General features: G+C 46.2%; 2 protein-coding genes across 2 annotated transcripts; both read right to left on the reverse strand.

Annotated features, from left to right (window-relative positions):
* Positions 1-20,894: 20,894 nt before the first annotated feature.
* On the reverse strand, positions 20,895-50,342 carry TMEM242 (transmembrane protein 242). The gene is made up of 4 exons (XM_059401333.1): positions 49,807-50,342; positions 49,120-49,220; positions 43,601-43,738; positions 20,895-22,966 (listed from the first exon to the last, which is right to left on the reverse strand). The coding sequence occupies exons 1-4, from the start codon at positions 49,892-49,894 to the stop codon at positions 22,868-22,870; spliced, it is 426 nt and encodes a 141-aa protein (XP_059257316.1). The 5' UTR covers positions 49,895-50,342; the 3' UTR covers positions 20,895-22,867.
* On the reverse strand, positions 29,428-31,394 carry LOC132017515 (L-lactate dehydrogenase A-like 6A). The gene has a single exon (XM_059399291.1). The coding sequence runs from the start codon at positions 30,582-30,584 to the stop codon at positions 29,457-29,459; it is 1,128 nt and encodes a 375-aa protein (XP_059255274.1). The 5' UTR covers positions 30,585-31,394; the 3' UTR covers positions 29,428-29,456.
* Positions 50,343-71,762: the final 21,420 nt, after the last annotated feature.

The raw sequence follows: 71,762 nt of genomic DNA on the forward strand, positions 1-71,762 counted from the left end.
AACCGGCTCTGCGCAGTTTGGTACATATTGGTTTTGGGCAGTGGCTGCTGCACGTTTTGTCTTCAGATTTCTTGTGGGGGAGATTTAGCATCTGGCAGCATGGCCTCCGACCGTGACGAGCCTCTGGCAAGCACTGTCGCTGGGCGGGAGCCGGGATGAGGCTTCTGTGAGGAGAGAGGAAGGGCAACCGCAGGAGAGGCGCTGCTTCCCCGCGGTCGGGGGGCACCGGCCGTGGTCCCGCAGGCCTGGTGGGGGCACCTTGCACTGCAGGTCAGGCAGGATTGTGGGGCTTCCGACCCCTCGCTGCCTGCCGCCCATCCCTCTACAATCCGCCCTCCTCTCGCCACCTCTGCTCATCTGGTCCTGGGCCCAGCCGCACCCCTGGACCCCCTGCACCTGCCTGCGCCCCTCAGCCTAGGCTTCTCCCAGCAGCCAGGCCGTGGTTTGAGGACGGGCCCCATGTCACGTCTTGCCCCAGCTTGGCCCTTCCTGTGGCTTCCGCTGCAGGTGGAAGAAAATCCAAAATACCAAGGTCTGGCCCTGCACACGTCTCATTGCCTGCCGTCCTCGCTCAGGGCCTGCTTCATGGAGCCCCGTCTCAAGCACGCAGGGCCCCAGGCTTGCTATTTACCCTGCTGTCACCGTCTGGAAGCTCTTAATAATTTCTGAGCAAGGGTCTACCTTTTCATTTTGCATGAATTATGTCTGGTCCCCACCATCTGCCACACTCAGCTCTCTTGTCCCTAGAACAGCCAGGTGTCCTCGTCCTCCTGGGCCCTGGGGGTTCCGCCAGCGCTCTGTGTGGTCCCTGCGCCCTCAGTGACCAGCCTCAGAGGGGCCCACCCACTCTCCCCGGTAGCCCGCCGTTGTGTTTTCCACCCAGCACCCAGCCTCCCATCAGACCACCTTCTGGGGCTGAGGCCTCCAGGCCCTTCCATGACGTTTGATGCTCAGCTTGTCTCTTTTACACCGGGGTCCCACGACGGTGCCTGGCAGGGAGGGAGCACTCGAGACACATGTGTGCATCTGCTCACTATGTATGTTCATCAGAAGCACTGAGACATGTGTGCGTCTGCTCACTACGTATGTTCATCAGAAGCACTGAGACACATGTGTGCGTCTGCTCACTACGTATGTTCATCAGAAGCACTGAGACATGTGTGCATCTGCTCACTACGTACGTTCATCAGAAGCACTGAGCATGAAACAGCATGTGATGACAGAGCCTCGGTTCTGTCTGTGGCTTGGAGGAAGCAAGTAGGGAGTTAAAAAGTGTTGTTCACAGAAAGTGTTAGCTGTTCGATGATGACTTGGGACAGGGTCATCTGAAGGACAGGATCAGTGCCACTGTCCCTTTGGAGGTACCGGCCCCAGCTTCTGCCATGAAGATCTGTGATGATGTAATAAAACTAGGAACTAAAGTGAAGGACAATGCCCGGAAGAAGAGCACCACACACACTCACACACACTCACACAAACACTCACACACACTCACACACACTCACACACTCACACACACTCACACACCCACACGTGCATGAACACGCACATAAACACACACATATGGACACACCCCGCATATGCACACATGTATATATGCACGCCATACACACAAACATGCACACACATATAAACAAAGACACGCACAGACACAGAAACATGTACCCCCCATACATGCACACACACACACAGACACATACCCCTGTATGTGCATGCAAACACACAGACACATGTCCCCACACATGCACACACACACGGGCATGTACCCCCATACATGTACACACACAGACATGTACCCCCATATATAACACACACACGTGCACATGTACCCCCATACATGCATGCACACATGGACACGTACCCACTGTGCATGCATGTATACACACAGACATGTACCCCCATACATGCACACGCACCCACAGACACTTATCGTCCACACACACACACACACGCACACAGTATGCACACATAATTTAAGGCAGTGTGCGTCTCTTTGGGCAGTTGTGAGGTCTCTGCCTGCAGCTGGGTGGTGGACTGAACAAAGGTTCAGAGATCTGATGGGGCTGCCAGGGCAGTGGGCCCTGGGGAGGTACACAGCCCTCCCCAGAAGCCCAGGGCTCCAGCCACGTGCATCCTTGGACCCAGCAGCTTAGGCTGGGGTGCAGATGACCCAGGGATATCCAGTTTGCTCCACACAGCCCAAGGAGCACCTTTGGGAGCCTGGGTAGCTCCAGGGTCCATCTTGGGGTTTCAGTCCCTTCTAGAGAAGATCTGGAGTGCATTTTAGGTTTGAAGACTAAAAATTACTGTCTCCCTTGAAGAGACCCATCACTGGCCCCACATGGCTTGGCCTGAGACTGACACATGAGGCAGCTTGACTCTTGGAAATCAGCAGCTTGTGTCCCCAGGGGATTGTGAGCCTCGGTGGAAAGGTGCCGTCAAGTGCCCAGTGGGAGGTCCTGGCACACAGAGAATACCTGGTAAGTGGTGGCTTATCACTCATTTGGCCCCACAGTGAAGAACAGAAGGCACCTGGGCCAGTTTAAGCTGAAAGGGCATGGTTAGTTGTTGGCTAGCCCATAGAAGCCTCGAGAGGGCGGGCCAAACAGAGCAAGACTGGCCTTCCAACATCGGCACCCAAAGTCCCTGCTCACACCAGATGTCAGGAGCTCAGCCCCACTGCCATCTTGGCTGCCACCTGCTGCCACATCTGCCCTGGGAACCGGGCCTGGTGGCTCAGGGTGGGCTCAGCAGCCCAGCCACCGTCTTCACCAGAACCCCGGGCACATCAGCCTCGCCAGGACCAGCAAAACAGGAGCCCCCACATGGTTTACCTCTGAATTGAGGTCTTGCATGGTCCTGTCTGATGGGTGGGGCAGGAAACAGGTCCTCCTAGCTGCTGGGGAAGCTGGGAATCGAATCGAGACTCTCAGCATGAAGATTTCCTCCAATATAGACAAGGGAGTCAGACAACACAGTAGCCACAGGGGAGAGAGATCGCCGCTGCTGGGAGCGTGGGTACCAAAAGCAAAGGAGACTCCAAAAAACAGACTTCACCTAAGCCAAGGTCTCGGTTCCTCTGTCCCAGACCCATTTGGCATCAGTCTTTGTGGCAGCGCTAACATAGTGTCCCGTGGGGAAAGACTGTGGCAGGACTGTGTGATGGCACTGGTCACGTGGACAGCCTCTCCTGCCCAGTGAGGTCTGGGGCTGGGGTCATACTGGGCAAATGTCCCAGTTACCAGGCTTTGAACCCCAATCGAAGTATTAGTGGCGCAATTTCTCCAACAGGCTAGCAGGTCAGTGCATGCCACCCAAAGGGAATAGTAATAAAAATGGTCGTCGTCATAATATGCATCATGCCGGGGACGGAACCAAGCACTTTAAATCTCTCATCTGTGTATACTCCCAGTATCTCTGCGAGGGAGGTTTATTACTATCCCCACTTGACAAGTGAAAACACTGATGTGCAGAGAGGCTAAGTAAGTCTCCCAGCCCATATGCAGAAGAGCTGGGATTCGAACCCAGGCTTTCAGCCACTGTGTGGCACTGTCACTTTACAGGCTGTGGATGGGAATTCTCGAAGTCTCACTCCCCACCTAGCCACACAAACTACCACATAAAGACCACAGTGGGTCACATGAATTATTCACAAGGTCCAGAAGTGGTTGTTCTCCAAAGGATGGGGCTATCCCCTTAGGACTCCATGGTGTTCCTCCCACATAGGGGGAGTTGGAAGTGGGGGCAGGCTCCTTAAATCCAAATTGTCTGAGGAAGAGGGTGAACCCCTCCTCTCTCTAAGGACAATTCCTTCCAGAGCTGAATAGGGCCAGAAAGCAACTCTTTCCAACCAGGAGGCCCAGAGGCTTGACATATCAAGTGCAAGGCCCCTTTGGTGGGGGGTGGGGGTGGGTAAGGCAGGTCTCCAGAAAGAGGGCTTGGCCCAAACTGCAGTTTCTGAAGATGGAAAGGCTGCGGTTGATTGTTTTAGCTCAACCAGAACCAGAGCTTGCCTGGTGAACTGGGTCAGCTCCTGGCTGAAGCTCCAAGTGTTTGTTTGTCCATTCATGCTCTGACTTGTTTTTAGAGAAGAATTTGTTGGGGCGCCTGGTTGGTGCAGTCGGTTAAGTGTGGGACTTTTGATCTCAGCTCAGGTCATGATCTCAGGGTCCTGAGTTCAAGCCTTGCCTTGAGCTCCACACTGGGTGTGGAGCCTGTATTAAAAATAAAAAAAGAAAATGAAAAAAAAAAAAAAAGAATTTGCAGTAGAATATAAGAAAACGAAACATAAAATTATATGTATTTAAAAGACCTAGGAGCATAATAAAAACAAAACAAAACAAAACAAAAAACCAAACAAACAGAAAAACAATCCTCAAGACGAAGATAAAATTGGAGCGCAAATATGCAAGCCGGGGGGTCGGCCTACGGAGCTCGGTGGTCGGTGGTCGGTGGTCGGTGGTCGGTGGGGGTTCCCGGATGCCTGCCGGCAGGGGTGAAGAGCCACCTGGCACACACGTTCCCTCCCCGCTCCTGCCGGTGTCTTTCCAGGTCAGAAGTCCTGTTTTTAGTCGGTTCTCACGGGGAACCTTACTCTCGCTCTCTCCCTTTCTGCCCTCATTTTCTCGCCCTTCTCTGGGTTTATTTTCAGCCGCGTCGTTTTCCTGAAGCTGCAGGGGCTGCACAAGGGAGAGCCGACTCCTGCCCTCCGGCTCCTCCCGGCCAGGCCTTCGCGGGCTCAGCCCCGCCCCGCGCCCGTGGCCTTGGCCCCAGCGGGCCTCGGTGTCTGGAAGCCCGAGCGGAAGGAGACCCGCACCTCGAAGCGGCGGGCGCGGGACGCAGCCGAGCTCCGGCTTCTCCTTCAGAGCTCAGGGACCGCTCTGACCTCCCTCGTTACTCCTGGCTCGTTTATAATCAGCTTTTCCATTATCTTGCAGCGAAGCCCTCCCAGAATCACATTAATTGCCTATAACTACAGCTGGGTGGTTCATTTATTCTTTCTAATTTGGAAGATCCAAATGGTTTAACCCCTATTTTTATTTTAAAAGCTTTAGGGGGTTTGTAAACTTCGGAGGCCCTCCAGCCAAGGCGGCGGGTGCGGGCCCATGTAAGTGCAAGCGCGTGTGCGCCGTCACACCCCGCGGCGCACGCCGGATGCACGCGCGGCGCACCTGCTGGGGAAGGAGAGGGCGGCGGGCAGTGCGACCCGAGGGCCGGCGTGTAAGCAGCCCAGCGCCGTCATCGCCCACACCAAGGACGCCGACAACGCCGACACCTCCTTCCTCCGCCTTCATCATCACCATCATCACCTCCACCAGCAGCCCCACCACGAATACCAACACCACGTTCATTGCCACCACCTGTGTCACCTCACAGCCATCATCACCGTCTCCTCCATGGCCCCGCCACTGGCCCTGGTGCCTGACATTCCACCGCCGCAGCTGTATTCCTCTGACTTCATTCTCGCTTTCCTTCCGCCATCTCTGAAACCATGACCTTGGTGTCAAGCAGGGAGACTCAGACCTGCTTTTCTCAATGGCTAAATATCCCCAGGAGCAGAGCCAGGGGCCGAGGGGGAGGCCTCCCCAGATCCGAGGAGAGTTGGAATGAGTGTGTGCACACACGCGCACATGCACGGGCACATGTATGCCTCTTATCCATTAAAGCATGAACAAAGAAATCTGAAAAAAGACACTACTGACCCCTCTCCAAGGACATCAGAGCTCTTACTATTTACCTATTCGTGTCTTAAGAGACCCCATAGTAAGCTTCTGTCTTAAGCAGATCCTAAAAAAACTGGATTACACGGAGGATCAGTGGGTTCTGTTACAACCGAGACTGCCAGTCCCCCCCCCCCCCCCCCCGCCCCGAGCGTTGCCTGTTCAGTAGATCTGGGGTCAGGCTTGATGATTTGCGTTTCTAACAGGTTCTGAAACCTGTTAGCTGCTGGTTCTGGAACCACACTCGAGAATCAGTGGTTAAAACACACCCATGCTCCCACGGTTCCCACGGGCGCACACACACTGCAAACACACACAGAAACACTTGCATAACGGAGCAATCCTTTTTTATGCCAAAATGCCTGTCAACATAGAGCTTGGAATGTAAGGAAATAAAAATACAATAGACGGACGAGATAGACATATTAAAATTGCTTTAGCCAGCCAAGAAGAGTGTACTAATACTGGCCCAGAGATGTGAATTTGGGGCTTCCACAGAAAATATGAAGGTTTGTTAAAGGAAACAAACTGCCCGAGGAGGGGGATGGAAAATTCTAGAACACCTGGAGCATGGAGGCCAAACGGGCTGGCGGGCAGTGGGCGGGTAGAGGCCGAGGGCAGGAAGGGGCTCCTGCCCAAGTAGGAGGTGTGGAGGGCTGAGCTGCAGGGGTGCAGACCAGGTTGGCCGCGGTACAATACGTTGAACCCGAGGTCAGGCACAAGAAGCACCCCAGGGTTGTGGGTGGACAGGACTACAACTGAGTCAGCAGCCTTCCTGGGGGGCCTCTATTGGCCTGGGCTCCAGCTGCCTCCAGGGTGTTGCCAGGATTAAGTGAGATGACTCAGCTCCCTGTGTCGCGTTAAAGTGCTCTCCTGCTTGAAGGGCAGAAATGCAGATGTCCACAGGTCCAGGGAGGAATAGGCCACTTAAAGTCATATGTAACTGTGTGTTCTGTGGCCCAGACTTGAAAGAAGAGGTGTGGGAGGGCTAGGAGGTCGAAGCCCCTGCCCTACCCAAGTCATCCACCCCCACCCCGCCCCAGCACCTGGGATGCCCCTTCTGGCACACTGTTCATCTGAGGGCCTTTCCATTTCCAGACCTTCTGCTAAAGGTACAAGTGTCCGCAATGCATCGGTAAATGTTGGCCTGTGGCTCCGGGGCCTGTGTCCCCCTGGTGCCCACACCAATCTGTGATGTTGGGGTTAGCCCCCAGCCCGGTGAGCCAGGAGTAGTATTTAAGCTGTTAAATCAACCCTCCAGACATCCAGAGAGCGGCCAGAAAATACAGGTCTCCAAAAAGACCATATTTGGGGACCGCAGTATTCAGATGGAAGGAAACTTCATTCGAAGCCAATCCTAATGTTTCTAGACACACAGAATAGAGGCTTTTACCAAGAAGATATCCTAAAACCTCAACATTTCATGAAACAGACCCTTCCTTGCCCTGACATCATGTCCAGGATGTTAACCCAGGTTAATAACATGGGTTATGGGTCAGAAGGCGTCTGCTTGAGTGGGTTCCGTACACCTGCTGCACCTGGACCCCCCACCCCACCCTAGGGAAGGGTTTGAAAATCTCAGTGCCCAGAATGCGTCCCAGACCAATGAAATCAGATCTCTGAGGGGTGACCTGGGCACGTGCATTGCCAAATGCCCCAGATGATTCTAACGGGCAGCCAAATTTGAGAGCCGGAGGCCTGGTCTCGTTCAGGGTGGGAGAACCTTGCTGGGCTTCCCCTTCTCCCCGCTGGCTCTGCAGCTTCCGGGAAGCCATGCGGCTCAGCGCCCTCCCCTGGGAAGTCACGCTTCCATCACAGGTTTGTCGTGGGCCGTGCAGGGAATGTGTGAACGTGCCTGAGGCACAGGTGGTACCTGGCGAAAGGGAGATGCTATTTTTTGTAAATTAAGAAACGGAGCACAGGGGCTTTGTGTACACCTGCGTCTGGGTCCCGTTTCCCGTGTGGAAAGTGAAATGGTTGGATGAGAAAAATGCCTCCAGTTCCTTAGAGCTTCAACACTCTGGGATTCTGCGTCAAAAGGGCTGAAATGAGTCATGTCTTCCTCCCCGCAGCCCGCCCCAAAAAGAGAAAAGGAAAAAAAAAAGAAAAAAAAAAAAAGAAAAACAACCCTGAGAAAACGATCTGAATCCTTGCTCAGCAAAATAAAACAAAACAGAGGCGCCTGGGTGGCTCAGTTGTTAAGCGTCTGCCTTTAGCTGAGGTCATGATCCTACAGTCCCTGGATCCCAGGGTCCTAGGATTCAGCACCACATCAGGCTTCCTGCCGAGCAGGGAGCAGCCTGCTTCTCCCTCTCCCACTCCCCCTGCTTGTGTTCCCTTTCTCGCTGTGTCTCTCTTTGTCAAGTGAAAAAATAAAATCTTTAAAAAAAAAAAAAAAAAAGCAAAACAGGGCACATTGGCTACCGAGTGATTCTCCCCGCCACCTCCCCGAGTGCTCCGGGCCCGTCACTTCCGTTGTCTCTCCACCTTCCCACCTTGGGGTGAAATGGACAGGGCCTAGGAGTGACCAGTCAAGGCCATGGCCCCTCAGGTAATGTTGCAGGCAGACCAAGGCTGGGAGGCTCTTGGACCCCAAGTGAGGGTGCTGACCAGCATCTGAAGCAGGTGGCCTGGACCTCTGCGCTGTTGACCTTTGCTGTGGCTAATTACTTCGGGGGGCTGTCCTGGGCATCGCAGGTAGTTCAGCAGCATCTCTGCAGACTAGCATCTCTGCACCGGATGCCAGGAGCAATACCTCCTCATGACAATTAAAAATGTCTCTAGACATTGCCAAATGTCCCCCCAGGGGGCAGAAGCACCCCCACCCCCACCCCACCCCCTTCCACGCGGCTGATCTGGAGGCCCATCTTTCCTGTCCCACATGCAGAAAGAATGATGTTCCTTCCCGTGTCAATAAGATTCATTTTGTGTTGCTCATAGTTAAAGTAGCACACAAAGGGCAGAGTTGTTTCAACTCAAGGTGGGGGCAGGGAAGACAAGAGCAAAGGTACAGGAATGGGGTGTTCTTCAGAGTGCTCTTGAAAGGGACAGAATGAAGCCTTGGGGGCTGCTGTGGGGAGACCTCGCCAACACAGAGGACCGAGAGTGTGAGCAATGCTGCCCTTGGGGGCCCATGAACCTCCTGCTTCCAGAAACTTACCAGTGAGAGCCCTCAGCTGCACAGGCCTATGCACTCCTGAGTGTGTTTTCCATGGCAGCCCCCTCGTGGAGAGATGTCCCCCCTGCGTTGGGTGGAAAAGCAGGTGACAGGGGCGTCTGGGTGGCTGAGCTGGTTAAGCCCCCGACTCTTCCTGTCAGCTCAGGTCAGGATCTTGGGGTCCTGGGATGGAGCCCCCTGACCGGCTCTGGGCTCAGTGTGGAGTCTGCTAGTTCTTCTCTCACTGCTCCTCCCCCTACGTGTTCTGTCCCTCACTCAAATAAAAAAATAAATAAAAATTAAAAAAAAAAAGATGACAGGTCAGGGAGAGGATGTGATTCCTATTTTGGAAAAACAATATGCATCTCTGTCCACACACACACACACACACACACACACACACACACAGAAGGTGAAATGCGGCAGTACATCCCCCAGTGGGGATAGGGGCAGAGGCTGGGACTTCGGGGTTTTTTTTTTTTTTTTTCCACTCATTCGCTTGTCTGTCATTTTTCTACATTGAACACTGTAGTAACTGGTCGGAGGCAAAACAATCTCTAAAAGCAGTTGGAAAAAGGCACGTGAAAACCCAAACGGCCCGAAACACCTCTTGGGACACTAAGAGGGGTCGGCCTGCCCCCTGCAGCTAGGGCCCCTCAAAGCGGAGGCAGCGCGGGGTGCCGCCCCTGCAGGGGTTTGGGGTAGGGGCTGGGGTGGGGGGAGGTCTGGGGAGGGAGAGTCGGGAGCGGGTCTGAGGGCACGGAGCGCAGTGTGCTGGGTCGTGTGGTCCCAGGAGCCTTTGGGGGCCACAAGGACCCTGCGCACCTCCGGGGCCTCCATCCCGGCCTCGGGGGGCGGCCGAGGCCTTGCTCTCGTTCCGGCCCATTTCGCGGAGGACCCGGCGGAGACCAGGGCGACAGCGGGGCTCCCCATTCCCCCCACCCCTCCCCAGACTGCGAGGAGCGGCCGCCGGGGCCGCGGAGTCGGAAGAAGCGCGGCCACGCCCCGCCCCGCCCCCCGACGGCGCCGCGGGACAGCCTCACGCAGCGGCCGCGGGGCCCGGGCTCGGCCGCCCTCTGCTGGACGAAGCGCGCAGGGCAGCCTCCCGTCCGTCCCGCGCGCCCCGCACCCGGCGGGCTCCCGAGGGCTGGGAACGCGGAAACGTGGCAAGACGGTGCCTGGGGCTGGGGGCCGGGGCTGGGGGCCGGGGGCCGGGGCCGGGGGGTGGGGGTGGGGGTGGAAGTGTGCACCGGTCTGAGAAGGAAAGGGCCTCGCGGTGCATCAGAGGAGGGCAGGAGAGGCTGACCTCGGCGTCCCCAGGGTCCCCCGACAGGAGGACGTTTGCTCAGCCTCCACTGCTTGCAAAGTGCTGAGTGCGTGGGGGTTGCGGGGAGACAAGGAGAGCGTCGTGGACCCCCCTCCTCCGGGAGCTGGCGCACGGCGAGCGGGACGGCCAGGCAAACCCGCTCAGTGGGATGCGGTGGGTAGCGCTGGTGGCTGCACGGAGCGGGCTCTGGGTCAGCCGGTGGGCGTGGAGCCCACGGGGCGTTGCAGCCGCTTCAGCAATGGAAATGCACTTCCTCAAGGAGAAACGGATTCTGGAGGCCGGAAGTCCAATATCAAATTGCCGGCAGGGCCACACTCTCTCTGAGGTCTGCAGGGGGACTCTGTTCCATGCCTTTCTCTTAGCGACGGTGTTCCCAGAAATCCCTGATGTCTAGTGACTTGAAGACTCATCTCCCCCATCTCGGTCTCCAGCCTCATGTGGACGCTTCCTCCTGTGTGCCTGTCTCTTGCCCTCTTAGCACAGCAGTCATACCTGATAACATCGGTGCAGTCTGTTTTTCCTGGGTGTCCAGGAATGTCCAGAGAGAAGCTCTGGGCTCCACTCCAGAGGCAGAGAAAACAGGGAAAGCCAGATGATCTCATCTAATCTGAGCGTTCCTGGTAGTCAGGACTCACAGGGGACACTCTTCCAGCAGGTGGAGGCTACAATTCTGGAAGGAGGCAGTTGGGGTCTGTCTCCTTCCCCAGGAGGGATTGGACTTGGGGACTGTTTGGGGTTTAGATCAACAATATACTCTAGGCAATATTTTATTCTCAAAATAAAATTTAAAAAAAGGTTAATCACCTGTTCTAGTCGGAAGAGTGATCCATGCTCACAGGGGGAAAAAAAATATCAAACAGTACAAAGAGTATGCAGAAGGCTTTAAAAATCACCCAAAGCTCCGCACCCAGTGGCAATTGTATGGAAATAGACAGCACTTTTCACACTGAGAAGAATGCCACTGGCCAGTCTTGCTGGGGCTGCAGCTTTTGCCAGCACTGAATAAATCTGGTTTTGTAGGTTCTTTTTCAGACTATGCTTCTCTCAAAATCTGACCAACAATTAGGACTTGCTTCTGAAGGGGCAAAGTGCTTTGCTCATATAGTCCAGAATATGAGGAGCATACCGTCTTTCCCGGCGAGCCTCGGTGAGATCAGTGGAAGGAGGACCCCCGGGCCAGGAGGCCAGGGACAGAAACAGGAGATACCACCAGCGTGAATAATCAGGGTTATGGCCAGAAAAACCAGTCTGCGACTGAGAGAGAGGGTCCCACTTCAAGTTCAGAGTGTCGAGAGGGGACAGGGATGGTGACAGAGACCCCAGGGTCTAGAGGGTTCGAGCAGGGCCAAATTGGGTGTGGACAGGAGTTGAGGCAAGAAGGTCAGAACCAGGCTCGTGAAAGAATTGTCAGTGGCCAGCTTCCCGCACACACGCACACTTACTACTTCTTTTTAACAACTTTCTATTCTGTGCTATTTTATCATATTTTATGCTGTGCTGCTCTATTCCATTTCATTTCATTATTGCTTCCTATTACAACTGTGAAATACTGATAACGTAAAATGGTCAAATATCGAATCTCACAGGCTAAGATTTCAAAAACTAAAGCCTGTAACCAAGGCCTATCTGTCCCTCTCTCACTTTCCCCAGACTTAGGTCAGAAGGTGCCTTTGTCCTGACCCTGGGTAGCTCAGAGGTCTCTCCTCAGTCAGAACCAGACTCCCTCCAGAGTTAACGGCAGCTTTCATCTACCTCTCTGCACACCTGCCCCATCCTGTTAACCGGACGTCCCTCCTTCCTTGGGTCCCTCTCAGGGTGGCAGAAAGAGAAGGAATGACATCGAAATCTCTCTGCTACAGTATAAATTCCCCAAACGCTTCCTCTCCGACCAGAAGTGACTCTAGGCTACACCCCTCCTTCAGCCATTCCCAGCTCATTAATAATGATCCCCAAATTTTAAACAATACTTATTAAGATTTAGTTGAGGTGTTGCAAACAGCCACTGCTAAAAGTGACAATGTTTATAAACAGCTTTCCCGTGAAAAATTTTCAGTTGTGAGTCCAGGATGATGGCAACCTAGGGTCTCCTGCAGAAACAGAAATTTTGAAAACGTGTTGGTGGATAAAAGGTTTTACGTTGAATTGATCACAAACGCCATGTCAGGCCTTCAGATAACTCCAGAAGTAAGAAAGCGACAATGGGAAGATTTCAGCTGTATTTATTTTTTATTTATAATTTATACCCTGTCAGCTTCTAAAAAGGATTTGAGGCAGCGTCCAATAAAAGACATGTGCACAACCAGGTTGCTAAAATGAGACTAGAAAATGGAAAAGTCACACGGAAGGAGGAGGAAGTGGGGAAGGTGATAAAATTGCTGTGACCCGGGGCTCCTGGGTGGCTCAGTTGGTGAAGCCACTGCCTTTGGCTCAGGGCATAATCCCAGGTCCTGGGATCCAGCCCCACATCGGGCTCCCTGCTCCTCGGAGAGCCTGCTCTTCCCTCGACCTCTGCCCCTGCCTGCCGCTCTACCTACTTGTGCTCTCTCTCTCTCTTTCTGTCAAATAAATAAATAAAATCCTAAAAAAATATAATAAAAAATAATAAAATTTTGCTGTGACTCGCGGTTCAGCATCCCACCGAGCTTTCTGGCAGCTAAAGCAAGGATGGAAACATGAAGCCTTTTGTCAGCTTCCTCATCTGAGTAAAGAAAAGAAGGTTGCAAGCGGTGCATTAGCCCTCCGACGGACATCAGCGTCTCCGGTACTGTGTTCGCTTGGTGACAATTACAGGGGCCTGGGAGGGACGTGCCCGGAGGGTCCAGCTGTCACAGCGAGGGGCTGGAGGGGACAGGGTCATGCACGCACAGTGCAAAGCTGAGGGGGGGCCTGGGCTCGGCTGGGGCGCAGGGGACCGCAAGCGGCAACCAGCCCAGCCCTGGGCCCATCTTCTCCCGGAGGCCTCCCCGCAGGTATTCATAGCCCCACGTCAGACGTGAGGGTGGCAGGTGGGGCGCCGGGGGCGCTTGGACGATAGGCTGGGGGTCCACATGCGCATGCGGGTAAGGTGCTGGCATTGAAGGCGTGGATCCGGGACTGGGTAGGGGTCGGGTCCCCGCCCCCTCGAGAATTCTGCATTGGAGCCTGGTTTCCCTACGGCTGTGAAGCTGTGTTTATCCAGCAGAGACTAAATGCATTTCACTTAGCAACTTTCTAGCTTGATTTCTGCTTTCCCGACTGCCTTTACGAAGGCCCCGGGCTCGGTGGACTGGGGATCGCTGGCCTCCTAGTGCCCTGTCCCCAGTCTTTCCCTGCTGGGTGGCCGCCAGGGGAAGGGGAGAGGGGGCTTTGCAGGTCTCACACGCGGTGGAATCCTACCTGTGGCGTCAATTAGATGTGTGACCTTGGGCGGGTTATTTCTCCTGGCTTGACCTCCAGCCTGCGACCCTGGGAACAGTTCCGTCCTCCCAAGGCCCCAGTTTCCTCTCCATCTCCCGGGGCGTTTCTGAGAGTGAAATGAGCTTATACATGCGCGTCTTCAGAACAGTCCCCCCCACACACCCCGTAAATGTCACGCAAGTGCCATGGTTCTCACTATTTGGATCCGTGGCTGTCCCTCCCTGTGGGACCCCGGAGTAGGGAACCGGACCCCATGCTCAGCGGCAGGAACATGCTGGACGGGCGTGCGGCGCCACCGCCTGCGGGACCAGACCCCACCCTCCATGGGCCCCCGGGGAACTCAGACACCTCACCCCAGAGAGACGCAGGGTCCCGCTCGGGTACAGCTCTGCCCGGTGCTCTCACCTTCTCTTTAAAAAGAAGAGTGTTAGGGACACCTGGGTGGCTCAGTGGGTTACAGCCTCTGCCTTCGGCTCAGGTCATGATCCCAGAGTCCTGGGATCGAATCGAGTCCCGTCTCGCGCTCTCTGCTCAGCAGGTAGCCTGCTTCCACCACCCCCACCCACCGCCTCTTTGTGATCTGTCAAATAAATAAATAAAATCTTTTAAAAATAATAAAATAAAAAGAGGAGTGTTAGTGCCAATGAGACCTGTTAACGTGCAGCCCTCAGCCCACACCCGGCCCGGCCCCAGCCCCGGGACTCAGCGGTGTCTCCGGACCCTGGCGCCTCCTGCCGGCCGCCTGGGGGAGGTGCCTCCCGGGTGCGGGCCACAGCTGGCATCCAGTCCAATCTTTTTTTTTTTTTTTTTTTTTTTTAAGATTTTATTTATTTATTTGACAGAGAGAAATCACAAGTTAATGGAGAGGCAGGCAGAGAGAGAGAGAGAGGGAAGCAGGCTCCCTGCCGAGCAGAGAGCCCGATGCGGGACTCGATCCCATGACCCTGAGATCATGACCTGAGCTGGAGGCAGCGGCTTAACCCACTGAGCCACCCAGGCACCCCCAGTCCAATCTTAAAGGAGAGCCTCTAAACGTGATTATGTCCCCACCCAGCACCCGCCAGCCGCTTAGTAATTGCGCTTTAAGTGAGTTGCATGAATGAATGAGTGGAAGGAAGGAAATGCCAGTTTCCTAACATCACCCGCTCAGGAAATGTCACGGACTTCTCGTTGCTTAGAGGCAAAACCCAAACTTCTCATCTGGTAGTCCAGGCCTTGGGTAAACTGACTCACTTCCCAGGCTCGGGTTCCCGCACCGCAGACCCGCCGGGGCCCGCGTCCTGCAAAGCTCTCTTCCCTCTGCAGCCAGCTCCAAGGCCCTCCCTCCCCTGCCCTCTCCAGGTCCTCCTCCCTGACCAGGCCTGGGGGAAGGGCTCTCCTCCTTCCTGCCCCTTCCCCTTGGGGCTCTCATACCCGTCTCGGCTAGTTGTTCCTTCCCGTGAGCCTGTCTCCTTTCCCAGTTAAAATGGGAATAGTCGGGGACTGAAAATGGTCAGCTGCCAGCTCATTTCCCACGACCCCTGAGCCTGTCCAGGGGTCCGCGTTGCCTGTAATGATGGCTCGCCCGAGGGCAGGGAGTGGAGGAGCCCATGGCACAGGGCGGCTGGAGGACAGTGAGACTCCTGCCAGGCTGCCCAGGAGAGCGATTCTAAGGTGATGAGGGAGGGAAGGGACAGGGACAGGGTTGGGAGGGTGACAGCCACCCGTGTGTTGCAGGCAGGTGGCAGCGGAATCAGGAGGGTGGGACGAGCTGTAGCTTTCGCAGGAGCTTGGGAAGGTGGCCTGTGGATACAAGCGAGGGATTAGCAAAGGTGCTTTCCCGAGGCACCTCTTCTGCCTAGCACGGACCTGAGAGAAAGACAGAATGGGGCCTTGGTTCTCACTGTGGTGCCTGAACCAGCAGGTCAGTGTCCCCTGGAACTAGTTACAGATGCAAGCTCCCAAGCCCCGCCCAGACCACTGAATTGGAGGTTTGGGGGTGGGGCCAGGACCTGGGTTTTCACAAGGACTTGGAGGGAGGTTTGAGGACGTGGGTGTAGGCAGAGTCACGAAGGAGCCCCGAGCCCTTCTTTCCCCAGTCCCAGTCTTTCCCTGCTCCCCCTGTGGCTGCCCAGCGGTCCCTGAGGGCTCAGGGGACGTTCCAGGCTGGAGGGCGGACTCTCTCCTCATGGTGCCTGGTTCACCAGCAGGTGCGGCCCCGGAAGCCCAGGCCCGAGAGGGCTCCCGCCCTCCTCCCGTGGGTGAGATCTGGAGGCAGAGCAGTGGGACAGTGGGGTGAACAAGAGTATCCTGCGGGAGGAGTCCCAGGCTGTCACTGAGGGTCAGATCAAGTGCCCCTGTGACACAGGCTGGCTGCTTTGTGAAGCGCTCCCAGAACACGTGATGTGGACGTGCTTCTGGAACCCATTTTAGAGATGGAGACACTGAGCCTGCGTGGGTCATTTGCCCAAAGTCATCCCAGGTGTAAGTTGGGCTTGGGGTTAAGGTTGGGAGGCTGGAGGAGGGTTGGAGGGGTTTGGAGGGTAGAGTCAGGTGGGGGAGGACCCCACCAGCTCCTGGAGACCCCCTTCAGGGAGGACAGCCTGGTGACTTGGGTACTCCGTGAAGAATTTTTTAAATGTTTATACTGGCATTGATCACAAAGGAGTTTTAGCTGCGGAGAAAATGTTTACTGGCCTATCACTACTGTGACCCTTAGTAACTCACTGTGAACAAGGATGAGGTTCGGGGAGTGACTCCCCAAGACGGGGAAGACCGCGCTAGCTGAGGAAGGGCTCTGGGAGGTGCTCATGGGCCACCCGGGGGATCCCACAATATGAGCCTCCAAAGAGGTTTGCAAAATCTCTCATCCACATCAACCGATCCTTGTTCTGAAAGAAAAAAGGAAAAGAAACACAGGGCAGAGGCTATTTTAACCTGCCAACATGCGGCTCACTTGTCTCCTTTCGGAGAGCTGGGGCTGATCCTGGGGTTGGATCCACCAGAAGCAGCCCCCGAGAAGACAGACGTGAACAGGTCTCCGCAGGGGGTGGTGCAGGACACCTGGGCAACATGAGCAGGGATCCAAAACCCAAGGACTCTGACCACCCCGCCCCTGGCCTTGACCTTGTGCCAGGTGAGGCATTGGGAAGGCTTCCCCAGGCTGGAGTTAATGTTCCTCCGCTTGTGCACAGGATCAGCTCCAGTCTTGTTCCCCAGGTGCTCGTGCAGGGGTGGAGGGGCGCCTGGAAGACAATGGACAGTCCGGGGGAGGCAGCGGACGGTCCGGGGGAGGCAGCGGACGGTCCGGGGGAGGCAGCATCTTCTTGGCCAACGCCTTGCGGCTGACCAGCCCGGGGGCGAGCACTGACCCGCTGCGCGCACCTCGCTCCTGGGCCAACGGCTGCTCTGAGGGTGACGTCCGCGTCCGGAGCCACCGCGGATCCAGTCACCGCACCGGGTCAGGACGGTGCGGACCCGCTGGGACTCTCGGCTCTCACGTATCTGAGATGCTACTGATTTCCACTGCGGCAGCCACGTCACGCGTGGCGACCCGGAGCGGGGGTACTAGCCTGCCAGCCCGCGCTTGTCTGGTAGTGGTCGCGGCCTCCGGGCAGGGGCAACCCAGAGCCGCTGACCCGCGGGGCTGTCACGCGGGGTCATTCGCATGTGACCGACTTAGCGACTGGCTGAGCAGAGAGGGGGCCGCGGGAGCTTACCCCGAAGGCACAAATTGGGTGGATTAGGGAGAATTATTAGACTTCTTGCTAAGTGGGGTTGGGGTCCCGGGGAGGTGGTCTCGGTCTCATTTCTCCGGGGGGCGGGGGTGGGGGGGCAGCCCGCGGGGCGCGTGCGCGTCCTGGGGACTCGGAGCCAAACTTCAGCTCGGGCTCCGGCTACAAAATAAACCTCCTCCGCCCAGAGGTGAGGGGGAGCCTTATGTCTAGAGGCTGTTGCTAGAGAGTGAAGTCTCTAAAATGAAGTGAGAAGCACCGGGAATTTTTCTTTCTTTCTTTCTTTCCTTTTCTTTATCTTTAGTGTTCAAGGAACGTTCCACTGTCATTACTTCTGGGAGCCCGACTGGGTTCTGCCGGGCCACCCCTGCGGCCCCACACGGGCTCATCCTGAGTAATACTCGTCCTCCGGCTCATCTTCTATTTCTTCTTGCTCCGTGACTCGGAGAAATGCATTAGGATTTTGCTTTTGATTTTTAATTTTTGGACCGTCTGGTCCTGAGACTGGGAATTAGCAACCGCTGCCAGGTCCCAGGACCCGGTGCCGATGCTACTCCTTCCTCATTCTGACGTGACTTTTCTTGTTCTCGAGATTTGGTGGCTGAGGTCGATGTGGTCAGCATGGGTGAGAAGGGGACGGTCATCGGTCCGCTTGGCCAGGAGCTGGACGTGTGGTCTTGGACGTAGGGACCCTCTTCCCAGTGAGGACGTCCCTCCCTCCCCACGCCGGGCCTTTCCTCCTCCGCCTCCTTCCTCTTTTCTTCCTTCCTCCCGCGCTCCCTCACATGCGAGCTCCTGAGGGCCTATTATGGCCTCGGTCGTGCCCCGAAGAGACCATGCAAGGATGACACCCACTTCCTTGTCGTGGAGCAAGTGCTTCTCTAAGGTCTCAAAGAGCCTGTTTTGGTTTTTTTGTTTGTTTAAATATTTTACTTATTTAAAAGAGAGATCACAAGTAGGCAGAGAGGCAGGCAGAGAGAGGGGGGAAGCAGGTTCCCCGCTGAGCAGAGAGCCCTACGCAGGGCTCGATCCAAGGACCCCAAGATCATGACCTGAGCTGAAGGCAGAGGCTTAACCCACTGAGCCACCAGGCACCCCCGGGCCTATGTTTTTAACCTCGCCCTTCACCCCCTGCTTCTTCAGTAGCATGTGGGATACTGAGGAATTAAAGCAAAGGTACTCCTGTGATGAATGTGGATCCGTGAAGAATGCGGACCATTCCCATGGGAACGTCTCTGGGAGAGACACCCGGGAAAACACGGGGGAACCGCTCCACATGTTGATCTGTGGAGGGAGACAAAGGCCATTTGCCTCCAACTCTGGGTCAGCCCGGACAAGGCCGGGGCCATATCTCCAGGACCGCTAGGGACTTGCATAAAAAGTCGTCCTCTTAGATGAGGATGTGCTAGGCTTGCTGACATGACGGTCCCACACTTGACTACGATCTTCTGTAATAAATCTATGAGAAGAGAGTTGGGGCTGGCCCACAAGCTAGCTTCAGAGCAAAGGGTTTCCTCAATCATTCGGATCTTTCAATGAGAGCTCTAACATTAGCTTGGCATGAGATTTACCACGCTAGACTTTTCTTAGCTTTGTAACCTCTGTCCCAACGGAGCGACCTCCAAGTCAGTGTGGCCACTTGTGCTCTCTCCGAACAACAGGCCCAGGCTCGCTGGAGCCCCAAGTCTGTGGTCAGGAGCCCCGAGTTCGTGGCACTGGAGGGCCATCTGTCGGGCTGCACACCCGGACTCCTGTGCTAAGCCGGAGGCACCAGGCAGGGGCAGGAGGAAGATGGATTTTGGAGCGTTTTCAGACGAGTGAGTGGGTAGTAGGTGTTGCATCCATGCGCCAAGCTACCTCAGTGTGCCTTCCTAAGAGAGCCCCTTACGAATGGTCTTTACGGGCTCCTGGAAGGCTCCGTCGGTTAAGCCTTTGCCTTCTGCTCAGGTCATGACCTCAGGATCCTGGGATCTAGGCCCACATCAGGGTCCCTGCTCAGTAGGGAATCTCCTTCCCTCTCTGACCCCTCAACCCCCACCCCTACTCATGCTTGCTCCTACTAACAAAATAAAATCTTAAGAAAAAAATGGCCTTTACCCTTCATCATTGAGAACATTTACATAATCTCTTGCCTGTGTTCACTATTGTTTTGTTTTTTATCACCAAATGATAATGAGGCAAGCTTGTTTGAGAAATGCAAATTAGGTCCTGAGTCACTCCACTGCTTGGGCAGGAAAGTTGAGCTCTATGTGCTTCTTGGTCTAATTTTCTCCCAAACTGAGTTACCTGCCTTCAGACAAAATTTGCTAACAGCCTCACTCATTATTACAGATGAATGTCACTGCCTCCAAGAGATGCTCACTTTCCCCTTATATAAGCGCCCCCTTTGATAATTAATCCTGATAACACCAATATAGAGACCCCTATCCTTGACATATTATTCAATGACTCTTGGCAGAAAGGAAAAGCATCTCACTGGAATATGATAATATACTATAAAAATCTGTATTTTACTGCCTTTCGTGAGAAATTTAACTATTTGGAGAAATAATTTTATAGTTTACCTGGCTGATTTTACTTTACACTTAACTGTTTGCTCTATTTTTAAAGAAGATACATGAAAATTGGTGACAATATACAACATTCTTCATGAACCAAACCTAGGAGAGATTAAATTTTGCCCCCAGTGAGATAGCTAAATTCAGTGGATTTTAATTACTTTTGTCCCCATGGGCTTTTTTTTTTTTTCCTTCTTAATTTCTTACATTTTCCCCTTAGGTTGCACGATTAATTTGCAAGTTGAGTCCCATACTGTCCATGAAACAAAGCAATGTATGACAGATGAGGTGATCAGATGCCACCTTTGGACTGAGCACCGAGCGAGGTTTTTCTCATGTCGCCTGAGTCGGTGCGACGGAGCGAGGGTCACCTGCAGTCACGCCTTTGCGCTGCCAGGTCGCACAGTGGTTCATCCCCAACTCCGGATCATCAGAATCCCCGTTTCTTGTAGAGAAAGGCAGCTCAGCATCGCATGAGGCCCTTTCCGTGCCTTGTTTTTCATTCTGGGGTTATTTAGAAATCGTATTTTCTTGACTCTGAAGGTAACAGCAGCCCATGGATACATTTTTACAGGGTAGCAATAACCTCTTGGAATACATGTTGGTTGTTTTTTTTTTTTTTTTTCCTGTGAATGAATCCCGAGGCCTGGGAAGTTGCCCCTCCCTGCCCATCACATTTTCTCTATATTGCTTTCTCTAATAGCTCTTTTGGTGCTGAGATTCTAAACGTAAAGCTTAACACTCAACCAGGGTAAGCAACATTCTTAGGGAAAGCCGCCTTAATGTGGGCTTACGCATGAAATGGAAATGGCTTGTGTTATCCGTCCTTTAAAAAATTTCTAGTGCTCAGCCTCCATGAAATGGATTGCTTATGGGGAGATAATGTCTGTTCTATTCCTTTTTAAGTCTGTGAAAAATGTCATCCTGGTTAATAGGGTGATTAAAACTCTTTATGCTCCAGGAGATAAATGTGATTATGTTTGTCATACTCTACCCAAGATAAAGACAGCAAAGAAGGCAAACTTGAAATTCCATAACATTTCCTCTCTTCCATATCCAGGAACGTTCAGAACTCAATACACAGATGGTACTTCACATAAAGAATAACATTATCTGTTCAACATTTTTCCTTTCCATTAACCAATTTAACAATATGCCTCTGGTATAAAAGGAATAGACAAATGACTAAATCTTCTGATATCGGAGTTCTGACTATAGAAAAATACTTCGATCACACTGCTTGTTTTCCTTTCAACTCTCAGTTTCGTTACTCCATTTTTGCTTTTCAAATATGACTGGAGCCTATGCCTGGTGTCTCCTAGGGAGTCTGTCCCCATGTCAACGCTCCCTCAGCAGGTGATTCACGATCATTCTTATGGGGCCGCCCTGCCATGCCTCAAGAACAAAAGACGTACGGAAAGGGTTTGTAAACACGAGTCATGCCTCAGAAGTATGTGTCCAAACATTCATTCCTCAGGCCTCCCATGTGCCAGGACATGGGGGAACAGAGCACACCCACCCTGCTCCTAGACTCAGGCCAGTAACAGGAACACAAACTGTTCAGTTTGGTTCTGGCCTTTCCTTCCTTCAGCCCATTCAGAGGCTAGGAATCTTTTCTTAGCAGAGATTTAGTTAAAAATGAAAGCTGGGCAAAGAGTTTTTGCTACTCCATACGCCCTGATAAATTCCACGGTTCTTTCCTTTTAGTCCTGGATTTTTAACAGGTTACATATGATCTCAGATGCTGCTTACACCTGTTTAATTAACAATACAGCAACTTTAACAGGGTAACGTGGTCCAGAGAAAAATGTTACATTATGCACTTGACATTTCATTTAAAAATTTTCCTTAGCACTAAAAGGTTTCATTATAACAGAAAAATTTCAAATGTACTTTATTAAACCTGATTGCTAATTAAAGCCTAATTAATTACAAAGAAATTGCACTACTGATCTCCAACCATATTTTTTGGGATATACTGACATATTAAAGTACTTTCTTTAAAAAATGTTCATCTCCAGTAAAAATAATTGCACGTAGACATTTTCCTCTGTTTTCTCTGAGAGGTCAGGAGGACAGGAAAGGGCTGGGCCTGTGTGTAGGAATCCGTCAGGAGGCAGTACTTAATACTGAGACTCAATACCTCAGTAACTTTCTGGTTAAAAATATTTGTTAAGCTAGGTGATAACTGGCCTATTTTTACATGAACAATTGAGGTGAAACTACAAACTATTAGTCAATGTTTAGGAACACAGAACCGACTCCTCAAAAAAGCACAATTTATATCCACAATTATTATTTTAGCATGACTGTCTCTGTGGGTTATCATAATCTGTTCCTGGCTTCTTCTCTATGTCTGAGAATTTCCAGGGTCTTGGGGTGAGCTCATCAGCTAACTGGCAAGCAGGAGCAAACCCAGGGCTGTGTTCCAGACGACGGAGCCACATCCGCTGCCTGACAGACAGGGTTTCCCTGTGAACCTGTCACTGTGGAGTGGGCCTAATAGCAGCAAGCCTTCCATGCCCTGACAATTACATCCAACAAGGAAGGCTGTGGAAACTCATTTAATTAGACACAGTGAAGTACTAGTGCTGTTAGGAGTCTGTCTATAAAGATTTTCCATCATCTGTTACTACACGTTTATTCTTCCCCCAGGTACAAAACTTGGTTTTAGCCCTTGTAAACAGAAGGATTTCCCTTGGGATCTTCTCCACCGAGAGGTTATCCATGTAATTATTTTGCAAGAATCTTCCTAATTTTGGGAAAACCTTCACACACACACACACACACACACACACACACACACACACACACTAAAGTAAAGCACACAGAATATAGGCCTCCTGTGCAGCACTGAACGCCATCCATCCCATGGGTTCGGTCAGCAATGCACATGTCCCTGATGATAAATCAGGGGAGTCCCTTTGCTTCTGTGACATCTCCAAAGCCACCCTTCTCCATGACGTTTGTTTTAGACTTTTCCCACCATGCTCATCTCATTTGGATTTCAATGCTTCCTCCCACTCAAGAGGCGATTCCGAGTTCTTGGGAATTGCTGGAAATATTGACTGCATTTTACTTCGAAAGTCTTTCATCTGAAAGAAGGAAAAGAAATCAGTTATCAAAATTAAAAGAAGGGGAAAGGAGCCAAAGCAATGAGAGAGACCCTGTTGCTGCCCCAATGATACTGCATTGCTTGTGGGTACAATAAAAGGTAAGGACTGTTCTTGCTACCTTAAAAGGAAATGAGAAACCTCTTTTCTTCTTCCTTTAAATAACATAAAATGCCATTCTAAATCTGGAAGGCAACATAATTTAAATTGTCAACTCTCCATAATATTTATTTCCTACCAGAAGAATGCTATGTGTTGTTGGCTTTCATATATAAAGATACAGCTAAGAATGGGAGTTCTGGGTTTTTGCGGGCGGGGGGGGGGGGAGGGAGTTCTGTTTATCTTAACTACACCAAGAATTCTGGAGCCAAAAGGAAGAAATGAAGAGAAGAGACTCGGCAGGGTGCTCCATGGATGGAGGGCGCTGCTCTAAGGGAGGGCAGCACTCACTACGGGAGCTCGATCATCTTTCCACTAGATAGTCCGAGCTATACACGGTTTGGTTCATTATTTAATCTATCTGGGCCTGCTGTGAATTCATAGCTTCAGCTCTACAGCATGGCATGGCCTTACGGTATTCTCATCAACCACATCCGAACTGCGTTTCTCAAGGATAAAGACCCCCTGAGAGCTGTGAAGCACCTTGCACTCCTTGACAGCACCAAGTCATCTCTGGGTGGGTTGTTCTGAGAGTCGGCTGATGTTTTCTTACTTCACTTGGTTTTGAAGCTGGTTCCTTCCCTTGTCTCTAAATGTAGCCAGTGTGTCGTGTTCAGGCCTCGTCAAGTGCTAGGCATGCGCTCCAGTCCCTGCAGCACAGACTCTGGTACTGGCTAGACTTCTCTGTTCAAATCCTAACTCCACTACCTGGGGAAACTGCTTCCTGTCTCTAAGCGGTAGATCCCACGTGTATAGAATGGAGATCATCACCTGCTTACACGGTGGTGAGGATGCAAGCACAGCACCGAGCACGTGGTGTTTGGTGATCTACTAGCTATTGTCATGGCAGCATCATCAGTGCTGGGCTGCAAGAACACAGTTCACATGCATAGATATAATATGACAGATCTGTTGAAAACATTATAGTTCAGTGTCATTTTGGTCTAAGTATTCTAACATTGGGAGATCCAGGAGGTTACCTATTCTATGTAGTCTGTAGGAGGTCCGTGCCAACCATCTCAATGTTTGGGTCCCAGACACCAGGACCCAAGACACACACGTCCATGGCAGGTATGCCTCTCCCTAGCCCAGTCTTCCACGCAACTCTCCAGCTTGTACTGTGGCGAATCCTCCATGAGAGGTTGTCAACCAGAGGTAGTACTGGGGAGGGACTGGAACTGTAGTTCCCAACAGGAGTTCTCAAATCCTGTCATGCCACTTTGGTTGCCAAAACCACAGGGAACTGCTGTTTGCATTGGGGTTGGGGAAAGATTCTAAATAGCTAACGTACTGCTTTGGGGGCACCTAGAGTGCTCAGTCCATTAAGCATGTGCCTTTGGCTCTGATTATGATCCCAGGGTTCTGGGATTGAGCCCTACGTGGAGCTCCCTGCTCAGGGGAGAGCCTGCTTCTCCCTCTCCCTCTCTCTCGAGCTCTCTCTAAAATAAATTAATAAAATCTTCAAAAAAAAATTGCTTTGTCCAAAATACCAACATGGCCCCACTGAGGAATCTTTTGCATACACTTTCTCAGTTCAAAGACATCTCTGGTCAGGGTCTACGATGTGCTGCCTAGTTCTTTCCCTTCGCCGTCACTGGTTGTAACATCTGTCACAACTAAACCTAATGAGTTTTCAAATGGGGTGTCAGAGAGCGAGGACATGAATCATTTACCATTTCACCTTCTCAGGGATGTGGGACACGGGCAGTTGTTGAGAAGGGAGGAGTCGGGGGGAAGCAGCTGAGGTCTGGGGAGGAGTAAAGGTTGGGCGTTCTACTTCAGCATGGGGGCCTGTGTTCCCATTTCCTCCTCTTGGACTGATTTTTTTTCCCCTTGCCTTTAATTTCCCAAGTATTGTATCATTTACTTGCTCCCAGGGTCATAAATGAGTTACTGAGCCACCGCAAGGAATCATTTGAAGAAAGAGCCAATTAGGAATAGACAGGCTTCAAAGAGATATAAAGGAAGAGAGACAAGTGGACCATTCAGGCCTCTTCTTTAATTTTACAGCCGTGGAAATGGAAACCCAGAGTCCACATTTAAGTTATAAACAGGGCCTTATGTTGCTTTAAGCAAGGGTTTCACAGCAGGTTTTTAAGTTCTTACTATTTTTGTTATATGGATAGTAAATGAAAACCTTCAGGGTTTTTGTTGTTGTTGTTATTGCTTTTTTTTTTTTTATCCTCTGTCAATTTCTGATGCAGTTTAGAGGTGTGGGTCTATCAGTAATACACTATCACAGGCTAACAGAACCTTCTGCTTAAAAATGTGCTTGAAAAACAAAAGGATAAAAAAATGTGCTTGAAAAGATTTAGAGGTTGAGTTAATTTTTTTTTTTAAAGATTTTATTTATTTATTTGGCAGAGAGAGAGATCACAAGTAGATGGAGAGGCAGGCAGAGAGAGAGAGAGAGAGAGGAGGAAGCAGGCTCCCTGCTGAGCAGAGAGCCCAACGCGGGGCTCCATCCCAGGACCCTGGGATCACGACCTGAGCCGAAGGCAGCGGCTTAACCCACTGAGCCCCGGGGTTGAGTTAATTTAAGCAAATTTGATTATAACACCAATGTACTAGATTCCACAATAACATTGACAGCTACTGGCATAAACCCATTCCCTACCCTACATCCCAACAGTCTGGTGAGGCCAGGGCATGCTAGGAACTAGTCTCCATCCAACAACTCAGTTTTACTCTGCAGCACTTTGCAAACTCTGGGATCTCTTCCCTCTTTCCTCGGACCAGGAAGAATTTGACCTTGGCTAGGGGTCACAGGGCTACCCTTCTAAGCAGGGCCACTGCTCTCCACAAAGACTAAGACAGGAATGGCACCCCCTGGGCAACATGTCCACTGCTCAAGAACCTCATCCTTAAGTTCCAGTGTTTGTGTCCAGCAGTGATGGGTTGTCATATTATTGGAAAGTACAACTTCCTAAAGGCAGTTCTCAAATACAATGTCATGACAATTGGGAAACCTATTGTAAGTACTTCGTCATAATATGGACATTCTAAAGACTGAGTATGAGCAACTTTTCAGACATCAGAACAGATTCAAGATTGTGCCTCTGACAATGTTACTGTCGTTCACACTGCAACAGCTTTGTAAAGGGCCATAAAGCCAGGATGCCAGCAGGAGACCTGGGACACGGCTGCGCATTCATCATGCGTGTCTTGGCAGGAAAAAAAAAAAAAGACTTTTGGTCATATATGGTGTGCTGAAAAACTCCTTAAAAGCTGCTATCTACCCAATTAATTTTAGAAAATCCTTATAGCATCTATTCTTAAAAAAATAAGCAGTTATTGGAATAAAAAGCTCAAGCTGTAAAATGTCTTTGCCATTCACCAGCTCCTTTACTTCAATTACCTCTTGCAGGACGTCAATGCTGGACGTAGCATGACAAAAGCTTTTTAGGAACAAGTGATGAGAAAGCCTTCAGATAGGTCAATAATTATGGTACCAAGAGTAATTCTGAAGAACCTGGAAATTCAGCTTCTCCATAAAATAGAGTAAGACTCTGTTTCTTGAACAGGAATAAAAATGTCTGCCATTTGAGATGACCTGGACGCCAGGCACTGAACCAAGTACAGGGCTATTACTTAGTCTTTACAATTCCATGCAGCAGAAATGAGAGCCGGCACTTTGCATATGAGAAACCAGAGGTCAGAGAGGTTAAACCAGCCATGGTGACATGTTTTCTAAGTACAACTGACTGACGCCCTGGGCTCTTTCACCACAGCCACGCTGGTCCCGTGACCTGGAAAACTTGGTACCTCTAGAACCTCTAATCACATACCAGCTTTCACTAAGAAGGATTTCAAAAGCATACATACTCCTCCAATGGCTACCACTTTATTTAAAATGGCATGGCAGGTTATTAGCAATGTTCCCTGATAACCAGAAGTCGTGGACTTCTAGACACAGGGGGTTCAACTTCTCCACCCTCTTGAAGTTAGGTAACCATGTGACTAGTTCTGGCAGAAGAAATGGGCATCACATCCAGGGTGATGCATTTAACCGCAGCTGTTTCCAGGCCACTCTTACCTTGCCACGGAAAAAAGGAAACCTGTGTTACTACAGAGGTGCCTCAAGATCAAAACTGTCCTTGTGTAGGACAGTTCCCTTAGAGAGACACACGTAAACCCACACTGGATTTTACAAGAGAAATAAACCTTTGTTGTTTTAAACCACACATTTGGAGACTGTTTTTCACTGTAGCATAACCCAGCCTATCCTGACTGACATAGTGAAGAGAATTACAAAACAGACCTAGGGCATCCTCTGATCCCCTTCAAAATTATGTTAAACTTGGCTGAAACATGGTTGAATGAAAACTCAAGCACTGGGCTAAGGAGAAGAGGAACTCTGTGCAGTTAAGCTTAAATGGCTCTTAGAATCAGCTGGAACAACCAAACCACCATTCTTCCTACTTTCCAAAAGCCTGGTACATCAATTTGTCCCACTCTATGTACTACTTCCTGGGTAATCAGAACATTTCTAGATGTTTCCAATAAAATAGTATGGGAGCTCTGATCACTAGGGTAAAGGGTCATTTTGGGGGGCAGACTGCTGTCCTAGATCTTCTCGATAAAATTCAACTAAGGAGGACTGGCTTTATTTTTTAAATTTATGTCAGAGAGAGATAGAACAAGCAGGGGGAAGAGTAGGCAGAGGGAGAAGCAGGCTCTCCGCTGAGCAAGCAGCCCAATGCAGGACTCGATCCAAGATCTTAGGATCATGACCTGAGCTGAAGGCAGACGCTTAAGGGAATGAGCCTCCCAGGCCTTCCAGGACTGGCTTTAGAGAGTATTTGCTGGTACCGTTCAATTTTGATTACCCCTGCTGATAGCCACATGGATCTTGAAATATGTTTAAAGACACCGTATTATTTATTTAATATTCAATTGCATTAGGAAAGCTGACATGAATTTAAAAATCTTTCTCAGGGTGCCTGGGTGGCACAGTTGGTTAAGCATCTGACCCTTGGCTTTAGCTCAGGTCGTGATCTCAAGGTCTTGAGGTGGAACCCTGCATCGGGCTCTGTGCTCAGCAGAGTTGGCTTGAGGTCCTCTCTCCCTCTCCCCATCCTGTGTGCTCGCTCTCTCTAAAATAAAGATATTAACAAAAAAATTTTTTTAATTTTCTAAGTTATTACATCATTTAGGTAAAGGCCTGACAAGCACCTTCACTTTCTCCTAAACCCTCACTGTTATCAGATGCATAAAGTTTAGCATCTATAGTAAAGTCCATTGATCAAGGAATGAAAAGTGAATGTGTAACTTCCTGAGAAATACAATCCTTGAAGTACTCATTAAAATAACCAATTTCTAGGACACTAACAGGGCAAAATTGAAACACAAAAGCTTCCTGCTAGTGAAGTGAACTAGCAGCAGGGAGGAGGCGAGCATCTTGGGGTCAGGGCCCAATCTGCTGGTAAGACCCGACCGAACAAGGACAGTCTGTAACACACTTCCTGATTTAACTTGCTAACAGGTCAGGTTCTCAGAGGCAGTTCTAAAATAACGTTAGTCAGGCTTGGTTTTTAACAACTCCAAAATCTAAGTGTATCTCCTTTCCCTGCTGACTAAGTGACAGAAACACTTGCCATCTCTGTTAGGCCTCCTTCTAAAGGCTTTGTATTTTACTGCATTAAACACTTTGTAACAACTGCCAACCAGATCACTCCTCTTTTCACATTTTAACCTAATGATCCTGCTTCCCTGGCATCCATACAAGAGTACGTGTGTGCATGTGCCTCTCTGCCCCCAAATAAACAGGACCTACTTGCAGCTCCCGTTTTATAATGCTTTTTTTAAGGCCCAGGTGACAGACTGTCACAGTGGAATGAAGACAGCTCATGGCTTCATTACACAAAGTACTTCTGTAGGTACATTTATTTTTACATTGTAAAGGAAGTTACAACATCTTAAAAATGGTAAATAAACAAAGTATAAGCCATCCAGAATGAAAGAACATGTACTTAATGAAAATTATCATTTCTATAACACAAATGCCTATATCCTAATCCTTTTTGGACCAAAGAGCAAACACACACACACACACACACAGCACGTGCTGGTACATCTGTGGTACAGAAACACCTTCGATGCGGCCACTTAGGAACTACAGGGGGAAAAAGCATCCTGACATCTAGATGCTAAAAAAAAAGCTTGGGGGCAACTCACTCTACTTCCTTTCCTGTTTCCAACTTGTAGAAATTCAAGCTTATAAAAAAAAAAAAATTTTTTTTTTTTTTTTGACAAACAAAACCCTGTAACTACTATCCCTTCAGTAACTTCAGAAAGGTAGTTTCCAACAACTTTAAAGCTTGAGCTCCTTCTGAATTTCCCAAAGCGTTTCTGCACTCTTCTTCAGACAAGCCTCTTCTTCTGTGGTCAGCTTTATCTTTATAAGGTCTGTAATACCATTCTCTCCCAAGATACACGGAACACTGAGGAATACTTCTTCATTTATTCCATAGAGACCCTTAACTAATGTGGAAACTGGATGCACTCTTCTAAGATTCTTCAAAATACTTTCTGTTAAATCAGCTACAGATAGGCCAATGGCCCAAGAAGTATAATCTTTCATTCTAATAATCTCATAGGCACTAGCGACCACATCTTTGTGGACATTCTTCCACTGCTCAGGATCTTGATCAGTTCCTATGGCTGAGTTCAGGTTCTTCAGAGGGACACCAGCGACGTTCACTCCACTCCACACAGGCACACTCGAGTCTCCATGCTCTCCCAGGACCCACCCATGACAGCTTTCAGCGTGGATACCGAGCTTCTGTCCAATCAAGAAACGGAAACGGGCCGTGTCCAGACTACAACCACTTCCAGTAACACGGTTTGGGGGAAATTCGCTCAACTTCCAGGCCACGTAAGTTAGTATATCCACTGGGTTGGAAACAACGATCATTTTGCAGCGAGGGCTATACTGGGTAATACTGGAAATCATTAATTTAAAGATGTCCACATTTCGATGGACTAAATTCAGCCGTGTTTCCCCTTTTTCCTGGCGCGCCCCTGCGGTGATGATCACGAGGCTGGAGTTTGCAGTGACGAGGTAATCTGTGCTGGACACAATAGTTGGCATTTTCACGAAGGGGCTGCCATGCTGAAGATCCATCGTCTCCCCCTTCAGTTTGTCTTCATGAACATCCACAAGGGCAAGTTCATCGGTCAAGCCCCTTAACAGGATGCTGATAGCACAGGCCATGCCAACCGATCCGGTTCCGATGATGGAGACCTTGTTGTGAGGCACGGCCTCCTCGGAAGCGAAGTTCTTGAGAAGCTCGCACCTGACGGTTGCCATCTTGCACACGCGGGGGACAGCCCAGGCGCCCGTGAGAGGGAGGCCCGCCGCCCGGCGGGGACACAGCCAATTCAGTCTCCCGGCGCCCACTCTCGGGCCGGCCCGCAGGACTCCCACGGCCCGACTCATGGCCACTCACTCGAGAAGTGGAGGGAGAAAGGAGGGAAACGCCAGACAAGCTCCCAGGCGGGACGGAAAATTGCAGGTGACCCTTAAACGTGCCCTCCTCCTGCAACTGCGGCTGTGCAAGCCCGTGGCGGTTGGGAGCCCCCGCAGTCCACTACTGCGGCTGCGCAAGCCCGTAGCGGTTGGGAGCCCCCGCAGTCCACTACTGCGGCTGCGCAAGGCCGTGGCGTCGGCGGGCCCCGCGGCCCACTACCGCGGCTGCGCAAGGCGGCCGGGCCCCCGGGAATCGCCAGGGCCTCCGGGGAAATTTCTGCGTTGGACTCGGGTGGGAAAAGGACTTCTCTAGCAGATGAATTCTGAAGTGAAAGTTTTATAAACATGAAGTCTCTGCAACTTTTAACGTGAATAATGGACCAACCAAGACCCCCGGGATTACTGATTTTCTATTTTTGCTACAGATGCCAAGTAAAAAAATTCCAATATGTACAGATAAAAATAGGGTTATCTTTTCTGAAGTGTATCCCTGCCGGGACGAATAAGGTGTGTGCGCCGTCTCCAAATGGCCGCCTTCACCGTTTCTCTGCGTAGGAGAGGTGGGGCTCCTGACTTCGGCTGTACCCCACTTGAGAGCTTTCTATTTGGGAAGGTGCCACTGCCTTCATACAGCCACGACCAGGACCCACCACTGCTGGGAAGTCACAGCAGCGACGACAAGGGGAAGTGGCCGACTGCGCGGGGTCCAGCGCGAAAACTCACGCGGACGCTGTTCCTTCCTTCTCAGGCCAAAGGCAAGGCTGGGATTCCGAGTCCTGATTAAAAACGACTTCTCGAGTCGAAAGGTGGGGAGATAGCCTTCTATTAAATATTTCATATTTAGGACTGGGAAAGCTATTCTTACCCTTTCTGCCACGGAAATGCAGTCTAGAAAGACAGGAATAATCAGAGGAGGTGGTGAGCGGAGGAAAAGTGTGGCTATTAATGGGGTTCCTGCCATCCTGTTTCGGTGTGATTTAGCACTCTAGCAGGGACCAGACCCCCATGTGGAACGTATGCGGTCACAAGCCCCATGACACACACAACGGTGAGAGCACCACATACCTAAGTTCCATCCACAATAGTGGTCAGATTTATGGTAACCATTTCTCAAAATCAAATTGAAAACTGGAATTGCTCAAATGATCATCTTTATTTAATGGTGGCTAACATCTTCGAGAGATCCTTTTAAAGGACCAACTTTTGATAGTTTCTTTTATCCCAGTCGTAATTGAAATGTTTTAACCTGATGCCTGTTCCCACCTTCTTCCTATAATGATTCCTTTGACCAGTCAAGTCATTTTCCAAGATAAGTGTTCTTGAGGATGAAATTCAAGCACATAAAGACTCGTAGCTAAATGACTTCTTTCTAAAGTAATTTTCTTTCTAGAGTTTGAACCTCTTCAGAAATAAAATCTCTGACAGCTGCCTCTTCAGTTTTTCCCCTTAGCCACAACTAAATCAATTTTGAGAAAATAACACTCTCCAAAATAAAAATACCTCAAACAAAGCAGCTTTTTATTTACAGTAAGTCTTGAGGTAAGAAGGGAATAACTAAGACAGACAAAGAGACGTACATGACCCCCGGAGCAGATTTAGGTCTACTCAAAGATGTGCAAAGCCAAATACAGCCAGATAGCTCCCTAATGACCTGTCTTCAGTGGCTCTTTATTCCTTTTGAATGGAAAACCTAACTCAAATTATCTGTTCAAAATACAGCATAATACAGCTGATGGCAGGATTATGCTGATTATGCTTGACGACATCACTTAGGAGGGAGAAAGCAAGAAATGAAGATGACCAGCAAGTCTTCTGGACCAGCGATGGTTCCAAGTAAGTCATTCTCTTCCTTCTGCCTAGACTCTTCCCGCAGGTCCCCTGCCCTTTTTCTAGCTAGGGGTGCAGTTCAAATATTCCACCCTCTCAGTCTCTACAATCCCCCAAGCAGAAGTGACTTTTAAGAATCCTACGCCACCAATGTCTTTTGTACCTCTCTCCATTGTGGGATTTATCACACACTATTAAATGTAATTACTTAGGAACTTGTCTCTCCAAAGAGATCACCTTTTATTTAGAGCATATCACGACCCTTTAGAACAGAGCTCGGTAAGTGAATTCAGTAAATATTCATGGTAGGAAAGGAGTAAAGAACCCAGTGAAGTAAGGCCAGAGCGCTGAAAGGTGAGAGAAACAGAAAGGCACAACTGGAGAATCCACCTGGTGCCAAAGTTTTAAATTAAGGGGTGGGTAAAATGTGTAGGTACCTGTTTGCGGTTTCTTAGCAAAGCTGATGTATACAAGTCAGATAAAGATATGGATAAGCTAAAAGATTTCTTAGCCATTTTCAAAGCCAAAGCCAATACCTACCAAGTCAGAACATACAAAAAAGAAATTCGGCAGCACTAGACACACAGTAAAACAAATGCTCAATGGCAGAGAGAATATTTTCATCCTATAAAAAAATGTTTCATTCTTTGGAAAGCTTTTATAAAATAACCACTGCACAAAACCCTTGATATGAGAAAGAGAGAGAAGCTGTGATGAAAGTACTATTAATTAATATTATAAGCTATAAACTTATCAGCAAGTAGAGCATTATATAAACATAATTATTTTAAAAATCTTCTTTCTGATTTAAAAATCATAAATTGCAAATTATAGTTTTAAAACAAATTAGTGGGCTCTGATTCTATTGCTCATATACTAAAATCTATATTTACAAATACCAGCACCTTAGAGCATTTTCCTTTGTCGGTGATATGGGAATGCTGGGGAGGGACAAAAGTAGGGCCACAAAGCTTTTCTCCTAATAAAACAAGGGCAGACTAGACGTCAAGTCAAAACACTGCAATCAACTTGCATTGATGGTATTCAAATATCGTTAACAGGAACTGGCAAGGTCATCTAATAAAGAATCCAAATCTCAATTGTGTTCTTTAAGGGCATTATCGACACATAATTTTTGATGCACTTAGAAGAGCCACATGCATTTATCTTTCAAAAGTGAAATATTTTAACGGAGCACAAATCACGAAAAACAAAGAAACTAAAATTCACTAATAGGTGCTTAAATTTCCCAATTTGTAGCTAAAAACTGACAAAGCTTAATTTTATGGATTTAGGCTCTAAATAGATGTGTTTTTATTAATTCACTGCAATTATTCTCTGTGGTTGGATTAATAGAAATAATACTGTAGTCCCCGATAGCAGTTCTATTCATCTAAAAAAAAAAAAAAAATGACATGAAGAATATGTTTGTACATGGAAGTTACCTTCAATTTAGGTAAGAACTTAAATTTACCTAAAACTTAAATTCCACCCAAAGGTGGAAACTTAAGTTATTTTTTACAGTCTCAAAACTGCCAGAATAGATGAACTCCTTATTTGCCTCAAGACCCCATCCAGGCGAAGAACAGAGTCAGCAGCAGAAACAGAAGAGAGGAAGGAATGTTCAGTGGCGACATTAGCAAGGTCAAGGCTCAGAGGCTAGAAGGACATGGCCTTTCAGCAAGGCTAGAACTCTGAGTGCAATAAAGAGAGAACCAGCCAGAGTCTTGAGCGATGCGTTGTGAACATTTGCATCAGATCCTTTTTTCTGGGGCCAGTCCCGTGCAGTGCAGGCCACCGAGCTGCACCCCTGGCCTCTATCCATGGAATGCCAGAACACCTCCACTGTCATGATAATCAGAACTGTCTGTGGATGTTGCCAAGTATCTTTCTTCTGTGGGGAGGGGAAGTCAAAATGCCCCCATTAAGAACCAGTGGATTAAAAATGAGTAGGAGCGAGACCAGAGAGCAACCAAACCATTTCAAGGAACTTGGATTTTATTCTCCAGGGAAGAGTGGGCCATTGAAATGGCAGAAACAGTGATCAGGTTTCATCCAACAGATGTCTCCTGGACACATTCTCCATGCTAGGTACTCTATCAGGTGCTGAGGTTACAACAGTGAACAAGACAAATGAGGTCTCTATCCTCTTAAAATTTACATTCTGTGAGGACAGATAAGACAAGTAAATGGTCAAAAGAACTTCATTTTGCAACAGTGCTGTGAAAAGAAGAAAACAGGATGCCATCCGAGAGGGACTGATGGTCTGGGGAAGCTTCTCGGGGGAGACGAACGCAAACAGGGTTGAAACTCTACAAGCCAACACAGAGCCGCCAGGCCAGCACCTGGGCAAGGAGTCTGCTGGACCAGCAGGAGGAAGGCTGGCGTGCGGTGGGGGGCAGGGGGGTGTCTGCGGGTGGGAGGGGTGACTGGGTGGTCCAAGAGGAGGCCGGCTGGCACGTGGGGCTACATTCCACAAGACTTCTTCACGGGGAGCCTCTGAAGCGTTGTTCAGAGTGACGTCATCTGACACTTTACAAATCTCCAGCTGCTGTGTGGAGGGAGAGTTCGGTGGCGGGGGGGGGGGGGGGGGGGGGGGGGGGGGGGGGGGGGGGGGGGGGGGGGGGGGGGGGGGGGGGTGTAAAGAAGAGGCCGGAAAACTCTGCGAGGCAAAAGATGAATGTAATGGCGAGAGATGAAAGGGGCCAGGCCGTGTCTGGAAGCACAGCCAACAAGCAGGACTTGCCCGTGGATGACATGAAGGGAATGAAGGGAAATGAGAGAAGCCGAGATGATGAGTCTCTGCTGGTTTCCGGGCTTGGGCAGCTGGAGGCACGGGAGGGACGCAGCCCGCACGGGAGCGACGAGAGGCGGTGAGGAGACCGAGAGCTCTGAGTGAGACCCAGGCTGCTGCGTGCCTCTGGGCCACACCACTGCTGATGCGCAACAGGCACGTGCAGGGCAAACCCGACGGCCGACTGCGCAGACTGTGTTCAGATGCCGAGGACCACAGCTGGGGCTGACGGACCAAAGGAGTAGTTGGAGAAAGATGGGGAACATCAAGAGAGAATCTGCAGAGGCGGGAGGAGCTGTACACACAGCTGTACAGCTGTACACACAGCAGCGGGGGACTGACAATCAGCAAAGGCTGGGGTACTCCTGGGAGCGAGGTCCTCCGACAGATGGACGTGATGGACCTATGCCCGCGGCACGGACACCTTGCCCACGGTGACATGAAGAAAGGCAGAGTGAGTGGTACAGATGCAGGATGAACCCCGGGGAAGATGAAGGCCAGAGCCCTCTCGCGGTGTGGAGAAAGGACTATGGAGAGACCGGGTGGGAGGCACGGAGGAGAGGTCCGTCGTGACCATCCTGCGGCAGGGACAATGGCAGTGGGAGTGTGGAGAAGCAAGACGTGCTGAGTGATTAGATACAGCGGTGAGAAAGAGTGTGGTCATGATGAGAATCCAGCTTTTCCCTCCGGGCGGCTCTACGGATGACACGGCCACTCACCGTGAGTGACCCAGGAGTAGGATGCTGCGTGGGGACGGGGGCAGGGCAGTAAATAACATTCATGTGGGAACACACGTGAGACCAGCAGGACATGCGAGCATCGGTGTCTAGCAAGTGGGTCCATGAGCAAGGAGCTCAGAAGTCGACTAGAGACGCAGACCTGGCAGCCTTCTGTGTGTGGATGAAGCTAGAGCAGAGGGACCCTCGGAGCAGCAAATTTAAAGGCAAAGTAAGGAACCTAGCATAAAATGTATAAAATAGGCAGCAGCATTTCAGAAGGAAATGGAATAGTGGGAAGGAAAAAATAAGAGCCAAACTAGGATTGAGAAAAATTACAAAAAGAATGAAGAACTATAAAAGGCCAGGATCCATTAGCACAAGAAACAAACAATAACTGATATATATCCGATATATAGATTTGGTTCACCAAAAATTATAGAAATTATGTTCAGCACAGTCTACACTGTAGAAAGATACACAGCACATTAAAAAAAGATTTCTTCTTAGAATCATTTCGGTCAGGAGAATTCAATTTGAGAGACCACTTCATTATCAGATATACTGGGAAACGAAAAGTAATATATAAAAATATATCAACATATACATATAAAAATGTTTTATAGATTCCTAGGTATTTCTAAGTGACCAACCAATAATAGGTACCTTTTAAAACAAAGCGTAGGGAGAAGCATAGGCTATTGGGTCTTCGTTCCACAGTGCCTTATTTAGAGAGATCTGCTCATCTGAGTCCAATTTTCTATGCTCCATATTGAAATAAGGACAAAGAAAAAGAAAACCCAAATGAAATCAAGGATATTTTTCCTCCAGTGGAATAAGGCCAGGAACATTCCTGAGGTGATTAAGCCTGATTTGTGTCAGGCTTTGGAACAAGAAGGCTTTTATGGCAGAGCTTATCTTTTCTAATAATTGTTGCACATTCCCACTTTATAAAATGCTTGGGTCCTATTTTACTTATAAAAGGAACCTGGTGGGTTTTTAGAAGAGGTATTTTGGCAATATGCCAATAAAAAAAGCTGTGGGTTTTTTTTTTTCTTTTCCTGCTCCCTTGGCTTAGGGGGGAAAAAAACCCACCTCAGAAAACAAAATACAACATTGGTCATTATCTCCCATTTTAAACTGAGCAAGTGCCTGTGATTCGGTCTCTCTGTCACCAAATTCCTTTCCACATTACATCGAGTGCCTCTTACCACCGGATGCCAAGCCCATTAGAGCGGCAGTGAGTGGGAAATAAGGGTTATAGAGATGTTCTTGTCACCTCAGACCTAAATTTAAGTGATGCACAGTGCCACTTCCAATTAATTTAAAAATGATTCCAGGAATATATTCCTCAATGCTTACATTGTTTGAAGGCCTTCAGCTTGACAGACAGAACTGCCTGTGTCAGATCATGATGACTCCGTGTTCTAGGCATTCTAGGAAGATCCATCAGGAAGTGGAAGTGAAGCTGTGTGTGCTGATGTTATGGTAATCAGAGTCAGGAACTGAAGTTTGCTTCCTGGGGACAGAAGCTGGTAAAGATGTTCGGAAGCTCTCAAATTAGATTAAGCAAGGATGCAGAAGGGACATATTTTAGTCACTCCTCTGACTTCCCCTGCAGATCCCTCAGAAGTGGTCACCATTAAACAATTTGCCAGGAAATGGATTTGTTTTTAACCTCTGACCGGAACCAAAGCAAAGTACAAAGCATACAGTCTATTTCCTTCTTAAATATCTTAGATATTAAAAACCTCTAAGCTTTTTCATAGTTTTATTTATATATGTGGTCCTAGCGTTCACCTACAATGTTGCTTCATTTGAGACAAATAACTTAAAAATGGTTCAGAATAAACATATTTAATATAAGATCTACCAGATACTGAAATCAGCAAAAAGGCAAAAGAAAGAGATTTTACTGTAATTAGCAAAAGCCCTCAAAGCTGGTCATAAGGCCATTAAGAAATGAGCGTAAACATTAACATTAAAAAGTATACTTAGCAGCAGCTACTAAAAAGAGCTGGAGAAAATACATTTTATTAGAATGAATCCAATATTGTCCTAGAAGAAAGATATTATTACCTCTCTTAAAGAATCTTTCTTAGAATAGGAAAGACAGATGCCAATTTCTGGAGAAATAATTAAGACATGTTTTACTTTTTGATTTTAAGGAAAAGGAAGCCTGGGCTCTTGAGAAAGAAATAAGCTATATCAGATCAAGAGGAAATATGGGGGCTGGAGAGATGTGTAAGACTTCAATCACAGATTATTTGCATAAAAGCCTTTAGAGCAGCGGGACTTTGGAGAGAAACAGTAAAGGAAGAAAGAGATTATTTTCCATTTATCAGATTGGCAAACATTTCAAAGTAATAGAAGCCACTAATGGCGAGGGAGCTAGGAAACCTGTATGCACTCTCAGCATCTTCTAAATGTATCAACTTTGTACTTTGGACATCAAAAACATTTTTAAATGCCCCTGGATTCAACAATAACATTAGTTGTCTTTAGGACAAATTTCCTGACTGAGAAAAGTATAAAAAGATGCACACCTACAGAGGTTCACTATGGTGTTTAATAGTGAAAAATTACAGTATAAGTGCTATTGGCAGGAGACTGATTACATAAATTATAATATAATGGAACACCAGGTAGCCATTAAATGTGATGGAGATTTACACAGTCTATTATGCAAAGATGTTCTTGTGGCTATTCAGTGAGAAAAGGCTCTAGAATAGAACAGTAAAACACTTACATACAATTATATTCACAGACATACAGAAAGTCTGAAGGGATGTTTTTACTGTAATAAGTGATCACAACTAAATAGGATTTCTGGTGATTTTTGTTTCCCTTTTTGTACTTTTCCACCCTTTTTTTTTTTTTTAAATGGGTACATAATTTTATAAAATAAACACAATATAAAACACAAAATAAACATAAAATATCTGTTTTTAAAAAGATAAGTCCTAAACATGTTTTTCTTTAAAAATAAGCAATATATGTAAATAAAAACAAATACTTCTTATTACCTGGTAAAAGACAAACTAAATGAAAAATTTCCTTTATTTACAAGTTAATTTTTAAATTTAAGTCTCTGGATGATTTAATGTATTCACAATAACTAAAAATGTTTTCATTTGTGGTTTTATTACTATTGAGATTTTAGCTCCTCTGAGGGCAACGACTGTAAATTATCTGTGAATCTAACTACACCAGGTATCATGAATGTATTAACTACAAGGCACAGTAAATGTTAGCAGTGGTGATTCCGACTGGTACTGAGACAGCCTCAAGTCCAACAAATGTTGGAAGAGAAGAGAAGAGTCCAGGCAAAAAAAGCCCCAGGTTTCCCAGTCGTATCAATCAGGAATTATTTATACATCCAACATTTTTCCTTCTAAGGGGAGGGGAAAAGAAGGCAGAATAGTCTAATCGTAATTATGCTCAATCTTTTCAGAAATCCTTTCAAGTATGAATACTTAATATAAATAGGAAAAGGTACAAAAGTGAAGTCTTTGTGCTTGAGTCACAGGTGAATAATTTTAAGTGGCATGGTATTTTTAAGTTTTTTTATTTGTTTGAGAGAGTGTGAGCGAGACAGAGTGAAAGAGAGAGAGAGAGAGAGAGAGAGAGCACGCACGTACAAGCAGTGGGGAGGGAATGAGGGAGAGGGAGAAGCAGGCTCCTGGCTGAGCAGGGAGCCCGATGCGGGGCTCCTTCCCAGGACCCTGGGATCATGACCTGACCCGAAGGCGGGCAGTTCACCTACTGAGCCACCCAGGCGCCCTGGCTTGCTTCTTTTGATAACTGGGGAATTACTAGTTGGTATCTCGAGACATCCTTATTTATTCACTGACAAGCATTTATTTCAACTACTCTAAACTTAAAATAATAAAAAGCATCTAATCATACTGCCACAGGGTGAACCTGGCCTGAACATGGCAGTCTCCCAGGATCCTTTGGGATCCTTTGGGATCACTGGGTGCATTAGGAGACCACAGACCCACAGTAAATGTTCATTGTTTCAACAATTAAGTCACTGTTAAAAAGTGAAGGCTGCCTCAATCATAATCAGATGATAAAATGCCGTAATTCAAAGTGATGGATGAATCTATACTGAGCAATGAGGCCTTGCTTGCTGGCCCACGATGCTGTTCATGGCCAGAACAGGTGAGAGGTTCCCAGACTGAATCTGGACTGGCTCAGACATGGAGGGAGGGAAGCTCCCACCTTAAATCCTGGACACACCTACTGGCTTCAGTCCGCTGACAAGATAGCCTCCACTACCTCTGCTTTTGTTAGAATCTCTAATTAATTGATAACACTATTGAGTAAAATGTAAATTTATATCTGATGTATTATACATTTTTTATGTGAAATAAATTCCATAACAACTACGAATAAACTAAGTGTAAATCCAAAATATTTCTAAGAAACTGAAGAGCTTAGCTTCAAGCATTTCAGCATGTCCTGGTTTAGACCAGCAGATGTAGCGGTGAATTAAAACAGGGAATGTGCACTGCTCTCCTTCAGCCAGTAGATGGCACCCTTCTTTTTTTTGAACAGGGTTTATAACGATTTAATAGGATTCAAGGTTGCTACCAACCATTAATTATTTGACAAAGGGACTGATTCTGATTTACCTAATTTACCCAGAATAATCATATCAATTATTTATTTGAGTGCGTAGATCTGGACCATTTCTGTCCAGCATTTTCTAAGATTTGTTTTCTTTAGTCGTGGAAAGATAAGAGTTCTCAGGAGTTGGGGCAATCTCACAATTATCCTCCAAACTCTCTGAGAACTGAAATGTAGTACTGCTGTCCGCAAGATGCAGAATGGGTCATATAATAAGAATTTGCTTAGAGAGTCTTAAAACCGAAGCCTTCCACAGTAATGGTCTGCTGGGAGCCCTGTCTTGGCATAGTGCCTGGCTCAGGGTAGACCCACAAATGTCTTTTGAATGAACAAATTCATAAACACTACTGCTTTTTAAAAGGTGTGCCCTTGAAAAACTATCAGTGGTTCATTTTTCTGTGAGACTTCTCAGATATGGATAGCAATCTGATATTCCTATTGGTCTATAGGTAGGGGGACAGTACACTCGTATTCTCACGTTTTAAAGACATGAAGATATAAAAAGATTCCAAGGGTCCTTGTATTCAGCAGTGCCAATCAGAAAACAATTTTTCTTGCCCAACCATCTTCTTTAGGCCATAATCCTCCTACAGTTGCCATAAAACAAAGAAGTTCACATTCTAGAAACTAGAATAGCACCAGATAGCCCATAAAGCCCAAGTTCTTGAGCATATAACTTAAACTAAATATCTTAACTTTGTTGGCCTATGAAAGTTTGGATGGATTCATTATGACTCTTCTTGTTCAAAGGTTATTTATATTTTAAAATTTCTTAAAACTTTATTATTCAGCTTATGACCCACATTACTAAGTTCTGGAAACATCCCCTGACAATTCCATCAAGTCAATTTAAAGTGCTAAAAGACCATCATTTTTATAGAAACTACAAGCTTAATAACCTTACTATTAAGTATCCCATTCCCTCAAGTATATTTCACACATGGTCAAAGAAGTTCTGTGAACTTCTAAGCAACTGTGTTTCATTTCTAGCATAAATTAATAAAAATTTAAATGGCAGTATTACTGTTAAAGTAATACATATTTAAGGGACATGCAGAAAAGTGAAATAAAAAAATTGACTCCCACACCCATAACTCATCCACACATTTCTACTGCACATATTTCCCCCCAGTTTTTTCCACTTGTTTTCAAGTAACTGCTCTCATATTATATATACAAATGAATCCTGCTTTACCATTATACCCTAAGCATTTTTCTACTGCAGATGAAGGCTAAAAGGAGGCCTTCTCTTTTATGAGGAAAGAATGGCCCAGTCCTCTACCTAACTGACATTAATTAGAAAGCCGGGAGATGAGGCCCACATTGAAGATACCCAGGAAAACCAGTGAAGTCATCACGAATGTGTGGATCACAGCACAATTAAAACCAAATTTACTCCTTCCCCCTCACTCTGGCCCCTTTCAACTACATCTCTATTTTCCTATCTTAGCTAGGGGAGGTAACATCGGAAAAAAAACCTAGGTTCTAAAGACTATCAGACTTGGATCCAAATCTTGACTCTGTCAGTTATAAGCTGTGTGATCTTGGACAAGTGACTTAACCTCTCTGAGTCCCAATTTCCTCACTTATAAAATGGGGGATATTACTATCTGCTTCATAGTTACTGTGAAGATTAAATAACCCGCTATGTCTAAAAGTCTGGTACGATGCCTGCAACGGAAGGAGAGACTTTATACTGGCCAAAAGCAAAACTGCGGCTGACAACAAAAATCATCCCAAATATTCAGTCATTGGTTTTCTAACTTTTCCGTGTAAACACAACTTAAACAATTACTAGCCAGCAGAGTTACTTTAAAAATAAAGGTTAGTCAGACTAAAAGAAAAGCAGCATCTATCTGTCCATCAGTATACTCTGAGTAAAACGTACAATAATGCCTACGTTCAGTTATGATTAAACCAAATGGGAAAACTTCGGTAATGCCTATAGCAGTATTATCACTTAGCACTCCCCCTCCTTGCAATTTCTCCCCCTTTCCGGAATCGCTCCGGTCAGCATACTCACATGCTGACAATTCTCCCAACTTAAACAAAAAACAAAAAACGCCTCTCTTGATCTCAGTCCCCCTTCCAGCTACGACCCCATCTCTTTCTTTACCCGTAGAGCAGAATTTAAGACGTGTCTATACAGACAGTCTCTCTTCTCCGTTCTTTCGGACCCCCTCCACCCAGGCTTTACCCACCAAGGACCGCCACACCGCTGCCTCGGCGAACTGCCGAGTCTCATCTTACATGATTTCACGCCACTATACACCTTCTTCACCTGGCATCCAAGTCACTGTTCTCCCGGGTTTTCTCCTTTGCTAATTTCCTCCATATTTCCCAACCTCTAAACCTTGGGAGTGCCCAGAGTTCTTTCCTCGGACCTCTTTTCTCTCTCTGTTCAGTGCCTTGGTGAGCTCATCTGGTCTCCTGGCTTTGACTACTATCCACACACTGAAGACTCTCAAACTTACATCTTGACCTTGTACCTCTCCTCTGAACTCCAAACTTCTATATCTAACTGCTTGACTCTCCACTTTGCTATCTAACGGATTATTTCAAACTCACAGGCCCTGTGAGTGACGGGAGCTTCCGACGTTATTCCTGAACATCTGCTCCTCTCACGCTATCCCCATCCATCTTCCAGCTGCTTAGGCCAAAAGCCTTGGAGATCCTTGACTTCATTTTTTCTCTCACCTCAAAATACTCTACCTTCAAAATATATCCAGAACCTCTTCTCTTCAACTCCCTTGCTGCCACCTATACCAAGTCACCGTCGGTTCTCACCTGTCACACACGGCCTGGTCCACTGAACCTCCTACCAGTAGTTTAAAAAAAGCCAATCATTCCCATTATGGAGCTGATTAGCCTGGGGTGTAAGTTACACACACATGTGCGTGCGCGCGCACACACACACACACACACACACACACTCTTCTTGGAAATCAGGCATAGTTAGTCACAGAAAGTAGAATAAACATTCAGACAGCAATTACAGGACCGCAGTTACTTACACTGTGAACTCCTAAAGCTTTCCAGACTGCGAAGCTGATCACACCAACCCCACACCATGCATAAAGTGAGCCCCAGCCCAGGGCTCGCAAGGCAAGGGAAGACCCGCTCTCTGGTAAGGCGGCTGTGGCCATACTTCCCTGCAAAGGAGAAAGAAAGGAAAAAGCATCAGTTCAGAAAGTATAATTATTTTGGGAATGTTTGATGCTCACGACTCTCGGAATGTCACCGTAATTTTGGGATGCCAGACGAACCCAAGTTCAAAAAGCAGCTTTGTTACTTAATAACTACAAGACTTAGGTCACAACTTCTCTGACTGACGGATATTTGAGTAGGCAGGGCATTGCCAGGAGCTGCAGCTGGGTACTAGAGAGAAAAAGACAAATAGAGTAACTTCTTTCTGACTAAAAATTTCGGTCACTGGTGCGGGGGATGGGGGCTGGACACAGACACATAAAAGTTAACTGTGATCTAAATGGAATGTGCATCAAAAGAACTATACCCAGGGCACCACAGTCCCAGAGGAGGATACATTATCTACTGCTGCAATTAGAGGAAGCTTTAAGGAGGGGTTCCTCAAAGAGGTGAACTATAGAAGTCACTGTGAAGACTTTCTCACATTGAGGTCTTTCATCCATTTTGAGTCTGTTTTTGTGTGTGACTTGTAAATGTATATGCAAAATGTGTGGCACACAGTAGAAACCCAACTTGTGGCAGCTAGTCATGAGAAAGTAGGAAATAAACAATGACTCTCCTTTTGGGTTTTAAGGCCTCTTATTACGGTAAAAAAAAATCTATAACCATAATAACTGAACAACTTTCAGCCTACAGCACACGAACTTGACAGAGAAGACTAGGAATGCGATGCATGCTTCAAAAGCATATAACCATCCCATCACTGAAATCACTGGTTACTGATTATTTTTTTCCAAAACTTTTCTTTGCTCTTTTTGCCTATTAATTATCCCAGAAAAGCCCTAAAACATTCTGTCAGGTTCTCTCTGGGTTCTGTTCACTGGCATCTTCATTAAAATGCCATCAAACTGATCAGCTAATGTAATAAGATAGCAAATTTGTAATGTTTGGTCTTCCTTCTGGAAACAAATTTCCATTTACTTGGGGGAAAAAAGCCCTTCTTCTTAAGAACAACTTCCTTTATATTGCTCAACCCACTGAATTATCAAGGTTTGTATCACGTGCTGTGGTTACGAATGTTATTGGTGGCACATAGAAAAGCTGGGCTTACCTGTATCTTCAGGTCTCACACCGTGCCCTGACCTATTTGTTGACTTACCACTTGTCTGTAATACACCTGAGACCCAACCAGATTTTCAGGAGCTGTTTCTTTATTTTCTGTGATCAAAACACTCTCCTCTCCCTTTACTCATGTTGCTGTGATTTCAGACCAGTTCATTTCAGATCAGTTCACCACAGATCTCATGTAAATTCACTAACTTCTAACTAGCCTGAATTTTCATCCAAAAGCAATACCATTAACCAAATATTATTAGAAGAGGGTCAATTTAAGTGCCTAAATTTTATTTTAGAAACTTAAGTTAAAAATTCCTTATTTCCTTGGGAAGGACAGAAATTATCTATGTATTATGTATGTATGTGCATGTGTTTTTTAAAAGGGACCTTAGCTTATACCTTCCTCTGTTTATTCAGTAAAGGACAAAGAAAAATCAATGTTCATTCATTCAGCATTTACTACTCCCTTTCCACTAGTGTGAGACTCAGCTAAGATACTGCGGTTAAGACTTTAAAGAAATGATGACCATCTTCCTGAAATAATAGCAGTGTAGGCTGTCCCCAACTAAAGCTGGTCATTTTTAGAGTCCTGAGTTGCAATCTGTATCTGTATTATAATGAATGCTTCGATTCCAGGCTAGCACACAGAAGGCTATTTAAGTAAAAAATTGCTAAAAATAGTATAATTTCCTCACCAAGAATAAGATGGAAAGAGCGCCATGGTGAGCAAGTTGTTTAATCCGTCTGTGCCTCAGTTTAATGGGGACAGCCTAATAACAGTGTCTCATGGGGCTGTGATGGGGGTTCAAGGAACAGCAGCAGCCAGCACGTGGTAAACACTCAAATGCTCGATATTATCTTTACTACTAATGTCAGGGAAAACTGCCAGGCGGCGACTCTGAAATAAACTGCCTAAGTGGGATTCTTAAACCGGCACTTGCTAAGTGTAAATGCATTACCTGCTTCAGAACCTCTGAGCCTCTCAGACACAGTCTGGATCAATGGTAATGCTCTAATTCAGATGCTCCCCCAGAGGAGAGGCAGAACTTTACACAACATATTTAACCAGCCAGAACAGTAGTTCTCAAACTTTCCGATCTCAGGATCCATTTCTACTTGGATCCCAAAGACTTCTGCTTGTGTGGATTATACTTACGAATATTTAATATATTAAAAATTAAAACTAAGAAATTCTTAAATTTTAAGTATTAATTTAAAAATTTTAATTTAAATTTAAAGTATTCATTGAAAAGTATTCATTTAAGTATTCATTTAAAAATCAACCCAGTAGGGGCGCCTGGGTGGCTCAGTGGGTTAAAGCCTCTGCCTTCGGCTCAGGTCATGATCTCAGGGTCCTGAGATCGAGTCCCACGTGGGGCTCTCTGCTCAGCAGGGAGCCTGCCTCCCCCTCTCTCTCTGCCTGCCTCTCTGTGTACTTGTGATCTCTGCCTGTCAAATAAATAAATAAAATCTTAAAAAAAAAAACTCAACCCAGTATAGGTGAATAGAAACCTATTCTTATGAAAACAACTGCCTTACAAAACAAAAGAATTTAGTGCCAAGAAGCAATGTTTTACGTTTTGATTAATCTTCTAAATGTTTGGCTTAATAAAGGACAGATGAATTTTCATAAATGCTTCTGTATTCAATCTGTTGCAATATGTTTTTTGATGGAAGAATGTGAATAAAATCCAGTCTTCCAGAGATCTGTGGCTGGAAAAGGGACAAGTATTTTAACAGCCTCCTTTCTCTGACACTCCACCGAAACTTCCCGAATAGCTGCCTGTACTCTGGAATTGGAAGTCAGACCGTTGAGTTTTTTGCACTTTGTTATATTAAAATCCATTTATCTCTTTTGTATTTCGAATGGGCCTTTTATTCATGCATTAGGATCATTCAGGAAATACTGATTTACCGATTTATGCAGATCTTTCCGAGGCTGACACCATTTATTAAATATTTAAAATATCACATTATTATTACCAGCCATCTCATCAGGAGAGCCTTACGTATCGAGCACCTACCATGCTCCCAATGGCACGTTTCCCAAGATCTAATTTTCACTTGCAAGCTTCAATTTTTTTCATTGACAATAAATACCGACAAATGCTTGCTTGAGAGATGACAGGCTCATTTTGTTCATTTTGAAGATAATATCTGCCAAATACCTACTTCTGAATAACTATAGTTTGTCAGTTGCTCTTTCAAATACAATATGATATTACATGAAAAAAAGCAGCTGGTTCAGCATGCAACTTAATCATACAATTGCTTTTCCTAGAGAAAAACGTCTCTGGTATAGATCAGAAGGGCTTTATGATACTTCCCATTTCTTCATGTGGAATAGTAATCAAGTGTTAAGATTTAATAAAATCAACACTTTTACTGCTATAACAAGGACATTCTCATGCAACGAGGTTTTTTTTTTTGTTTTGTTTCATTTTGTTTTTGAAACTACAGAGGCATGGTAACAGAGAACACAATGACTGCTAGTACAGTTTGGTGCCACGGCCTTGATTACACTAATGCACCAGCAGTTTTACCCCCGCAAATGACTTGGGATTATTATGAAAATAGTTTTTTTACAGACCCTCAAAAGAGTCTCAAGGATCCTAGGGCTCTGTGGACCACAGCTTGACAACCAAATTTGATAGGGCATGTGTGATAATCAAATCTTAGAACCACAAAATAGAATACCAAGTTGTAATTGTGCGTATGTAGTTTTTTTCCCTAAAAATCCGTAACTTTCATGAGATTCTCAGAAAGGTCTGTGACCCAAAAGTTAACTGGTAATTTTGGCTTAGAAATCTATGCAAATTGTACTGTTAAAACTTTGCTATCAGTTAGGCCTTACTGATTCCTTCTACAAGATGTATTTCTGCACGGAAAATATTCTGTAATACAGGGGGAAATGACCACAGTCTCATCACAGTGATTTCTGTAGTTCCATTTAAGTCTCGAGTATGCAGATGGGAAGCAAAAGCATCTTAAATGTGGTCTTTTTCCTTTACGGTATTTACAATGCTTAAGCATGATATCCAATTATTAACACTGTTCTTCCAAGCAAACATCAAATTATAATTATATAGTTAATTGTGTCAATATTTAGTATCTGTCTCCTGCACCAGATGCTAGCTTCCTGAAAGGCAGATGTTTTGTACATTCTTCTTTCTCCTATACCTAGCTAGCACAGTGCCTGATACATAAAAGATCCCAAGTTAACATCTGAAGCAATGAAATGATGGATAAAGAAGTCATACGGGATGAAGAGGGCAGACAGGACACGTGCAAACAAGTAATGACAAGTCAATGAGAAGAAAAATCCTCCAACTGGGGTATGACCACATGAGTGATTACTTAGTCTTGCTCAGAGAGTAAGAATTTTCTGCCTTAAGTAGCTTGTGGTCATTCACCCCAAACTGAGCCCTTATGTGTCAGGGACTTTTCTGGGGAACGGGGCTGCAGCAGCACAAAGCATGTGTGATCTCTGGGCTCAAGGAGCTGACCCATGTTTTTCATTGATGGTAAGATGCACTTTATTTCAACAATTGAACATTTCTGAAACAGAAATGCCTCTGGTGGGGTGCCTGGCTGGCTTAGTCAGTAGAATATGAGACTCCTGGTCTTGGGATCATATTAAGCCCCAGGCCAGGTGTAAAGCTTAAATAAATAAGTAAATAGAAATGCTGCTGGGAATCAGTATTGTGTCAAGAATTTAACTGGCATCATTTTTTCCCCCAGAGGTGTATAAAATACTGGGCCTCTTACAACTGATAGGGAATTACCCCAATTTAGACTTAGTCGTGTTGTGAACAGGAAATGTACTGGATAGCTTTCCAAGTCTTGTGCTGCTAAAATTTAAGAAAAAGAAATCACATAACTAAGTACTTCTCTTTTCTTTTCTTTTTAAATAAAGATTTCATTTATGATTGAGAGAGAGAGAAGGCACAGAGGGAGGAGAAGCAGGCTCTCCACTGGGAAGAGAGCCAGCCCCACATGGGGCTCTTGATCCCAGGACTCCAAGATCATGACCCCAGTTGAAGGCAGACACTTAACCAACTGAACCCCCCGGGTCTCCCTAAATACTTCTTTCTAAATGAAAATAAAGACCATTGGTTAATTTGTACACTTCTTGAATCTAGGTATATAGGTTTACTTCTTAAAACAACATGAAAGTCCACCAACATTTTCTTTACTTCTCCCATGCAAAACAGCTGCCAATTATGTGTAAACAATAACAATGCTATGAATGGATTTCCGGGTCACAAACCTTGTTGAACCATTCAGGGCTTTTCTTTTTAGCCAATGATAATGTTGTAACAAATCCCGCTAGCATTCCTGCCGCAGCCACAGTACCAAGGAAAACTCCACCTGCCAAGAGTTTTGGGGGTAAGGCGAGGAGAGATATTAAAGAGAAAGAGAGAAAGAGGAAAAAAAACCACCTTAAGAAGATGTACCCAAGTTAAGTTCAGACACTATTTCAATTTTAAGTCACTTTGAAATGTGAGAACGAAAGCTAGTTGGCTCTGGCCAAAGGTAAACCATAGGGGTGCGAAACCTGCGTGACCTCACGACCTCTGGTTCCTGAGATCATTCTGCGGGGTCGTTTCCAAGTGCTGGGAAGTGGCCCAGGGTCCCTTTCCCTCTTCCCAGGGACGGTTTGGGAGTTTCTCCCGGGGAGGAAAACAAGCTAGTGGAAGGTAGGACAAGGGACGGGAGAAACTGCAGAGCGGATGGGGAAAATGCAGCACACAGGACACCTCACGGGCCCAGCCCCCCAGCCCAGGGGAGTCTCCACCCTGCACCGCGCACGACCCCTGACCGGCCGATCCCCACCGGCTAAACTCAGGGGCAACCCAAGGTTAGGTCTCCCAGGGCGGGGTGTGTGTGGGAATGGCGGCTCCAGCGCAGGCCCGGGAGGAGCTCGCCCCGACACCAGCACCTCACCACACCACACCTTTCACCAGGAAAAGCCGATCGTCTGTGGAACCCCGAGCCTCGAGGCCTGAGGACGGCGGCCCATGCTCAGCACCTGCCGTCTCCATGTTCGTAAGACTCCACGGCTGGGTCCGACGCCAACTGAGGTCGGGGGGAAGCGCGAGCGAAGCGGAGGAGAAAGGTTCCGCTACCGGCTCTCCCGGTGCGTTCAGAATACCGGTCCGGGGACCGGCCGAGGGTCCCAAACCCTCTCACCTCTCCCCGCGGCGTGGTGGCTGCACGTGGTGTCCCCACCCCAACCTCGGGGTCGGGGCGGAGGGGCGCGGGCCGCCTCCAGCTCGGGCCTTTAGCCCGAAAGCCGCACTTGAACAGGACAGCGTCTTACCGGCCGCAGTGCTCGGCTCGGGCTCTGGGAGGCAGTGAGCGGTCGCAGATGGCGCGGCGCGCCCAGGGCCGGCGGGTTCGAGACCCTGGAGCTCCGTCTCCCGGATCGGCCTTCGTTCCACCCAGGGATTTAACCAGCGCTAATATTTCACGATTCTAAAAAGCAGGTCTATGTCTTCTCTTTGTATTTTTCCGGGAAATTTCGTAGCAGTGCTCACGTGAGGTGTAAGGGGCAGGTTTTATCGCTGGAAGAGAGCCAGCCCCAGCTCCGCTGCGATCACCTCCGTCCCGTGCTTTGATTGATGGACCTACCGAGCAGGGCGGGCGGCTGTCCTGCTGAACTGGCGTTAGACAAGCCAACGGGGACAGCCGAGGACCACCCTGAGAACTTGCTAACGCAGATGTCCAGGTTGCACTAGAGCCCTTCTTGCGGGGCGACACTGGTGCTGGCCGCCCCCAGATGGGCTTGGGCTTCTGTCTAGGAGGCTGATCTGCAACGGTTGTGGATTCTATAAATGGTCACCGAGAGGAAGAGGCTGGAAGTCGTAGAAAATCTCTTCAGCCTCTCAAACACCGACGCATGACATCATCTTTTAAAATGAGACAATCTGTCATTTGTTCATTCTGAACACTCGCACAAAGGCCATGAACTTCTTCAGGTTGGGGATGGAGATTTTTATTCAATTTTAGATTCCCTGGCTCTCAACTCCTTACCTGGTTACACATAATAAATTCTGGATGAATGAGTAAATGAATGCATTAGTTAATTACAATTAGTAGCTCAAATCTGGGCTCAGGTCCTAAGTCACTTCTCTGTTAGGTGAACTTGGCTGAGTTATTTAGGCTCTTTGCCTCAGTTTCCTCATATATAAAAGAAACTGACATTACCTGCCTTAGAAGTTGCTGTGAGAATTAAAGGAAGCAATAAAAATAAAGAAGTTAGCGTAGTGCCTGGCACAGATAGATACTCAATACATGTTAACGCTAGCTATCATAACTTTCAATTCCCACAGCTATTTCACAGCATTGCCTATGGAAATTTTTAAATTATAGATGCCCAGGGCCTACTGCTGAAGATGATTGCTCTGAAGGTCCATGCAGGGCAGTTTAAAAGCTCCACTGGGGGCTCTCTCTACCGCTCTAAAAAAAAATTTAAAAATAAATAAATAAATTTTAAAAATTAGGGGTGCCTGCTCAGTCAGTTAGGGGTCTGACTCTTGATTTCTGCTCAGGTCATGATTTCATGGTCCTGAGATTGTGCCCCGCCCCATGCAGAGCCTGCTTAGGATTCTCCCTCTCCCTCTGGCCCTCTCCCCCCAAAATAAAAAAAATATTTTTTATAAAAGCCCATGGGGTTTCAGATGATCAGTCGGGTTGAGAACTACGGCTCTGTTGGTGCCTTGGAAATACAAGGCCAGAGTCTGAAAGTCCCCTTTAAACTGGTAAATACTGGGCTCACTTGTTGAAGGTATTAAGGACTCATCTTTTCTCCTTTCCCTCATACAAAAAGGTGATCCCAGCAGCTAATATTTATTGAGTGCTTTCTATATGCCTGGCTTTGTGCTAAGTGCTTCAAATATGTTATCTCATTTAATTTTCTTCATAAACTCAGACCAATTAACTTGCTCAACTCACACAGCTGTTAAAAAGCCGAGCCAGGAAGCAGCTCTATTTTTAAAAGCAACAAAAGCAAAAGAAATAAGTGGGACTATCACAGGCCCAAAAGCTTCTGCACGGTAGAGGCACCATCAACAAAATGAAAAGACAACCTACTGCATGGGAGCGAATATTTGCAAATTGTATAGCTGACACGGAGCTAATACCCAATATATAAGGAACTCATACAACTCAAAGGCAAAAAGAAAAAAAATCACACGGGCAGAGGATCTGAATAGACGTTTTTCTGAAGAAGACAAATAGCTGGCCAACAGAGCCATGAAAAGATGCTCTACATCATTAACCATCAAGGAAATACAAATCAAAACCACAGTAAGAATCACCTGACACCTGTTAGAATAGCCCTTATGAAAAAGACAAGTGATAAGTGTCTCTGAAGATGTGGAGAGAAGAGAACTCTTCTACACTGTTGGTGGGAAAAGACTGATGCGGCTGCAATGGAAAACAGTACAGATGCTCCTCAAAAAATTAAAAATAGACCTACCATATGATCTAGCAATTCCACTCTGAATATTTATCTGAAGAAAGTGAAAACACTATCTTGGAAAGCTGTACCCATGTTCATTGTAACGTTATCTATAATAGCCAAGGTATGGAAGCCACCTAAATGTCCATCAATGGACGAATGGATAAAGAAATTGCAGTATACATATTTAATGGAATATTCAGCCATAAAATGAATGAAACCTTGCCATTTGCAACAGCATGGATGAGCCTCGAGGACATTATGTTAAGTGAAATAAGTCACACAAAGAAAGACAAATACTGTGTGACCTCTCCTGTGTGTGCGATCTAAACGAACAAACAAAATAAAAATGAAAAAAAGAACAAGCAAACAAAAAAGAAGACCACAGATACAGACATAGATACAACGGTGGTTGCCAGAGGCAAGGAAGGGGTGGAGAGTAGGAGAAATAGGTGAAGGGGGTCAAAAGTAAGTAGAAAACAAACAAACAAACAAATAAGTAAAAGCAATTCTGTCCGAGTCCTTATCCACTACCCAGTGGTCCCTAAGCTTGAGCTTGGTAACTGGAATTTCCCCGAAGGGCCTCACTCCCAGAGTTTCTGATTCAGTGGGTCTGCATGGGGCCTGGGAACTTTCATGTCTAACGAGTTCACAAGTGGTGCTGCTGATTAGAGAGATCCTCTCTCTGCTTCACTCTTACAGTTTATACCTCTTAAAGCCACACCGTCCACTTCAGCACTTGGAATTGTCTTCTCCCAAGACGGCTCAGAGAGGACATGTCCAGGCTACCTAGTTCCCCATCTTTGCCGCCCCCCACCCGTCCCTGCCAAACCACAGACATTTTTTATTTTAAGACTTATATTACTATTTACTGTAAGGAATAGAAGAGAGAGAAGTCATGTTTAAATTTAGGGACATTACAGCACCCTGTCGTCTAGAGCCTGTTTTCATTCTGAGGCAATATCAACCATCCCTGCTGGACCCGTTTCTGCTTCTGTTCCAAGGGCTGCTGCTCACAAACGTCTATCTTCATTCTAATTCCCCAAAGCAGAGGACAGCGTTCCTCCTTCCTACCCTTAAGTTCAGTTTCCCAGGATACAGAGGGTGAAGAGCAATGAAGGCAAACCCCTGGGTAATCTTTGCCGTGGTGAGAAATGTGCACTTTGAAGATCCTTGTCAGACACACGCCTTGAGAGGAGAGACTGGGAGCCCCTTGGATGAGGCGACCTTATCGTGTGAGGAGCTCCCAAACCCCATTCCTCACTGGCCCTAGGCTCCTGTCCTTTGCTCGGTTCCAGATTCCAGAAGGTGGTGATCCCAAGACCTGGGAAGCCTACATGAAACCAGGATGGGGAGTCCCTGGCCTTGAGATTAGAACCACAGTCCAGGCATCCCAATTAGGACACTTAAAGAAAATGCATTTTAAAGACAATGTTAACCAAGATCTCCCATTTCTGCGGTTTGCACAGTTAGGGACTTCGGGTGCCGTCAAATTAACTGGCCTGCTCTCCAATCCTACCTAGACTGGGTTCTACAAGAATGAGTGATGCGATCTCCAAACAGGTGATTCGCAGATATTTGGAACACAGTGTCTCTGCGAGACAGGCTCTGCTGGTTCTGAAACAGCAAGGTGGGGCATATGCTGAGCATGGGTCCCTGTGGTCAGACATTTACAGAAGTTTGGTGCTCCGTGTGATGGGAGCAGGACTGGTGTTTCAGTGGAAGCATGATTCCCTTTTAGGAAAATGTAATAGAAATGTCTTGCAAGCAAAGAAGCTGCTGGGAAAGCAAGCTCATCTGAGACCGACTCTGTTGCTATTTTGGTGTTTGTTTTAGTCAGCTGAAAGTCCATACCATCTATGCATCTGACCACATTCTTATTTCAAACCTTTGGGCCCCTGTGGATTCTATTTCAAGTTTCAATGGCTAGAAAACCTGTTAGCATTATGGTTTCCCAGAACGTGGGTACCCTCGCTCTCTCTAGTTCCAAACACTGACAGGCTTTTTCCCCCATCTATTTTTAAAACATTTCTTTTGGAGCTTTAATTTCTCCCTGTTTAAAATATGAGGGTGAATTCTTTTTTAAAACCTGATAAACGTCACATATTGGTCATTCTTCTCTCTGCTTCTTGATATAAGATAGTTGTCAGAAATAGAGCTCAGAGATCTTTAAAAGCTGTTGCCTAATTAAATGTGTTCCTAGGAAAACGGTTCTGCTGGGCTTTATGTGGAATTATTAACAAAGGTTACCTTGAGGGAAGAGGGGAGGTGAAACTTTCTAATCATATTTCATCTGTCTGTCCTAATAAGCAAAATGCTGACCAAAGCAACAGTTTTACAAATTCCTATAATGTTTCCAAAAAAAATTTAGCAAGAAACTTGTATTACTTTTATGAAAGGGAGGAAACAAGGAAGAAAAACAATGAAAATCCTTTAAAAATGTATCACATCATTTAAAGAGATTTTTTTTTTTCTGTGTAAGTAGAAATATTATGTAGGTTTCCAGAGTAATTCACCAAACTCTTTAGCAGGTATCCAGTGACAACACTTGGATAGCGAGGGAGTAAGAGTGAGAAGCGTATGTCCCCTGGAGAGACTTTCGGCTGGTGGAGAGCCCTTGCCAAGTGTATATCCCCCAGCTTGATGTTCTCAGAGTCTCTTGAATTCTTCCCAGTCTCTGCTCCAGACTCCCAGAGTTATAGCTGCCTTGAAGTGCACTACAGTCAATACCATGCAGCGGAAGTGCTAAGAAGGGTAATGATTCCTCTGCAGTGAGCTGAAACTTGACTTTCAAAGGTTGTATCTCATCACTCACTTCCGGCCTCTCTTTACTTACCTCTTAGAATAGTATCTCTAACTGCCCCAGGCTGAATAATAGAAGTCTGTCTTCATCACAGTAAATGGAAGTTGCCATTACAGGTAGTCTCCTCTCAATTTGTCTTCCTGGTAGAGAGTATCTTTCCTACCTCCTTCTATGCTCACAGCTGGATTGTTACTGTTAACGAGAGACCAGAAATCATTTTGAAAGCTGTTCTGTTTCACGAGCCACAGATCTTTCCTTATAAAAGATCGATGCATATAATTTCATTTAATGATAGTCCTCGATCTTTTGAGGATCAAATATGCTCACATGTGTTCAAGCATTTTGTAAATTGTCAAGTTTTCTGGCAATAAAAGGCATTCTTAATTTTAGTCCCATGTGTGTCCCAGTCAGAGAAAAACCCTTTAACACTGCCAAAAGTAAAATATATTTCCATCTGTGCATTTCATTTTGCCAGTATTTCGTACACAGGCACACACATTTCATTAGTGCTTATTGTATTTTTTGGTGAATTATTCTCTCCTGATGGATTAAAGTTAATAAACTACAAAGTGACTGAAAACAGGTTCTATGACATATGTGATGAGGAGTGATAAATTACTTTTTGAACAAATTCTGTGGTCAGATTGATTTTAATTCTCATTCATTGAGAGGTTTAATTGAATTGATTGAATTGAATTAATTGAATTGAATTGAATTGATTGTGACGGTCTGAGGGGCTGGGTTTACTCTGGTGAAGGAAAGAGGCCCTTGGCTCATTGGGAGCTTAGAGTTCCAGGATCCTCCATTTTCTAATTTACTGGCAATTTCATCAAAGCGTCTTTCCATTTCCGCCTTCAGGGAAGGTGGAACTTCATTTCCTAACTTCATGTCTTCTACTTTGTGCCTTAACAAGTTCAGTATGATCTAAAGCAATTTTTATTTCCTGTTTGAGACCCCTGCGGTGCTTCAGGTCAATTGTTGTTGCATAACGTGGGTCTAGAACACCTAGGAGATTGTTATGCGTCTGTGCTGAGCCTGGATGGTCCAGGTCTTGGAACTTAGAGGGTAGGGGCTGTTTCCCAGAATTAGGCTCAGCAACTGAAGCCTCACAAATGATTCAGAAGCAAGTAGGCTTGTCCTGGGGAACAAAGCCCATGCTTATGGGGTCCTGGCAATAGAGGGCTGTAGTCCTGGTGGTCTGGTTGTGAGATGAAGTAGCTGTCAAAGCAATTAACATGGTGTTCCAGAATTCAGGGCAGAGGAGGGAGTTCAGAACTTCAGGTGAGAAGGTCAGTGTCATCAAGAGACTTGCCCATGGATAACAGCATCCTGACCTTCCACAGAACCCAAGACCTAGAGGTTGTAACTCCTAAATGCAAAGGCACAGCCCAGGCAAAGTGAAGAGCCCGTGACCAGGATCCCAGCTGTGACAGAGTCAGTGGGCTTTTGGTGCTGAGTCGGTGAGGAGACTTGAGAGGTCCGCAATCCATAAATAGAGTCCATGAAGTCAGGTCAAGGTGAAGGCTGGGTCTCTAGGTAGGTCTAGAAGTGGGTCTAGAGGTAGAGGACTGGAGGAGAAGGATGGAAGCAGACAGGGCCCCTGCCTTTGGTTGTGTGATGTGTTCACATGCACACGGGCCTCCAACCCAGAGGACAGGGGCTGGAAACTAGCCTGTGTTCTGCTCACAAGCCCGGTACTCTGGTGCAGGTCACCCACTGCACCTGGAAAGGGCTGCCTTTTCTGGTGCACAAAATGGTACCACCTGGGCCAGTATTGGATTGGCAAACATGATGTTCAGAGGCTAGGAGCCAATTTTAAAAATATCCCAACTAAAGGTAGTCTACCTTGTATTAAGACAGAAAAAGAAATATGAGAAAGATTTCAAAGTATCCAGGGCTGGAATGTCAGAAAGAACTGTGTGGCCCTAAAATGCATTGAGATTCACCGTGCCTCTGGAATTCGGAGAATAAGTCAGAAAAATGTCGCCTTTGAAGAGTGCTAGCATGCTTCAACTCCTTGAATTTACTTTTAAAGAATAAATCTGTGGCCTTTGAACAATTTTTCTTTTGTAATTCTGGCTCACCGACTGTTCTCTCTGTGTTACAAAAGCAGTGTCTACAGTTACTTCTCACTGGACAGTATACTTTCAATTTAGTAACGTATTTTACTGAGATTTGACCCCTTTGATTTATTCTTGCTTGTAAAAATAATAACCTCTTAAAATGTGATTATATAGTGTGATAAAATATTTCACAGTATAGTAAATTACATGCCACTTAAAAGATGATGTCTTTTTTAGGTCAAATGTACCAGGACCCAATACCCTTTTTAAAACATTCAAAGCATTTGATGGATTCATTGTGGAATGCACTATAAATAAATACAACCTCCAAATTCCAGACAATGAAAATATGCTAGGGGATACATCAAAGCTACGACCAAGGTAGAAAGGTAGAAAGAGCCTGGATGGGTTGTCTGGAAGCTAGCCCTGCCAGTAACGGGGCATCATTGTCTCCATATCTCTTAATATGGGCTTCATTTGCCTTCTCCATAAAAGGGAGGACTGCATAGATCAGCACTCTTCAGCACTGTTTAGCACTAAGAAAGTAGCTTTGATAGCATGCCAGTTCCAGAAGGCTGCTAGGTGTTACCTGGGGAAAAAACGTTTTGTCATCAAATAAGTTTGGCAAACAAAATATAACAGGTTTCTTTGCTTTGGGGCTTCTCAGAGTCCTCCAGAGGACCTAGTAAGCAGCGATTCTCTAACTAATTTGGCCAAATATCTGTTGACGAATATCTTTTGTGCCTTAAGACTATAGTTTGAGAAAGACTGACCTAGTTGGTCACTAGGATTGTTTCTACTCCCCCCAAAATCTGATTCTAGCTCAGTTTGGAGAAACGAGGTTATTCCGTTTAGAGCGTAGAAAACAACTCCCCGCCTTCCTTTTGCAGCTCAAGGGCAGATCTAAAATTTAATGTCTCCGCTCTGCAGCTCATCTGAACCCTCTGGGTGGTCGGAAGAGCGAAGACCAGATTTCATGGAGGGGTCGAAGCTTCCATTAGACTCAAGCCAGAAATAATGTCTCACTTTCCCATGTCAAATTTAAAGCTGTTCTTCACATTCTAAAAGAGAAGAAAGAGAGAGCTATGTGTGTGTGTGGTTGGGGGGGCGGTTTGGGGAAGCCAAAATGGTCATGAAGAATCTACTTCATTCCAGTCAATTAGGAAGAAAAATGCAGTCCCCAAAGCATATTTCTGAATTGGTATAGTGGAGAAACCAAAAATACACTGACTTACAGTAGAATTAGATTTACTATTTCAAGCCCTGCTATATATTTATCCTTATTTGGTTGCTTTTCTCAGAGTTGCAGGACTCTGAGAAAAGTCACGGAGTCATCTTGCGTCCAGGAAGGATTTCACTCAAATGCTCCTCATGACAGATCCCGCAGGGGGTCTCCTCTTGATTTCAGATCCTAGAGCAACCAGTGGGCTGAAGCACATCCTATCTCCCACGTGATTTTTCTTAAAGGAGCTCAGTGTGCTGGGGGCCTGGGAGCCACTGGTCCTGGAGGACTTCAGTCTGCCCGTCACATCCTCAAGCTTCTCAGAACACTAGCTCTAGGCGGTTCCATTTGTGGAAGTTTCTGTGTTCCACGTCACATGGTCCAGTGGTGCTGGCCAAAGCCAAGGGGACCGGGATCACCATTAGACCCAAAGACAGTCTTCTGGGGGCCAGCTACTCTGCCCAGGAGGAGCCCCTTGCTGCCGGCTTCACCCCATCTGTAGCATGTGTTTCAGCTTCTCTCTCTCTCTGTCTCAACTCTGCTTCTCCCTCCTTGTCCTGAAGCTCTCCTCTGTGGTGTCCTCCTCAGCCACCCTTGCTCTGGCTGCCATACTGTCCCTAGAGGGGTCTTTCACAGTGCAGGTGCTACCTCTTATGCCTCTTTGCCCAAATGGAAAAAAACTCACCCTCTCTCACAGAAAATTGTCCCCCATAACCACTGAACACTTGCCCACCCGGCACCACATGCTTCCTGCTCACACACCGTCTGGAAGCCAAGGCCCTCATGGTTGCCAGGAGCTGAGCAGCTGGCTATTCCTCCCATTTTTCTTTTCTTTTCTTCTTAAGATTTATTTATTTATTTTAAAGAGGGAAAGAGAGAACATGAGTGTGGTAAGGGAGAGAAGCAGACTCCGCCTGCCTGGGAGCCTGGAGCAGGATACAGGACTTGATCTCACCACCCTGAGATCACAACCTGGGCTGTAACCAAAAGGTGGACACTTAACCAACTGCAGACCCAGGCCCCCCAATTATTCCCATTTTTATTTGTGGTGAATTCTGAGGCTCCCGCCCCAGCCTCAGCCTGTCATGCAGGTCACTCCAGGGGCCATATCCTAGTCTAGGTCGGGGCTTCTCCCCATCTGCCCTACTCCCCTGCAGCACTGTGCCCGTAAGCAACCAGGTCAACCAGAACTCTGGACACTATTGTACTGGTATTTCAGAAGACTTTTGACAAAACCCCTCATTTCGTAACTTTATTACTAAGGTTGGTTGTTTTTGAAGTTGGCTGAGCACCTGTGCCCAAAGAGTCTTAATTTACATACCACTTGGAAGGAAACTCCCCCGAGGCCATGCTGCAGGCTATTCAACATTTGTAAGCAACTTGAACCTAGACCCTGGAAGGAATGACTATTACATTTTACAGATGGCACAAAACAGGAAGCTTTAATTATTGAATGAGTGAGATGAAAGAGAAATGCCTTAAGATGGCTTAGGCAGACTCCACAAAAGTCGGACTTGAACAGACTTTAACGAAGACAAATCAAATTTGCAGAAAATAACCAAGTGCAGGATGGGGGAAATTTGGCCTGGAGTGCTTCCTGTGAAAAAGACATGGATCGTTTAGTTGGCCTGTGTGAGGACTGGCCACTCAGCATCCTCAGAGAGCAGGGAAGATGTAGGGGACAGTGGCTTGGAAACAGGAAGAACTTCTCAAACTCAACACCCAAAAAACAAGTCATCAAGTCAAAAAATGGGCAGAAGACATGAACAGATACTTCTCTAAAGAAGACATACAGGGGCGCCTGGGTGGCTCAGTGGGTTAAAGCCTCTGCCTTCGGCTCAGGTCGTGGGCCTGGGGTCCTGGGATCAAGCCCCATGTTGGGTTCTCTGCTCCGTAGGGAGCCTTTTTCCCCCTCTCTCTCTGCCTGCCTCTCTGCCTACTTGGATCTCCGTCTGTCAAATAAATAAATAAATAAGAAGAAGACATATAAATGGCCAACAGACACATGAAAAAACACTCAACATCATTAGCCATCACGGAAATTCAAATCAAAATCACAGTGAGATACCACCTTACACCAGCTTAGAATGGCAAAAATTGACAAGGCAGGAAACAACATGTGTTGGAGAGGATGTGGAGAAACTGCATTCACACTGTTGGTGGGAATGCAAGTCGGTGCAGCCACTTTGGAAAACAGTGTGGAAATTCCTTTAGAAATTAAAAATAGAGCTACCCTATGACCTGGCAATTGCACTACTGGGTATTTACGCCAAAGATACAGATGTAGTGAAAGAACGGGCAACTGCACTCCAATGTTCATAGTGACAATGTCCATAATAGCCAACCTGTGGAAAGAGCCAAGATGCCCTTCAACAGACGAATGGATAAAGAAGATGTGACCCATATGTACAATGGAATATTACTCAACCTTCAGAAAGGATGAATACCCACCATTTGCATCGACAACTGGAGGGGACTGTGCTAAGGAAATAAGTCAAGCAGAGAAAGACAGTTATTATATGGTTTCACTTATGCGTGGAACATAAAGAATTGCAGGGAGGACATTCGGAGAAGGAAGGGAAAAATGAAGGGGGGGAATCAGAGTGGGAAACAAATCATGAGAGATAATGGTCTCTGGGAAACAAACTGAGGGTTTCAGAGGGGAGCGGAGGTGGTTGGGGGGATGGTGAGCCTGGTGATGGGTATTAAGGAGGGCACAGATTGCTTGGAGCTCTGGCTGTTTCACGCAAACAATGAATCATGGAACACTACATCAAAAGCTAATGAGGTACTGTATGGTGACTCACATAACATAAAAATAATAATTACAAAAGGAAATCTTAACCATGTTGTCTCAGAAAAAAGAGCTGAGGGTAAGTGCTAGAGAAAGAGGTAGAGTCTCTCAGGAACCATGGGGGAAAGAAAGACTAGGTAGATTTTGTTTCAAATAAAAACATTTAAAAAATCTGAAAAGTCCCCCGAATGGAATGAGGAACTTGAATTATATTGTTTCCTATCACTAGGACTTTCTGAGTGGAAGCCGGATTAACATCTAATGGAGATGGTGTAGAAGAAATTCATGCCTGAGCGACAAGGAAGAAACTCCAAGAAGGCTTTTGTTGCAGCTCTGCTAACTCAGCTCTGCTGTCTCCGAAACTTGGTTTTGTCCGCAGGGCAAGAGCAGATTTATCTCTCTGGGAAAGATCACATTAATCAGGCTCATGAGTTCAAATGCCAATTTAATACTGTGTAAATATGGTAAGAACCATAACCAGAAGTCAGGTAACAGTCAGAAAGTTGCATGTGACACCTCTCTTTTAGGCTCTGGCAGGTAAAGTAGATAAAAACAAGTAAGGAAAACTTCTAGAAAGAACTGAGGGTTCTATAAGGTGGTCAGCTGTGAAATCAATATTATAAAAATCATTAGCTTTCCTATATATTAGCTAAACTGATTAAAATTCAAAACAGGGGAAAAAAAGATGCCACACATGAAAGAAGTCTTGAGGATGGCATATCTCTGGCTCCCCCAAACTTACCTGTCCGGTTGTCAGTTCTTCTCAGCTTACAAATATCATGCAATTCCTGCTGAAATCAAACTAGAATCATTTAAAAAACTTGACAGAATGTGGGGCACCTGGGTGGCTCAGTTGGTTAAGCGTCAACTCTTGATTTCAGTTTAGGTCATGATCACAGGGTTGTGGGATCGAGGCTTGACGTTCAGCAGGGAGTCTGCTTGTCCCTCTCCCTCTGCTCCTTCCTTGTGCATGCTCTCTCTCTCTCTCTCTCTCTCTCTCTCAAATAAACAAACAAATAAAGTCTTAAAGAAAACTTGACAGAGCTATTAAAAACTCATCTGAATAATAAACATTCAAAAAAGTCAAGAAATTTTGGAAAAGCCTTATGGGAGGGATTGCCCTGCAATGTTAAAGGCATAATGTTACCTTAATTGAAGCACTAACCATAGACAGGAACAGCCGACTGGATCCATGGGATGGTGAACAAACATATTTCAAATTAGTAGAGAAAGCCCCCGAAACAATATGGGGACAACTAACTGATTATTTGGAAAAAATGTCTTTGATTTCTATCTCCTATTACAATGAAAACTTAAAAGCAATGTAAGAATAACTGCCTAGTGGGAAACTTCCTTGGGTTGAGGAACAACTTTCAAAGCATGAACCAAAAAATAAATGTAGATATTGGTCCACTTACAATGGGGTTATGCCCCGGTAACTCATTGTGAGTCAAAAATGCATTCGATACACCCAGCCTACCAAATACCACAGCTTCGCCTGGGCTGTCTCCACCGTGCTCAGAATACTTACAAAATCATGGAACACACAGACTGTTTTATAACAGTGTTGAGTAGCCCATATAATGTATTGAATTACTATATCAAAAGTGAAAAACAGAATTCTGTATGGGTACAGAATGGTTGTTAGTGTGTGTCCTCAGGTCTCAGGCTGACTGGAGCTGCCTAGCATCATGAAAGAGTTTGCCTGCATGTCTCTAGCCCTGGAAAAGATCCGACGTAAAAATTTGACATATGTTTTCTACAGAGTGCCCATCACTTTCACACCACCGCAAAATTGAAAAATCTCAAGTTGAACCATGGTAAGTCAGGGTGGTCTATATAGATCAATTTGACCATATAAATCTGGAAACTGCTCTGTGGCAGGTAGTGTAAATTTGCTCACATACTCCCATCTCCAGTTCTTTGTGTTGCCTCCCCTCATCTACTGCTCGGAGTGGCCATGTGACCAGTTCTGGCCAATGGGGAATGCAAGCTGGTGCAACCTCTTTGGAGAACAGTGTGGAGATTCCTCAAGAAACTAAAAATAGAACTTCCCTATGACCCTGCCATTGCACTGCTGGGTATTTACCCCAAAGATACAGATGTTGTGAAAAGAAGGGCCATCTGTACCCCAATGTTTATAGCAGCAATGGCCATGGTCGTCAAACTGTGGAAAGAACCAAGATGCCCTTCAAAGGATGCATTCCTCCGTTGGAAGATGTGGTCCATATACACTATGGAGTTATGCCTCCACCAGAAAGGACGAATACCCAACTTTTGTAGCAACATGGACGGGACTGGAAGAGATGATGCTGAGTGAAATAAGTCAAGCAGAGAGAGTCAATTATCATATGGTTTCACTTATTTGTGGAGCATAACAAATAGCATGGAGGACAAGGGGTGTTAGAGAGGAGAATGGAGTTGGGAGAAATTGGAAGAGGAGGTGAACCATGAGAGACTATGGACTCTGAAAAACAATCTGAGGGGTTTGAAGTGGTGGGGGGTGGGAGGCTGGGGTACCAGGTGGTGGGTATTATGGAGGGCACGGATTGCATGGAGCACTGGGTGTGATGAAAAAATAATGAATACTGTATTTCTGAAAATAAATAAATTAATTTATATAAAAAAAAAAGAGTCATCTGGCATTGTCTCTTCCTCTACCCTCTTCCTGCCTGGAACACAGATCTGATGGCTAGCGCTGCAGCAGCCATTTAGTGACCATAAGATAATAAGCAGAAGGAGGCAAGAGGGGCAGGAGTGTTAGCCAGATTCATTCCAAAGTCAAACTCATTCCTAACTGAGTCTGAGCTCAAGGCAAAACACCGTATTGCAATAAAAGGTAAATAAAAAGCTGGGATAAAGATCTGCAATATATATCACAAAAGTTAATATCCCTATTAATACAAAAACTTCTAAAATAAGAGATCCCCAATAAAAATGGGCAATGAAGATGAACAGGAAGATAGATACAAAACTCAAATGCCTAATAAATCCATGAAAAAAATTTTAGCTGCATTAGTAATCAGAAAAATACATATTAAAATAATGACCTAATGATTTATCACCTATAAAAATTGGCAAACACTGTAACAATATTTTCTGGAAAGCATTCTGGCAAAATGTATCAGAAGTCTTGGAATGCCCATGCCCTTTGGGAGTCTGTGCAGAGAAATGGTTAATGAGGTGCAAAGATTTGCACACACGTCTGTCTCCTGTAGTGCTTTTGGTAATTGAAAAATGACGGAAATGGCAGAAATGTGCAATAACAAATCTCTGGCTAAAGAAAAGATAGGATTGCCTACCTAAAAAATATGTATTCATTAATCTGTGGTAGAGATATATTTGTCAACACACAAAGACGCTCATTATTTTTCAGTGAAGTCGAAAAACACCTCAGTAAGGATGAAATAATTCTATTTTTGTTACTATGTATGTTTGTGTATTTGTATGTGTGAAAAATGGCACCGGAGAAAATAAATCAAGGTATTAACGTCATCCCTGAGCTTGGTCCACATTTTTTGATTATTTTTGTAATTAATGTATGGTGGGGCTGGGTGGCTCAGTTCGTTAAGTGTCTGCCTTCAGCTCAGGTCATGACCCAGGGTCCTGGGGTCCAGCCCTGCATCAGGCAGTCTCTGCTCAGCGTGGAGCCTGTGTCTCCCTCTGCCTGCCTCTGTCTCTCTCTGACAAATAAATAAAATCTTAAAAAAAAACAAAAACACCCACATGTATTGAAATAAGAAAATCATTACTCTAAAAACAATTCTTGGTGAGCACAGAGTTGAAACATAGGGAATGAAAAGAATTGATGATTTAATGGTATTTGGCAGAGATAAGCTGAGGCGTTTGTCTCACGAGAAGGATATCAGCACATTCTCAGTTCTTCGCGGTTGTTCTTCTGGAAGCTAATTCATGGAGCACAGCTGACGTCTGTTTCTGTGATTCTCCTTTTCCTGGTCTCTTCTGACTGATAGATTTTTGCTTTAGGTAGTTTAATATATTCAGGTCTTTTTTTTTTTTTTTTAAGGTTTTTATTTATTTATTTGACAGAGATCACAAGTAGGCAGAGAGGCAGGCAGAGAGAGAGGGGAAAGCAGGCTTCCTGCTGAGCAGAGAGCCGGATGTGAGGCTTGATCCCAGGACTCTGGGATCATGACCTGAGCCGAAGGCAGAGGCTTAACCCACTGAGCCACCCAGGAGCCCCTAATATATTCAGTTCTGCTAAAGCCGAGCCTTCCTGTTCTAAAGGCCCTTCAACACATAAGGTGACTTGGCATTTCTCTGTTCTGATCCAGGACATGACTTTAAGTCAAGCCCTCTGAGATTAATTTTAGTTTCCTGATTTCCAAGATCTGGGGAGGGGGAATGATGCGGGTGCGCCTCATGGTAATTCCTATAAATGTTGACTGAGCCTATACGAGTCCAATTCCTCCGGAAAGACAATTAGTACTTTGCCTTAAAGGGAGGGAGCTCTGAGAAGGCAGAAGGAGTAACGACAGCACAGTCTTCTGACAGCTTGACTCTAAACTCCTGTGCTGACTTCTAACTTCTCATTTTTCCTATTTCTTAATACACCAGCCATGTATCAGACCGGCAAGGACTGTATTTCCTTTACTGAACTCCTCCACTTCACTTCCAAGTAATCCTAAAAATGGCTGTTTCCCTCAAGGCAATTATCATCATGACCTTGCAAAAGCTACATGTGCCAATTGGAAATTCTTTAGAAGTTCTTTTTTTAATGACGACAAGTATTTTATTAAGCTAAGAGCATGACTGAGAAGAAAGTAGGCTGTATGGAAAAATATTGAAATGTATGATAATTACATCAACCAGGGTCCCCGCAGGAGATGAGAAACCTCTCAGGTAGTTCCAACAGAAGATTCTTTAATGAAGGGGCTCTTTGCACAGGAATGCACAGGTTACAGAACCGCTAGGAAAGGTGGAGGCACCCAGAGACTACAGCAGTAGGAAGCTGTGATGAACCCTAGGCCTGAAGGGAGATAGGGGTCCTGGTGAGATTTGGAGCTGGGCAGAAGGTGCCCTCTCTGACAGGAGGTGTGATTGTGGAAGGGTGTTGCCACCTCCTGAACCACCACATCATGAAAGGAACAGGGAAACACTGCCCTGCTTCCTGCCCTCAATGTCCTCTGGGGTCATCTCTTGGCCACATCCTAACAGAAATCGGCTGAAAGGGACCCCACACAAGCTTTTTGGAGCACAAAGAAGATCGGAAGGGTGAGAAATGTATCCGAGGGCACATGTGGAGAATGACTGGCTCACTTCCTGAAGGAACGTTTTGTTCCTTGAAAGGAGATAACACACCAAGGATGATTTTGGCAATGCTTTCCACTCAGAAAGTTATGGTTCCTCAAGGGTCATGTGTGCATGGCCTCAGGAATATATCATTTTCAAGAGATTAAAACAAAACCCAAAAAAAGAAAACCCCACAAAAAACAAAAAAACCCCAAACTCAAGCTCAGTGGAGTTAAGGATTGAATATTGTTAAGGATTGAATGTGTCCCCTTGATATTTATATGTGAAACCCTAACCCCCAAGGTGAGGGTTTTTGGAGGTGAAGCCTTTGGGAGGTGATGAGGTGATGAGGTGTAGAGGAAGTCATGGGGGTGGGCCCTCAGGATGGGACCAGTGTCCTTATAAGAGGATGAAGAGACTAGAGCTTGCTCGCTCGCTCTCTCTCTGTTTCTCTGTCACGCAGACACAGTGACAGGGTAGCTGTCTGCAAGCCAGGAAGAGAATCGTCACCGGAACCCGACCATGCTGGCACCCTAATCTTGGAAGTCCAGCCTCCAGAACTGTGAGAAATAAATTCCTGTTGTTCCATCTACTCCATCTGTGGTATTCCATGATGGCAGCCCGAGCTGACGAAGACACATACCTAAAGTTAAATATGCATATATTGAAGATGGTACTAGCTATCATTTACCAAGCACACGCACTGTGTGAAGTTTTATACCGAGTGCTTTACCTGAATGAGTTTATTTAATAAATAAACCTGCAGGGTAGGTCCCATTATTTCTCTTTGGCACAGGAGGAAACTGTTGCCCAAGGAATTGGTCATCTCTCACTCCAGGTCACTTAGCCATTTGGGCAGAAACCTTCTATTTTTGGAGGGTAGACTGTTGGAACAGTGTGTGCCATCACAAAGTGGGCCCCAGGGCGCAAATGCCCGGGGTACAGAGGGTAGATGTTGGGGTTCTCAGTTACGCGGGGGCTGTGTGGATCTTGGAGACGTTTGGGGTTCCGGTTGTGTGCTTATGTATTTGTGGGGTTTCTCTCACTGGGATGAGCATAGGGACCTGCTGGGTCTCGTTCGTCACTGTATCTGTACTTCCTGGTATACAGTCAGTCAGTGCTCAATGGTATTTGAGATGTTAATACAGGGCTGTCATCTGATAGAATCAATGTTTATAGCTTACCTTCAGTTTATTTATTTCTCCAGTCACTTGGTGGTGACTCTCATAGGAAGCCTACCTGTTTTCATTTGTATTTATTTATTTATTTAGTAGGCACTACACCTAGTGTGGACCCCAACATGGGGCTTAAACTCCCAACCCTGAGATCGAGACCTGAGCTGAGATCAAGAGTCGGAAAGCTTAACTGACTGAGCTGCTAGGCACCTCGAAGCCTACTTGTTTGTAGATCAGTGGTTTACAGGGGGTATTCGAACGAGAAAGGTTGCCACTTCCGGTCTGCATTAGCAAGGCCCACTGGAGAAGGCACTATGAGGGGACACTGGCATCATCAGCATGATCACAGAGCCAGGTGGAATAGACACATGCGTACAAAAGTAGAACAATCAGATGTCACTTAAATGTCCATAAGCATTGTGGCCTGGCCCCTGGGGAAGATGAACAGAATCCAAATTCAAACAGGCAGTGTGGGGTTAGATAAGGTTAGTTGAAATTTTAATGGGAATGTGGGTTTCCATCAGGCCCCATCAGGTAGCAATGTTGAAAGACGTTTTGGAAGATCATGCCATCTCGTGAACCCAGATGGCAAGGGCTTTCAGATTAATCCCCTAGGCAAGATGAGGACTTGGAGTCCCTTGTTGTCTGGCTACAAGAAAGACTCACGAGTCCATCATTGACACAGGTAGGATTGACCGGGACAAGTGAACTCTTGTCTGGGACCCAACTGCCTGAGCAGTAGTGATTCCAAAACCTTGAGAAGACAACTCAAGTTGTTTTGGGGTGATGAAATTGTTCCCTCAATGGGAAGACTGTATTTCTAGCCCCAGGAATGTTTAGAATTAGATGTTGAAGGAAATCAAACCATAATATTCATACCTTTGTGTAGTTCAGGAATACATTTGAAATCATTGAGAAAATCTGGGTATAGTCGGGTTTCATTGTAATAATAGAATTGGATGTATTGGAACAAAGACAGACTAGCCTTGTGATCCCAATTTAAAATGTGTAATTAAGTAATTGATTTTAGACTTGTGATTTATATAAAGTATAAAAATTTGATTAAATTTATAAACAGTATTTGGATGTTTAAATGAACTGGAGAGTCACAGTATTAATAGGTTTAATTTAATAGATTTATTAAAGTTGTATAAGTACTTGGAAAGGTTTTGCTGCTTAAGGTAGGCATTTGAAGTAGTTCAAAAGAAAATTGAGTGTGTTAAATTTGTACTCGCAGTTTAACATATTTGAGGGGATTTAATTAACCAAGATGTAAATGGGCGTGATTGTTTAAGGGAGTTTAGTCTGTTTAACTTGATATAGTTGGTGATTAATGAAAGAAAATGTGAACTTATTCTGGTTTTACTAGATAGTATAAGTAGACTAAGTGTTGTAATTTGAACTTGGAGGCCCAAGGAAAACTCAGCTTGAAAATCCAGCATGCCTTTCTCCTTTTCAGTCCCTAAAGCCTTTGCGTAGGAGGCTCTGGGGTCCCTGTGGGTTTGTGAGATCGGTGGAAGGGCTGCCCACACAGCCTTGGGGACGAGCAGTGATCTGTGTTTCTGCCTCTTTAGAAGGAACCAGGGACTTGCCCTGCTTCAAAGATCAAAAGGAGATCTGGTTCCGCCTCTGGGGGAGGTGCAATGCCAGAAAGACAAGTGGACTTTTCTGAAAAAAAGAGGGCCTCAGAGACAGGGGCCAGTATGGGATAAAACCAGACCACACTTTACGGACTCCGTAATACCACCCTCTCACCCCCAAAGTTTTTCTAACTTAAGTTTGCCTTTAGCTACTAAGACTGATGAGTGAGTTCTTGCACAAGATTTTTATTTAGGTGGAATGGAAGATCTATTTCAGAGAGAGGAATTGATGTTATCAAAGACTCAGAAATATGGTTGATCCCCTTCCAAGAAAGCTTCCTATTCCTCCTAGCTGAGATAAAAGCATCTTTTCCATATTCTCCAAGTGCAGCTGCCCAAACTTCACACATCCCTTCCCTGCTCTGTCTTGGGATCATTGGTTGTTAGGCTTCTATTCCTTTCTAGACCAAGAGCTCCCCAAGGGCAGGAACTATGTATTTTTTTGGTAGTCCCAGCACCTACTTCAATCCCAGATACTCAGCAGACCCTGGGTAGATGCCTGTTGTATGACAAAAGGAATAGTCCAGGTGTAAGAGATAGGGGCTTGAATGTCCAATGGACATGGTGGATGGACCCTTAGTACCTATTTCAATTTCCTTCCAGTGGCCTTCCTGTACTACAGAGGCCAGAAAGCCAAGGCTGCATTCCCCGACTCCGATGCAGCCAGTGTTCTGCATGTAGATTACATTCTACAAAATGAATGTGCTCCAGTGAAGTGAGAAGAGAGATGAGGACCATCTTCACTGGAGATCTACCTGAGTATTCTTGCTTCTCAGAGCCATTCCTGGAAGTCAGCCTGAAGAAGGTTTCTCCAGCCTCCCAATAATTCTTTAAGCCTTGGATTTCCTGTATTAAATCTCTTCCTGCTCAAGGTAACTGCAGTGGTTTCTGTCTCCTGCCTCCAAACTCTGATTGACATAATAGAAAGGAGAGAGGGACCAAGTTGAAGGAAAAATTCAAAGGAAGACCCAACAGGACTTGACAATTTGATCTGGAGAACAAGGAAGATAAGGTGATGAGAGGTGCCATGAAAGGCATTTGGAAATGAGAAGCACACAAGGCCAGATATGTGGGGTAAGTGAGTTGTTGAGTTTGGGTCTGCAATCACCATGCTAGTGGATCATGTGAGTACAGGTGTGTCTACTAGGATTGGAGAATGAAATCAGCAAATATCCAGGAAAAATCATGTCCCTAAAATTGTGTGGGGCTAGATAAGCTCCCTGCAAAAGACATTGTAGAATATAGAACCAGGAACCACTTCCTACTAATTTTTACACTTTTAAAATAGAAGTACAATACACAGTAAAGGGCACACATCGTGGATACTCAGTTCAATTGATTTTTACCCAGAGGACACAAATGGGTAGATCAAAATAAGAAATATTGCTGGCACCCAGAAATCTCCTTCATACTTCCTTCTGGACAAAAACCTATTCTGATTTTTCCTAGTTTTTGAACTTTCTATAAATGAAATCATACAGTATACATTTTTTTATGCTGTGTCTGTTTTGTTAAACTTAACATGGTATTTGTAAGATTCATCTGTTGCTGAGCATTTACCAATAGGTTGTTTGTTTTCATTGCTGTATAGTACTCTGTTTCACAGTTTTCGTATTCTATTCTTGATAGATATCTATGGTACTTTTAGTTTGGGGCTATTATGAATAGTGCTACAATGAACATTCTTCTTGTGTATGTCTTTTGATCCACTTCCGTTTGGTATATACCTAAGAGTGGAATTGTTCAGGAGTAGTGTATGTGTTTAACAGATTCTACCAAATCATTTCTCCCAACGTGGTTTATTCAGTTAGCTTTTGTTGCATAACAAACCACCTGAAATGCAATGGCTTAAAGTAAATAACTCATTTTTCCCTGGATCAATGCAGTGGACCTGTCGTCAACTGGGATGGTTCTTTTGTGCTCATATGTATGTCAGCTGGATTCGGTCTTTCATTAGCAATCAGCTGGGGGCTGGTGGCTCCATTCACTTGTCTGGAAGCTGGCTGGTCATCAGTAGGAGCAATGGGGCTAACTTAGCAAAGGGGCAGCCATAATCCAGCAAGCTGGTCTGGGTTCATTCCCATGGTGATGGTGGCAGTTTTCCAGGAGCATAAAAGGGAACAAATTCCAACATGCCAGGTCTTTTCAAGTCTTTCCTGGTGTCACATTTGCTAATGTTCCATTGGCCAAGGCATGTCACATGGCCAAACCAAGATTCAAGGAATGAATGGAGAAAGAGACCTTTTGGAGGGAGGAATTGCAAAGTCAGATGCAAATTGTATGTGTCAATTGCAAATGCATACACAGAAGGATATAGCGTGTGGCCATTTTTAAATAAGCCACAGCATTGCCCTGACTTATGTCCCCACCAGCAAGGATGAGAGATCAGGTGTTCGTGTCCTCACCAATACTTGGGATTGTTGGTCCTTTTTGTTTTAACCACTCTGCTGGGTGAGTGGTGCCATTTTAGTGTGTTAAAATTTTTATTTTCCTGATAA

The sequence above is a fragment of the Mustela nigripes genome, chromosome 5 (genome assembly GCF_022355385.1).
Source record: "Mustela nigripes isolate SB6536 chromosome 5, MUSNIG.SB6536, whole genome shotgun sequence".
Lineage (NCBI taxonomy): Eukaryota > Metazoa > Chordata > Mammalia > Carnivora > Mustelidae > Mustela > Mustela nigripes.

Excerpts from the sequence above, each read along its gene's own strand:
- LOC132017515 (XM_059399291.1), bottom strand. The coding sequence starts at position 30,584 with ATGAGTCGGGCCGTGGGAGTCCTGCGGGCCGGCCCGAGAGTGGGCGCC.
- TMEM242 (XM_059401333.1), bottom strand. The coding sequence starts at position 49,894 with ATGGAGACGGCAGGTGCTGAGCATGGGCCGCCGTCCTCAGGCCTCGAG. Across the intron at positions 49,221-49,806 it reads TCGGCTTTTCCTGGTGAAAG|GTGGAGTTTTCCTTGGTACT; the intron begins GTGTGGTGTGGT and ends AACTCTTGGCAG. Across the intron at positions 43,739-49,119 it reads GCCCTGAATGGTTCAACAAG|GGAAGTATGGCCACAGCCGC; the intron begins GTTTGTGACCCG and ends TCTCCTTTGCAG.